Source organism: Nymphaea colorata, chromosome 9, assembly GCF_008831285.2.
Source record: "Nymphaea colorata isolate Beijing-Zhang1983 chromosome 9, ASM883128v2, whole genome shotgun sequence".
Classification (NCBI taxonomy): domain Eukaryota; kingdom Viridiplantae; phylum Streptophyta; class Magnoliopsida; order Nymphaeales; family Nymphaeaceae; genus Nymphaea; species Nymphaea colorata.
The window spans coordinates 2,793,704-2,863,885 of record NC_045146.1 but is presented as its reverse complement, the minus strand read 5'-3'; the positions used below and the strand labels follow the sequence as shown (position 1 = coordinate 2,863,885).

The following is a 70,182-nucleotide window of genomic DNA, read 5'->3' as shown; positions in this document are numbered from 1 at the left end:
TCCAAACCTCTTTCAGTTTTTTCTGTGTGCTTTTGAGTGAATGCATTCTATAGAGCTAGCATGAGCTCCATTGAATAAATTGAGTTTCATTTCTGCTAACTTTGGAGCAGAAAATTGTAGTTTGGGGGAAAGCAAGCTGCTAAGTTTGCTTGGCTCAACGCTTAGTTGATGGGTGTCTGGCTTTCCACCCAAAGTCAGCTCTTGAGGGTAGAGGAAAAGGGGAAGGGCTTCGGCTTCTTCTTTTAGTTCCACGTGCTTGCAAAAATAACCAAAGCTCAAATACATCAAGTTCGACAAATCTGGCTCTCTTTTACAAACATTAAGCTCGGGGCAGAGCTTCAAGTGGTGTATCTCATGTATAAGGGCACCTGATTTGTTGGTAAACGTGTGCCTGTGATCTAAATGGCTGATTCGATTCTGATCAACATATGTATTAGAGCCAGATCTAGTGTCATCAGATGGGGAGCGGGCAATTTGATCCAACATTTGATTACTAAATTGTAACGTACTTAATGGAGTAGGATTACTCATGTATTGACAATATTCTTGTTAAATTCTTGATGGGCTGGCTGGGAAAGCTAGCAGATTTATGAAATAGAGACTAGAAAGCATCAGACCTTTTAGTCAGGCGGATAGAGCCCTTGTTGGTTTATGATAAAAAGGAGGAACCCTGCATGTGATGATTTCTTAGAGTTGCATTCAGAACATGAACATCTTCGTATCAAATTTCCTAAAATGAGAATCCTTTTTCGTCAAAGTTCACCCAAATAGTATTAAAACAATATCCGAGTCTCCATGTTGAGATGTCCAATTATTGCCAATGGTTTCACCATGCACGGCCAGAATAGCGAGTTCTGATTGTGGTACAAAACAATACGTGCAACCACAAGCACACAGATATAGAGAGAAATTTGTATGTCACAGACGTCAGCAATAGAAGATCTCTCAAATTATCGTTAAAGTATATTTTAATATTTAAGTTGTTCTTATGAAACGTACTGATCCTCCCACTAGCAGAACTTTGTCATTTTAAGAGCGGTTCATTTTTTTTATTACTATAAAAAATTATTAACTCAGAAAATGGCTATCCAACCATATGCTTTCATCAAAACATTCTATAAGTACCAGACACCTCCGACGAGACACGTACAAACACGCACACAAACGCGTATGAGTTGGCCATCAAGCATAAACAAGTTGGAAAGAAAAAATCAATACAATGCTGAACTACTCATATTCACCTCATTCACTAGTTAAACTAAATTGAAACAAGCAAGAACCAATTCAAGACACCTGTAAGATAGTAATGAAATTACCCTGAGATTTTTTTAATTTACCATTTGCTCAAGCACAGGCTCCCTTACAAGAGTTTGATATTCAGGGACCGCTACCTGGTGGTACACTCTCCCTCTCTCTCTATATGTGTGTGTATATATAGAGAGAGTGTGTGTGTCTATAGAGAGAGGGTGTGAGTGAATAATCTAAATAAAGTTATTTCTAATAACTACAAAACCAATAACCTGAAATACAATAAACTACTTTGGCCATTCACAATTCCTTGCCAAGAAATGCAAATAGCTGGAGCGACTTTAATCACTGTGGACACATCCACCCATCAAATTAGGTCGAACCAACTTGAATTTGAAACGCTCACCTGGACCGCATGTTCCACAAACTGTAGCAAGCGTGTCAGTGTGCGGGCGTGTGCCCCTTATACATATCAAACACAAAATCCATGATCAAGAAATAAGTCTTTCCATTTCATAGATCTCCAAAAGCACATTGAGGAATAATACAACCATAGGCAAACAGACGGGCGTGCTTGTTTGCATTACTCGTCCTACATTACATGTTGCAAAAACAAAACGTACGCTAACTGGTGGAATTTCACCATGTTATGTCTGTTGCGCAAATTAGTACATGCGGTACATTACTCTTTATAACACAGCAGACAAAGCAATTCGACGTTCAGGTTCTACTCCAGCAATTAGCTGGTCTTGGCAAGATGCTTCTTCGGAATCTTGTCCATAGGCATCGTCTTCAGAAGAAAGAGCCTCTCAGCACGCTGCTCCAGGGTGCCCCCACACTTTAATCCTCTCGCTTGCAGCTCTGATTTTAACCTCTCCATCCCAATGATCTGCAGCCACAGACAGCCAAAGTCAGCCTGTGAAACTGACGATATGCTTTAAAATAAATACAATTTTGCAACAGCATTCCCAACTCTTCAAAGGGTGTGATAAATACTCTACTGGGACTCTCAGGAACCCTTCCATTTACATATGATAAAATAAAACTCGTCAAGACCTCCCATTAAACTATCTTGCTGAAGTTAGACATATTAAAAAGGTCGCTCCCTTTCCTACCAATTCTTAATGCTTCATGACTTGGATCGACTCAACATTGTGCTCTTACTAATAGACTAAGGTGACTTAAATCCTAGTCTTGTTAATGGAGTAACCCGTAGTGAGATAAAGGACTTGCATCCAAGAGAAATAAAAAAGAGGGTTCTTTAGACTTTAGAGCATGGCCAAAACCGAAATCTTTAGTTTAAATCATAAGATAATAAATGAACTTTAGACACCCATATAAGAACCAAAGAACTTATTCCTCCATATGGCTCCCAAACAGAGAGCTCAGTTGTGAAAACAGAATTCATCATACATCTACAAGCTGTTATATCCAGAATTGCAAGGAATGCTGGGAACCAACCTCCAAATCTTTTGCTGTTTGAAATTTGTCCAAGTTGAGTGTCTCATCGAACTGACTTTCCTTGACAGCAACTTCTTTGGAAAGATTATCATGGGCAGCCTCAGAAGTTAGAGGTGCATGCTGGCATTCGTTGTCTATAGGATCACAACTACATGAAGCAGGAGTAACAGGACTAGCGTCCCCATCTCCTGAAGCATCAGAAGATGCTCCATGTTCCTGTTCATTAGGTGCGACTTGGGAAGATCCATTCTCAACAAAATCATTTGTTCTATGAATCGCATGATCAGCTGAATCAGTTAATACATTTTGTGCTGAATCACAATCTGAAGACACCCCTTCAGTACAAGGACTACTTGAGCCGCTGACACCATCTGTTCCTAATCCAGAAGCTGTAGAAAGAGAAATAGGACTGCCTCGATCATCCAGATCAGCAGCTTCATTGCACTCAGCATTCCCTTCATCAAGAACAACAGACTTCTCATCAGCTTCTTCATCATCATCTTCATCTTCTTCCAGGACCCTGTCATTGTCAAAATTCCTTGGTAAGAATGCAAAATAACATTATAGGATGCAACCCCAAAGATCTAAGAGTTCGATTGAGAAATATAGAACCAGCAACAAAACAACCAAAAGAGGCAAAAAGATGCAGCAAGCGGCAATGTTATCCGTATCGTACGATACGGACGCGTATCGTACGATACGTATCGTATGGGTTGTGAAAACCTATACGCGACGCGATCGATACGTGCGATACTCCCCTGTATCGCTTGATACGGGGGAAAAATTACAAAGGGGCCCGACGGCCCCTTTTTTACGCCTTGTTTTAAAACAGACGATCCTCTCTCTCTATTTTCTTGTTTGTAAACGCTACAAGAGACGTGGAAGGGAGAGATTTTCTCCATTTGCTTCAAGTTTTGCCGGTGAAGAAGCTTTGTTTCTCGTTGTGGGGAGTCTAGGGATGGTGGGAAGCTTGGAGAAAGAGGGTTTTTAGGGAGGGAGAGGTTTTTTGGAGTCTATCGACGATCTTGATTTTTTGAACCTTGAAGTAGTAGCAAAGATTATTGAAGGAGAGACTGGAGAGCAATGGAATGTTGGAGACATTCCATTTCCAACAGAGGGGATAGAAGCACTTAATGAAGAAAATGAAGATGATCATGAAGATGATGATAGAAATGACGATTGACGAGGATTGTTGTTGAAACTTGAATGAATCATGATTGATAACTATATGTTTTCACTTTTGAACTTATGAATTGTGATGTAATCGAATTTTCTTCAGCTGCTTATTATGTTATTTTGAATGTCTGATTTCTTATTTTGGAATGTGTTATTCATAGTTCATACTTCATAGTTCATACTTCATAATCATATACATGAATGATGAATGTTCCTTTAAATACATTTTTCTTGACTTTTTCTGATTTTTACTTGTTTTTTCGGATTTTTTTTGGAATTTTTTATGATTTTTTAACATTTTTTAAAAATTAAAAAATTAATGTTACGATAAGTTACGATACGGCGTATAGGTCGGCCCGACCGATAAGCGATACGCTACGCCAGTGATAACATTGGCAAGCGGTATACACAAAGAGGAACACATAGTACCTCCAAAAGCCTAAATCAGAAAATTGTAATACATCTACATTTCACAAACACCATAACAATTCCGACCAAATGGGAGCTCAGAGACCTGCTGTCAATCTTATGATTGGTTCCCACTGAAACCAAGATTAAACTCCTTTCCCTGGTATTAGTTGGTTATGCTGTTAGTAACAACTTATATAATATACTGTTCAGTTGGCCTTGGGTTAACATGTTCATCTATGTTTCTGTAGCAAAATTAATCAGACATCTTGGAAAGATGACACTTTTCCAAGAAAATGGATCCTTTCCAAAGAGGAGGAGGTTATAACTCCCATCTGTTATATCATTGTACCTCTGCTGTTGAAAAAAAGGGAGGCATCTGCAATTTCAGGATTCCACATTTTATGTGCTATTATGATTCTTTATCAAAATCAATTTGAAAAGAATAGTAAAAATCTTTGTTCAACATCATGATTGGTATCTTGGGTACTGGTCTAAACAAGGTACTGGTCTTGTTTAATTCCAATAATTTGTTTAGATAGTTTTCGAAAATGTTCAATTACCAGCAAACCAGGATTAATAGGTTTTTCTTGTATTGACACAAATAATGCATTAATCTGCATACTAACTCGACCAGGGGCCAATCAGAGTTTATCAATATATAAATTCACCCGAGTTTGATACGCTTTACAGCCCCAGATTTCGAATGCTCCCGCTCCTTAGGTTAACCTCAGGTTGACTAGGTGACATGTTTCTTAACTGCTCAAAATCTATGAACCCAATTCAATCCAAACAAAAGAAAGCAAAATAACCTGGTAAGATTCAACCCACAAAGAGGCCAGTAAATTGAAAACAGAAGGATACCATGCGGAGGTTCAAATTTTGGAAAAGGAAAATAAATTTAACGGAGCATATCCTTTTGTAGTTTATCACTTGTGAAACTGCAAGGATGACTACTAACCGCCAACCGTCATCTCACATTGAGAACCTCTGCGTAACAGTTCGACCGGTGGCACGTTAATTGCACACAGCATATACAAAACAATAACCCGTAAGCAATGACCATCAACATATTATTAATCTAACGCTTAATACGTGAAAGTTTCGAGCTGACCTAACCCTCAACACTTTTGCCGACAAAATGCACATAGAATTCATCAAACGGAGAACCCCAAGCACCACAAACAAAACACCAAGAATAATGAAATCAATTGAAAATATTGATTAAGAAGTAATAACCAATATATGCCGATGATAGAAAGATTAATGGAAAACGAAACAAAGAAAAGAGAATTAACAAGAATTAGTTATATTAGAAGTGGTGAAACCTCTTTCAACAATTAGCACAATATGATATAGTCTGTATAAAAAATGAGAGGAAGGGAAAAAGAAATAAGATTTTCAAAACTTACCACAAGCCCTTCAAACGCTTCGACGTTTGGCCTTCGTTTTCCAAACCCTTGCGCTTCCCGTTCGCACGGAGATTGCCGATCGATTCTTGAACCGCGGCCCGCACTTCCTCGACCGACTTAGACGTCTGCGCCCTGTAACTCTCCAGATACTTCTCCGCCTTATCTCCTAGGGGTTTGCCCTTGTCCTTCTTCATCTGTTTCTTCAGGAACTCCTGCGCTATCTTCTCAAGCTTCCGTTCCTCGGCCTCCGCCTTCCACTCCTCCAATCTGCGCTCTGCATTCACGTGTCGCAGCCTGCGGCCGCTCATATCCCGACAGGCATCGAAATTGTTCGTCTTCTTTTGCCCTGCCTTCGTCGCGGCGCCTCGGAGAAGAGAACCGAACCCCCCCTTGCCGCCACGGAGACGTAATAAGAGGTTGACGGAAGGAAAAAGCCCAGAACCGTCTGGTTCCAACAGAAACTCATCCGTGATCTCTCGAGTTCCGGTGACCAGGCGTTGCACAGAAGGAGGGATTAGGGTTTTTTCGTGGATCGTTCGCCTCAAGGAGAGGCCGCTGAGATCGTGACCGTCAATCTGCAGACAGAGCGATCGACCATCGAAGCACCTGACAAACACTTGGCCGGAGATCGCCATCGCCGGAAAACCAAAGCTTCTCTCCTCCGGGTGAATTCCAATCGGAAACCCTGGAATTTGACGAACGTTCGGGATAAAGAAAGCAGGAAGGAAGGGAAGAGGACTCCGCGGACCGATTATTTATAGTATGAATTATTTTCATATGAGAGACGCAATTTTAGTCATAATCTCAGAGGCAGGCCTCCTACTTTTAGGGAAAACGCATCGGTCAAGATACATATAAGTGAGCAAGTGACCATGGCGACGGCCCCAATTTTTCTTTTCATTTATCTTTTTAAAAACCATGTTCTAACAGCCAAACAAATGCAAAATAAATTTTTTAATTAATTTTGTTTCCCAAAACCCTTTTTAGAGGCAAAATTTAGTCTTCAAAGGATCCAGTTTTTTTGGTTCATAATAGTCGATTCTAATAGAATATGTGAGAGCTGCCATGTATCATTTTTAAATATAATTAACAAAATTTAAATAATTTTAATTTTTAATATCTTTACGGATTTGCAATTGATTTGTCTAAATCACTAGGTTAGCCAATCCCCGATAAAATTGATTTTCAGTTTGACACGATAAAGATCCTTCTTATTAATTTTAATCATAATGGGTAGTGAGGCAATGATAATGAGAAAAATATAAACTTCAGTTCATGAAATGCCTTTACCCGCTCCCGCTTAGCCTTTCCACCGTGCTTGTGAATATCTTGGAGGTATTTCCAATGTTTATCTTTTCTGTCTTTTAATATTATTACTTTTACCGCTCTTGTGAATATCTTGGAGTGTATTCAATGCTTATCTTTTCTCTCTTTTTACTTTTTTTTTTACCGTTCCTGTGAATATCTTGGAGTATTTCCAATGTTTTTTCTTTCTTTCTTTTCATTTTTTTACCGCTCTTGTGAATATCTTGGAGATATCTCCAACATTTTATTTTTTCACTTTTTAAACTTTTTTTTTACTGCTTCTGTGAATATCTTGGAGGTGTCTCCAATGTTTATCTTTTCTCTTTTCTATTTTTCATTTTTACCTCTCTTGTGAATGTCTTGGAGGCATCTCCAATGTTTATCTTTTCTCTCTTTTAATTTTTTTACTGTTTATTTAGGTGTTGAACTGTCCAGTTAATTTTGAAAATACGTGCTCTTAAGCAGTTACATTATTTTGTTAAAACAGCGATACCCACGAGAGGCTTTTATTGTTAGTTATACGAGGAAGTAGATTTTTCAACATTGATAGTTAATTTACAAAGAGCAAGAACAGATCTGAAGTTTTTCTTTTGAAATAATTTGTAATTTTATCTTCCATTTATGCCTTTGCTTATTCCGTCATAGATTACATCGCACAATTGAGTTAGTGACGCAATTCTAAAAATCACGGATTATTTTAGTCTACATTGATGAATTACAGTTTTTAATTATTTTTAATAAATGTAACAAAGATAAGCACATTTAGATCCAAGAGAGAGAGAGGATGCAGGACGTTCCACACAAGTAACTTTTATAATTTTTGTTTATCATATTTGCAATAGATATCTCTTGTGACGGATGCTCAGAGCTCTTTGTTTCGAGTTGATAAAAAAGTTTGCCTTATAATTCTTTTGCGGATTAGTCACGAACACAGAATACACGCTTCTCATTTTCTAACTTTATCATTATCCTTCCCCAATCAATTCTTCAAAAAAAAAAAAAAAATCAGTTGACAGAAGCTTCTCATTTTTTCTACTTTTATCCATATCCTTACCCAACAAATCCTTCGCTCACCTCTCACTCTTTCTTTCTCTCTCTCTCTCTCTCTCTCTCCCCCCCCCTAAAAAAAAAAAAAAAAAAAAAAAAAAAAGAGAGAGAGAGAGAGAGTAAAGGAACCCAATTTTATCTCAATTTCATGCCCAAGTCCTTGATCCGTTTAAATTTGGATCTATTCTTCAATTAGGGTAAGAACATAATTCTGAAAAATTGATACCAAAATAAGTCTATAATTTCAGAATCAAAATTTTTTGTTTATTGACACAATTCTCATTTCATTAAAATAAATATTTCAATTCTAAAACTTTATTGTTTGAAGTGGATAGAATGTGGTAGCCTAGCTTGTCGGACTGAAGGGGTGGTGAAAGTTTGGCTGCCAGTTCGATTACTATGGATGCTATTCATTGTAGATATACAACACTCTAGTTCAAAAGTGTATCGACTTGAAGCAACCCTTAACCCTAAGAGGCTGTTTGATGACAATGGAACAGGCTAGAACAGACAAGTGCGTGCCATTTTTTGAAATGTGCATCAAACACTGTCTGTGGAACAGAGCGGACAGAGCCGACACTAGGACAGGGGTATATATTTCACTCGCTCGAGCTCGCCTCCCTCTCTCAATACTCATCTCTCTCTCTCTCATTTCTCTCCATGAGTCGCTTGCACACTGCTCCTCACTGATGCTATGGAGATGAAGTCCAAGGGCAGAGGGAGGGGGGGGCGCCTAGGCCATGGCCCCACCCCAGCCAATTTTTTTTTAAAAAATCTAGTGTAAAAATTGATTTTTTTTTTGTCTCAATGTATTTTTTGAATATAAGTTCAGTTTGGCCCTACCCAAATCCAATCCACAAAACCCAGTCCCCATTTGGCCTGCCCTTACGAAAAATCCTGGCTCTACCCTTGAAGTCTGTCTCTCGCATCACTCACCATGAGTCGCTGCTCATTGTTCCTCACAATGCGCCAGTGACGATCTCCAATGATCGATTGCTATTTGCACTCTTTCCCCCCCTCCCAGTGCTTGGATTTCTCGCCCATCTCTTCCTGCTTACCGTGGTTTAGCAAGTATGGTTGTTCTTCACCATCTATGTTCATGCTTCTCTCAATCTCCATCCTCTCAATGAGGGGTTTAGGGCCTTAGAAGGCTCTAATCTCCTACTCTAACCGATGACCATGATCGAGCTTCATAAGAAGGCCATCGAGCTCTCTCACTCATTCTCTTTCTCTCCCGCTTCAGCCCTAAATCCTTGTAAAAAGGGCATGACTTCGTTCAAGTCTAAGCAGATCATTGTATTCAGTTCTATAGCTTAAGCATAGAATTGAAAAACGGGTCGAGTGTACTTTCTTTGAACGAACTGTCATGGGCAAGCTTTGACATATCAACAGTCTTTTCGAATTGATGATCTCTTTCAAAAAACTATTGCTTCATCTTGGCTATTCAAACACTTATTTTGAGTATTCTTATAATTGAACAAGAGATTCCACCAAACAAACATTGGACAAGACAAACAAGGCAGACAGTATATATAAAAATAAAACAAATGCTGGACATAAGTAACATGATGTTCGTTCCTAAAACTATCAAACAATGACAAAGAACAACATTGACAGGATGAACAACAGAACAATAGTACGATAGACAGAACGTCTTGTCTGTTCTGTCCTATGGCACATCTATCAAACGACCTCTAAGGGTCAGGATAAAGGGAAGAGACTTCAACCCTCTTTAGATACAGAGCACCAAATGCTCCTTAAATGCTCCTTAAAGTGCATATATTATCCCGTCTCAACTCCATTATTCCATTTTTTCTCTTAATAGAAATACCATAAGGGTGGCAAAAAGTTATGTTAGAAAAACATGATGTGTACAATTTAGTTCCTTTAATGAAAAAGTGACCTTGAATTAGATATAGCTATCAAATCACCAGAGTATTTAACCTATTTTAAGAAGACCAACCATGAACTATAAAAAAAAATTCTCTCTTCTTTTCCTGGCCTATGAACTACCGAGCGTTTTAACGGGCTACCTTTAATTAAAAAGGATCGATACTGTCATGGTGAAGAGACATTGATAGATGATGCGCGTATCTTGCAAGCTTGTGCATTGTTGTTTAGAGACCAAATACATGAACCAAATTTTGGTGTATATATATATATATATATATATATATACCCACATTCTCCTTTTTACCCTCTCCACCTTTGTCAGCTGTTCCTGATGGTTCACCTGGCATTCCTGGGTCATCAGCTTTCGGTAAATAATATGGGAGGAGTGAAATAATCGGGTATCTTTGTCACTTTTGTGGGCTATAATGTTCAGGCTGATGTACATCTAGCTCTTTACATTGGTCGATGCTTTTGGGCATCTATTGGTCAGTTGCCTCTCTTCAATTTTTTTTTCCTCCTTTTGTTTGTTTATTTTGTTTTGTGTTCCTTTTGTTTCTTTTTTTTTTTTTTGGTAACTTCTCGTTGAAATTTTTTGCTAATGAATCTCTCTCTCTCTCTCTCTTTCTCCAATTGCATCAAGCCTGATGCTTAAATCACATGATTGCAGTTCCATCTTCTTAGTTGGTACACAAGGGGATTCTTAATACATGTGAATATGCACATCTGTCTTTAATTGCCACATAGTTTTCTAGCTCCTTCATAAATATGCTTTGGGTGGATTGTCATTCCTAACCGCATGATCTTATTTGTTTTGTCTTCGGGATAAATTTGGTCCAAAAGAGTTTACTTGACATATATTTGCTTCATTTTCTCTAGACATTGCAAAATCATGTAACATCTACCTCCATACCCAAGATTAGTTGGCTAATTTTAGCTCTATTGAATTACTCCAAAATAATATTATCTTTCTTCATCAGCCATTGAATTGAATGTGCAGTTTGTTTATGGGAAAATCTTTTGATTTACCAAGGAACATGCACTTTCAAGATTGGTAAGAAATTTCTCGAGAAAAATATAACACTACTATAGTATGATGAACTTAGCAGCTCATTGCATTCAAATTTGTTTTATTATGAGAGACAATTAGGCATTGAGAATTTATATGATTCTCTATTTCCTAGCTTTCACCATTCCTTGTCTTGCACAGGCAGATTCTGATTTCAATTACAAAACTTGTCATGGTGTTGTGAAGCTTTCCTTGCAGATGAACAGGAGTGAAGGCTGAAGCCCTCTCCCCCTCCCTCCCTTTTCCGGAGCATCATGCAAGCCATAACAAGAAAGACTTAAATATTGATTCTCTTGTAATGAATTTGATTTTGTAAAACTTAATTTAATAATGAAATTTATGTTTTAACAAAATTCATTTTATTTGAAATTAATGTATATATTCATAGGTTTAGTGGTGTAGGTTTCCTAGCTATGGTCAGGCTCGTGCCATATTGCAACGTCCTTTCCCATGCCATCTAGAGTGATGCTTTCTAAGCATACACCAGGAGGTAGACCCTATTACCAATATGCATATTTACTTTAATGCCATAATATTGCACGTGCACAACTAACATTCTCAACTCTGTTGTCATCTCATACCTCTCTCGTTATCTTATACTCATAGGTATGAGATAACAACAAGGACATGAGATAATGACATGAGCGAGACAAAAAAGACGAAGACGCTTCTTTGTCGCTCAAAGAGGTATATTAGTCATAACGACCTGCCTATACAAACTGACATAATCATTCTGTCTGCGCCTCATCAAATCCCAAAACCATTGGTCACCATGTGACAACATCACAAGGCTTGGGCATGAAATTTTTGTGCACATATAATCTGCTTCGGATTCCCAACGCCAGCAGTCATGGCCAAAAATATGTCCACAACTAAGATGCTCATTTGCCACTGTCTTAGCCACAACCAATGAGCAGGAGTGGAGCCAGAAATTTATTATTATGTGGGCTGCAGTGTATTTTTTATTTTTTGAAGGGGCAAAATGATAGCTTTCTAAAATTTATATAGAGACCGAACTATTTTTTTTAAAAAAAAAATACAACAGCTTTTTTTTTTTTCAAAATCTCATAGAGGAGGGGGGCAGCAGCCATGGTCCCTGCCAGGTCCCCTTGGTTCAGCCTCCACCAATGAGTATCTTTGCAATTGATTCTAATTTGACTTGCTTTAATTTCACATTATTTTTGGATTAAAATGAAGAAAGTGTCAAATTATGATATTATCAATGTAATCAGCTTCGATATGCTAGACAAAGATAGCAACCAAAAACTCAAAGAAAATCTGCATACTATCAGTTATTGATTCAGTTTGTTTCTACTAAATTTAGCGAGATATCTATTCATTACGACCCAACAATTTAAGCTTATTGTGAATAATTGTCAAAACTTCAACAAAACTTCACATGCAAACATTTGTGTTCAATAACAGAATGCATAAGGATCATGTTAGTAAGGACTTGTTTTGACAATTGTTTGCATGCAAACACTTGTTTTTTTGCTCCCAATGGACGAAAGAACACTTTGTCCTTACTGGTCTTCTATTTGGTGTTTGCTGAACAACATTTGTTTTCAGGAACAAAGTGTTTTTGAAACATTGTGACACTTCAACCAAACACTCTCTAATAGAATGCATAGGGATAATGTTAATAGAGGGAGAAGTCACATGTGGGTTGATAACACACACACACACACACATACATACATATATATATATATATATATAGAGAGAGAGAGGCACAAATTTGAGGAGCAAATGCGGCGAGCAAGACAAGAGGCGAGGGAGAACAGAGAAGCGCAAGGGAGGGGGAGGTTTTGATTTTTTTGGGCCAAGGTTTCGTGGGTTCTAGCAGCCCTGAGTTCTGGGATGTTTCAAGTAAGGACTTGTTTTTTTGCTCCCAATGGACAAAAGAACGCTTTGTCCTTACTTGTTTTCTGTTCACTGTTTGGTGAGCAACACTTGTTTTCAGGAACAAAGTGTTTTTGGAGCGACGAACTTGTTTATTCTCATCAAGTTTTATATATAAAGGTCTAGTAGCTATCTGTTATACATATTCAAAAGGAGATGCATAAATACATGTATCTATAAATACACATATAGATCTGTGAAGCTTCCTCATAAAATGGACAAGAGATCACACTCATAGTCCATTTCTAACATGTAACAATAAACTTCAAGTTATCCAAGATATCGACGCCTTACAGCGAATTTACTGACTTTCTGCAAGTGGGCTGTATTCAAATCCATTGACAGGAGATGGGGTGGTAGACGTAATGATGGAGAGAAGAACGAAGACCCCAAACAAGAGAACAACGATGGCGGTGAAGTTCACGAGGAAGGCTTCCGGGCCATACTTTGCGAGACCTGCAACCTCAAGGAAGGTGAGCTTCTCAAGGAAGCCAAGCACAGCGGTGGCCAAGGCCAGCACATACACTATGGAGCCAAACAACACGTGCCAAGGGAGAGACGCTGCCCGCAATCCTTCAGGTGCTCCAGGGAACCAAAATGCAACAAACCACAATTTCCACTGCGTGTCATATGGATATCAATTTCTTAGCAAAACCAATACATATTGAGAGACCATTTCTGTATGTACATCTTCATCTAGTAATGAAGCTATGTGTGCGCTGCGCTACCCACACCACACCAGCCTACTGCGATGATGGTGCTGGTAGGGACGAGTCAGGAATTTTTTACAACTATAGTCTCAAAATTTTAATGAAGGCCGAAATATAATTTTTTGATTTTTTTTTATACTATAATTTTTAAAATTTACATGTAAAATTTTGAATTTCTAAAAATATGAAGTGAGGCCATGGTCACAAGAAAAATGATTGGCTTTAAGGTGGAGCAACATGTAGGCATGTGTGGGCAATTGCCTATACAACCCAATAAAAATATCTCAATTAAGTATCGGTGAATCCCAAATTTTTGTTATTTGTTTATAAAATGTCCTTCAAATATATGGTGAATGCTTCTCAGCTAAACATGTTTGGCTCCACCACTGGATTTGCTCGTGTTCAATTTGAAATTGTAAGATTGAAAGTCAAAATTATTCAAAACTAGTGATGCAGATAGAATTTTTAATTGTGATACAACTTAAAGTCCACATAAGGTTCATGGTTTTCTTTGTTTTAAGCTCAAACTCAATTCAGTCTGCCTCAAGGGGTATCATACACTAGTTGTTCTTACTAGCAGCCTTTAAGAAAGGAAAGCAGGTCTTTAGTTCGATTTTGTCGGTGCTATACTCTTGTGTTTTAAGGTTGTAAGGCACGGAAGGATGCATCATTGTTATTGCTGATGTTAACGCGACTCAAGACCCCCAAGGCAAGGAGAATGGGGTTGGGGGTGGGCCTCATTCCAGGCAATAGAGATGAACTTCTCGCTCACCCGAAAATTTGATCTAAGAGTTGGATAGCTGTATAATTTTGTTGTAAATGTAAATCACTTAGCAAATAAGACCTTCATTAAAGAGAGAGAGAGAGAGAGAGAACTACTGGTTAACTACCTGGATGGAAAACAAGATGATGGTGCCAAGGCCGAGCCAAGAGTGAAGGCTGTACAAATTGGCGATGCCGCTTTCATTGTGGTATTTGAACGCTGCATACATGCCGACGATTCCAAGAACAAAGGCGATCAGATGGAGGGTGGAGTGCACAACCTTCCGCTGTTGCTTCGTTCCAGGCAGCACTCTATACGCAAGTATCGCTGCATTTTCGAACGTATTCCAAAAGTCACAAGATTAATGAACTTGAAACTCAAAATGAAAGTTCAATACAGGAGAATGGAGGACACTAGTGTCGCAGGAAGAAGATCTTCGTAATTGATTCGGTAACGTTGATGCTCTAGGCAAAGTGCAGCAAAAGCCACCTTCTAGTGGCAATAAAAATGCGCCAGAAAATCGATGCTTACTGCCTTTTTTTTTGGAACTTCGGTGGTTCTGCCTTTTTTTTTGGAACTTCGGTGGTTCTATAGTAAACATTTCAAATTCAAATTAAGTGTCGTGCATGCTACTATTTACAGCCAACTACTCTTTTTTTTTTTTCCCTGTTCCTAAGATTGTTTCAGAACTTCGGTGGTTTTACAGTAAACCTTTCAAATTCAAATTGAGTGTTGATCGATGATTGTATTGATAAGGTGTCCTAGAAAGAAGTTATCAATGAAGGTGGAAGGGCTTTTGCGCCTAAATCAACTGCTGCTATTCATTATAAACTTGCCTTCGCTCCCCAAGAAGATGAAGCCAATCACCATCAACACGGGATGAATCTGTCAGTCACAAAACAAATACTTGTCAGTTCGCTATCCCAATTCATGTAGTAATTAGCTGCCAGATGTTTACATGGCACACTCGGTGCCAGGTTCCTTGCTACTCATCCCTAGAACCTTAGGGCAATTTGCCAGTATCCTTTCCAAGAAAGAATTAATCTATGGTTAAATATTCACATAATGACAAAATCTTAAAATAAAAATTATATTACTAAAGCCACCGGTTGTAATTAGAAGTACCATAAACTCATAAATTCATGTAGTAATTATGGCGGAAGAAACACAGAGGTTTTCTTCTTCTTTTCATCAAATCATTATTCCTCTACAGAGGTTTTCTTCTTCTTTTCATCAAATCATTATTCCTCTGCTGCCAAGCTACAGTAACAAATTTTTCATGGTTGTTTCAAGAGATGTAGCATTTCATGGTTGTTTCAAGAGATGTAACATTGTTGGTTCGACTGAGAGTTTGATCGCCAATTCAATTACAGTAGGCATTACTTTTTTAGATTGCAAATGGCGACAGTGCAACACTTTAGTTGTCTAGCGGCCCATCTAAGTAATCTAAGTAGGAAAACAACCCTAAACCCTCCAAAGTAGAAAATGGAAGGGTTTGGCTCTTCGTTCCACAGTTTTTCCCTCACTTGAAAACAAAGCAACAGACATCGTGTCACAAAAGCATCCAACATTTTATCATTTAATAAAAATTGTTTGCATTTAAAATTTCTCAACTAGAATTTTCTTTCAGTAATTAAAATGTTGTTTGCACCTAATCTACCGAATCAGATTACATGTTATTCATATATTATAAGCACGTTTTGTTATTCAAATAAAAACAAGCAAATTTTCATAATATATCTAAAAAAAGATAACCACTTAGTTTTCAAGAAAGAGGAAAGAAGACTGCTCTCGAATTATGCCAAGGTCTAGACTCTGGAAGACGGTTTAGACTTTTATCATCGTAACTAAAGGGGGAATTAAAATTACTAAAACGCCCTTAGATTTTATGGGAAAATTTGATCTAGACAAAAAAAAAATCAAAATATTTTCTTTTCTCACATAATCAAACACAAGACCTTATGTTGGGCCGTTGAAGCTAGTAGCTATATGCATACTTTGTTGGCATGCAGGGGCCATGTAATGACTAAAATGCTTTCTTAAGTGAAAAAAGAAAGACTTTTGAAAGGATAAAATGGAAAATTGTGAAAATATTAGAAGACTAAAAAGTACATAGTTTTATAAAAATTTTCTAAAATGCCACAGCCACCCTAGAGATCTTTAGTAGGTTTGGATTGTTTAAAAGGAAAACAGATCAACAAAAAGATTACTGAGTTTCCAACAAAAAATAGATGGACACTAACAGGCAATTTCTGTCAAATTATGGCAGTAAACTCAATTAGTGGAATTTGGGAGAACTTTCCATGTTATGCAGCTAACATGAGAAGGCATGTTCCCACTTTCTAATAAAAGCCCATTTAGGTAATAAATAAATTTCTGGACTCCACATTCCCCTTTATCGGGAAAGGTCCTCCATTTAACCAATAGGGGTGTTTTGGTTATTTATATGATTCCATGTTAGGAGCCCAACAGCCCGTCTTGGTCTAGGGCCGGAGTGGCGTCCACTCTCATGCCAACCATGCGGAAATATGACACAAACTCTCAAGGTGGCTTCACAAAATTAGTTTAATATATATATGTTAATGTTTTAATATATTTGATTGTTATATATCTCAAATGGAGGGCCCCTTCCACATTTCTTTTTGTTTTTTTTTTAAGAGAAACTTCAATTGATCAACTGATCAATTGAAATTGAAGAAAAGGACTAATGTACCTTTAAGTACAATATATAGGCAGTTATTTTTCGAGAAACTAATGACATATAAAGATGTGTTTTTCAAATCAAAACTGAAAAAAAAAACACCAAATAATGGTCAATTTTAAATTTCTGACACAATTTTATATTCATTGAAAATGCCGGATTTATTCAGCTCACGTTTACTTAGTTAGTTCTATAAAAAATACTCATAATTTTTTTTATATATAAGTTACTTTTCAAAAACAATATTCTTCTTTTATATTTGATGCGTTCTGTTAGTCAAAACTCTTATATTTTTTTCATCTCTCACTGCCAAACAAAAACAATTTGGAACGTAGTATATAGATGATCATAGAACTCCTTTTATAACACTTTCAACCAATAACATAGCTTCAGATAAGCTGTGGGCAACTTAATTTTTATAATTACATATATATATATATATATAAACAACCTGGGTTAATAGAGTGTTTGACACATCCAGTACCAACAAAAAGAAAACGACTTTTTTTTTTTTTTTTTTTTGCCTTTTCTCATTCTTCAGGTTCGAACCCAAAGAGAAGGAAAGATCTGTTGCGCAAGAAAACTATGCGATCGATCGGAAGACATTTCATTTCTTCTGTCTCATGGTGTTCACCATCGTCACGACTCAAACACTCAAAACAAAACAAAAAAAATCCGTGACAGAATTAAGACTCGTCCATGTGTCAATTCATGGCGTTCTCCCCGACCAACCACCATTCTACCGACAACCTTCATCTTCCTCTTCTCAACAAATTCCAAACCAGCTAACAAAATCCATTTTCCCAAGAAACTCAATCGAATAGGGGAAGGAACTTAACAGAAAAGAAATTAAAGCACGAAATTGAAGCTGAAACAACTCCCTCTGCAGCTCGAACAGCAATCGCAGGGGGAAGAGAAATCAGAAGGAAAGAAAAGCAGTACTGCAAACTCACATACATTGAAGATGAGAGACTTGTTGGTGGCTACAAAAGCGAGGCCTCCCCTGAAGTGGATGCACCAAACCAGCACCATAACGCACGCGGCGACGCCCAACACCTGTGCCACTACCGCCAACCGCCATGACTGCACTCCCAATTCCCTCATCCTCGCTCCTCCCATTTCCACCTTCTCAATCCGGAAACCACGAAAAAGCGGAAGGAACTACTCGAGAATATATCGGGGAGCAATGAGAGAGGTGGAGGCGGATGGGTTGGCGACTTGTCGTCGGACGTGGACTGCTTTGCTAAAGCTAAAGCCAGCATGGAACCGCCAGATCCTGGCCTCTCCCTCCTCAGCATCGCCGTCGACAGGATGGACGGTTGGATCGCCCACAGTTGGAGATGGATGGCTGCGGTAAGCGCTCGGCGTCGTCTTTCCTTCTCGGTGCGGACCGCTAGGTCGGGATGAACACGGCGTCCATCTTGGATTCGTGTGCCCGCTTCCCCCCCCCCGCCAACTTTCCACTCGGTCGAATCGTCTCCATATTGGGTTTGATAAGAAAAAGAGCACCGAGTCACCTCGGTTGGGCCTGAGTTTAGGTGGACTTGATAATTTTTTTAATATTTATTTTATTAATTTATATTTATATAATATTTTATTATAATTAATTATATTTACATATTATTTTTTATTAAAAATATATTGTTTAAATTAATCAAACTGAATTCAAGCTTGAGTTTAATTGTCCTATCCAATTCGAACCTTAGTTTTAGGTGTTGGGCCAATTCGAGCCCAACTCCTAACAGGTTGGGCCGATGCACAGTACGTAGAGTTAACAAGCCTGTACTTAAATATCTACTGCCGTTGGTAATATTTTTATTTTTTTTAAATTTTTTTCTCATAATTTTTTTTATGACTAAAGGTATTTACATCATTATTCGACCCACGAAAAAAATCATATACCAATATGATTTTAAAATTTATAGTTTCAAACCTAATTTTTATTTTTATGTTTATACTTTTTATTTTCATTTCACGTAGATTCTATATTTTCATTGCTTTTAATTTTGAGGTTTTTTTTATGGATTATTACACATATAATGCGTACATTTAGATGTACACTATATCAAAACCCAATACTTTGATTTTCTAAAATCATTGTACTTGTACCGTCTCAACGTACCCACGTCCATACTAATAGCGGTGTCTATGTGCTTAATTCCAAATATGACCTCATGATATTTAAAAAATGACATACGAAAAGACGCCCTTATGAAAAAACAGATTTTCCATCTTGTCGGTGGGAAATGAGGGGATTCACTAAAATGCCCTTCCACATATTCATCTTTCATATTTCCAGCTGTTAACATGGAAAGACATGTTCCTGATTTGGGAGACATTTTAGTAATTTTGCATAGAGGAGGTCGTTTGAATGCATTGGAACATCGCGAAAAAGAGATCGTTTGAATGCATTGGAACATCGAAACAGACGAAAGTGTTTTGTTTAGGCTAAGTCGATGGCAAAAGAACGATCGAGACACGCAGAACAGTGTTTTGTTTAGGTTAATTCGATGGCAAAAGAACGATCGAGACACGCATAACAGTGTTTTGTTTAGGCTAAGTCGATGGCAAAAGAACGATCGAGACACGCAGAACAAACAACAATATGCATGCATAAAAGGCTGAGAGGTTCCAATGCTAAGAAGTATATTCCATTTAATCAAAAGGTAGAGAAATGTAAAATGCATGCATTTTTTAGCTTTGAGACAAACATTTTCGTAGGACGTTAAGAAATGAATTTTAAGAAAGACATCATATGATACCATCCTCTTCGTCCCTATATATAACAAAATTTCCCTATATATAACAAAATAAATTATGTCAATTGTAAAAAGTTATTGGAATTTGATTAAGATTTATGAGAGTTTCGGAAAAGTTACTTTTTTAAAAAGTTTTGAGATTATAAGGATAGGATAATAAGGTACAAGCTAATAAAACATGAATTTTTGAGAAATTAATTATGATTTATGAAACTTCAAGAAGGCGTTTCTATGAGACCCTCAAAAACCTAGTCTTGTAAAAATCTGGTTTTAAAAAACTAAGTTTGTAATTGAGCTTTAAAAATAGTTCTTGTATTTGGGTGTCACACCCCACGCATAGTCTTTTTATGAACAATATGACTCTGTTTTCGAAAACAAAGTTTTATGAGAATTGGGTTTTAATAAGATCCAGTTTTGGCGCACTCTTAGTTTTACCTTTAAAAATAGTTTTGACTGTCACTCAAATGTGCTAATCATATTAAATTAGTTAATACAAAATGAAATTACAGCGAAATTGAAAGCCAAAGGACAAAACTAGTCAAAACATTGTAACACCCCATAAGTTTAGTATCGTATTGAAAATTGTGAGGGTTCTTCAAGGGCTTATAAATGGAGGCCATTAATGAGACGATTATCCTGATTCTTAACTTTTTTTTGTTAGGGCCGAAACTGCTAGGGGGCGGGTTGGGATCCATCGAACCAGGAACCCAATCCCGAGAGTGGGTCGGGTTGTTACACAGGAGCCAAAGAAGTTTAATATATTTGAAAAGGTCAAATGGATTTTTCAAGGTATGAAGTGAGTATTAAAGAAAGAAGAAAGAGATAGAGAAAAACTGGGAAAAAAACATATTGATATTAAGAGAAGAAAAAGCCAGTGGCCAGAATTTATGTCATTTATTGTGAAATTTTATCTTCTAAATAGTAGTTAAGCATAAAGACAAGGCACAACTGAACCATTAATGGTGAGGGGAAAGCTTGATGATCAACCCTTCATCCATTTAAGGGTCGTTTGGACAGTGAGTTGTCAAACATCCCCTTTCAACTTGTGTCCTTTATAGCACATAGAGCTGAAGGACTTAAAACAAAGACTAATCATATACCAGTCCATGCCTAGTTGCATTAAGCAAGACCCCTAGGGTTTTACTATGCATAATGAGTGGTAAGTAGGGATGAACACGAGTCGAGTAGACTCCTAGTTTAGTCAGCTCGAGCTCGGCTTAACTAATGAAACCTTGAGATTGACTCAGTTCGACTCGGCTCGATGGAAGCAGTTTGAACTCTACTCGGCAGTCACTGTTGAGATCGAGCTCGACTCGGTCAAGGCTCGGCAAACTTGTTCAAATCGAATTGATATTCATTGCTACATGTTGAGCTCGAGCTCGACTTGATTAAGACTCGACAAACTCATTTGAATAGAATTGATGTCAATCATTACGTGTTGAAGCTATGGGTGGGTATCGGGCCGGCCCATCGGGCAGGCCAGCCCAGCCAGGCCCATTTTAATTAAAAAAATAATTTTAAATTATAAAATAATATTTTTAAATATAAAAAATATTTATTAAGAATAAAAATATATTATTAAACCAAAAAAATTAATATATATATATATATATATTTATATATTTAATTACCGGGCCTAACGGGCCGGGCCGACCCGGGCCTGGCTGTCGGGCCCGGGCCCGGCCCAAGCCCGGCCCGGCGGCGGCCCGGCCCGACGCCCAGCCCTAGTTGAAGCTAGAACTCGACTTGATTAAGGCTCGACAAACTCATAAACTCATTTAAATATATCAACTTGATTAAGGCTCACGCTCAACTCGGTAGTTACGTGTGGAGCTTGAACTCAACTCGAATATTTGAACGAGTCAACTCATGAACTTGAGTTCAACTCGTTAAGCAAATGACTCGGCTCGAAGTTATCCACGAACCGAGCTTTAACGAGTCGAGCTCGAGCTCCTTGTTCAACCCTAGTAATAGGCATGTCATATATGTGAACTGAGTATTTTTTGTTTACAAATTGTCTTAATCCGGCCATGTGAAGGAATTATGATGTTTGAAAAGTTAGAAAGGAGGAAGAATATGAACTTCAAATTACTTGTCGATGCAGTGGATTATCTATTCTATGAGAATTGTTTATATTCTAGATTGAAGAAGATTTAAGAAATAGAAATACGAACAAATTTGGAGCGAAGTAGCGTAAGAGAAAAATTAAACAATTTCTAATGAGCTTGAGATTCGAGTTGGCAAAGTTTATGATTGTCAATAAGTTTGCAACAAGAAACTTGTGGAAGACTTGGCCCTCATCTTAAGCAACTTTTTTCTGCAAATAAAATAATAGCGGCTTGAAAAGTCTAACTGTTTACTTTTCAACGCAGAAATCAATACTGAAAATATAGAAAAAGACAATACTATGTGATAGAGCATAGATATTGCATATTTAGATGTACAAATGAATGTTTACATTGAACTATAGTATATGGAAGTGATGCTTATGTAGGCTTAATTTCAAGTGTACTTGTATTGCATGGTTTAGGTGAAAAAGGTCAAATGAAGTGATTTAAGAACAAAACAGAAAGAAAATTTAAAATAGAAGAAAGAAAAGCAATTCCTTCAAACTATTTAAACCTCAAGTGCAAGAAGAAATCTAATTTCAAATGTTCAAGATATGAGAAATATGAGATTAGATTATATATATATATATATATATATATATATATATATATATATATATATATATATATATATATATATATATATATATATATATATATATATATCAATTCATTAAAGAAAGGTCCAAACTCCAATTCCTTTCCCGTCCCTGTCAATGTGCACCAAATTTCAAATGTTCAAGATATGAGAAATTTGAGATTAGATTATATATATATATATATATATCAATTCATTAGAGAAAGGTCCAAACTCCAATTCCTCTCCCGTCCTTGTCAATGTGCACCAAATTTCAAATGTTCAAGATATGAGATTAGATTATATATATATATATATATCAATTCATTAGAGAAAGGTCGAAACTCCAATTCCTCTCCCGTCCTTGTCAATGTTTCCACCAAATTTCATTGACTACAATAAAGCTCCTTGAGATAGAACTTGACTACAATAATGCTTCATTGACCACAACAAAATGGGTGACTTGACTCGCATGGGTGAGGAGGTGGAGCTGCACAACGAGTCAAGTCACCTGGAGCCCACACTTGTCAAAACTTGACCCAAAGTCAACTCATTTATAATGATCCGAGCTCAAATTCAATTGCATGCTCCAAATGTTGAGCATGTCAAGTTAGAGTTGTAAGAACTTGATTTATTTAAACTTTTGACTCGGCGTAATGAATGTTGAATTATAATGAGAAAATAGTTAAATGTTTAGCAGGTAAACGAGATAACGAGTTAAAAGAAGCAAGGCATGCTGAACATAAACAAGTTAAATGAGTTGAGTACGAGCTCAACGTTTTATCGTCCAGTCGAACTCGAGCTTGGTTTACTGAGATCAACTCCAGTTCCACATGAATTCAAGCTTGAGTTTTCTGAATCGGCTGGACCTCGAGCTGGTCCAACTTGAGCTTGACTTGGCCCGTGTACAACCTTATTTAAAGTTGGTGCCCTTAAAACTGACCTTAATATGCATTTATATTATGTTGTTGGAATAGTTGCACTATTATTAAAAACATGTGCCTCGTATTAGAAGATTCTTCCACACCTCAACAATGTATATTTAGATCTTCGTTTTGTTTTTTTTTTTTATTTATATATCTCATGCCTATCCGTCGACTATAATAAAAAAAAAGGTAATTTCTGAAACTTTTAAAAAAGGTCACAAAACTTTCAGATAAGGCTCTGAAATAAACTTCTATTCACTTAAGCACATAAAATACTAACTAAAATAGTACAAATGTAATCAATTTAGTGATAGAAGTAATACTAAACGATGATGTGCAGCTAGTTTTATTAACGTTTTTGAAGAGAAGTATGGTCCCTACTAAAAATAATAAAGAATAATTTTTTTTTGAAATCACAAGCAAAAAAATAGGCTAAAAAATAAAAATTTCTTCAACCATTTGAATATTATAGGTAAGACCTTTTCAACATGATGCTTATTTTATCTTTTTTTCTCTTTCATATTAGTTGAGAAGGAAAATCCCCGATTTAAACTCGCCCTCCTTTTTCCACTGCTCCTAGGGTTTAATGTTGTGTCAGTATCTCAGGAATGCGCCTATGCTGTATCTAGGGGCAAAGCCATAATTTTTTTATTTCAACAACCGAGCTAATACTTTCAAAATTTTAAAAGGGTCGAAATATAATTTTCTATATTTTTTATACAGGTTAAACTAAAATTTATGAAATTTACATGTAAGTTGTTGAAATTTTAAATTTCTAAGGGGAGTCGTGGCCCCTGCCGGCCATTCTGCCTCGGCCCTTAGCTCTATCTAACTTTCCTTTTGCAGTATAAGAGATAAACCTATCTATCTAGCCCCAAACCAGCAAGAAGCCCACCTACCGGCCACTGACTCCAAACCACCATTCCTAAGTGCTTGTGTGTCATATATGAAGTTTTGAGAAATTAACTATAATTTATAAAACTTCAATGAGGCGTTCAAAAACCTAGTTTTGTGAAAATTTGGTTTTCAGGTCGGCCCGATACATTGTCGGGTCAGCCGAGACCCAATCAATCCACGTACCCATCAAGTACCCGGTCCCGATGCCCAGACTTACCTACACTTTTCTGCTAGGCACAATCAAGCGCCGGCCGAAAACATGTCTGCTGATTTTTGTCCGACCTAAATCTATGGACAGAAAATCTGCCGCTCGCCTCTCGCCGGCCACCGTCATCTTCACTGCCCTTCACACCAGTCGCCGGTCACGCGCGGTAACATTTTGTGTCTCTCCACTTTTTGTCCACGCTACAGTCACACACGGTGAGGCATGTCTACGGACGTTTGTCTGTGCCAATCACACGCGGTAGACATTATTTTTTTGGTCCAATGACAAACATCCTGGCATTTTATCTATTAACAAAACGTCTGTGTTTTCATCCATCGACGTTTGTCTGTGGCATTCAAACACCCCCTTAACAGAGGAAAGAACCAATGGGTACTAATTTCTGTCATTTTGCCTGAGATCTTTCTTTCCGAATAGTGGTTAAAACTAGCAATCTTCAAAGTGTCAAGGAGAAATGGCCCATTAATGGTGAGGAGGAAGCTAGCTTGAACTTTTCCGAGCAAGGAACACACTCTCATAATAGGCATATCAATGGATCATATTTGAATCGGATATATCTTAAAGGATATCCGCTTTTTTGGACATTCACATATTCAGGTTCGAATAGAAGCAAAGAAAGGTCGTATCTGAATCCGAATCCAAAATCTGATTTCACAATCTGTGTCTGACTTTTACATTCATGTCTGAATCTGAATTTTGGACCCAATATGACTGATTTTCAAAATGTGGAACCGTTGGATATAGGATATTTATTTAAAACTAAATCCGAAATGAATCTAAATCTGAACAGATATTTAACTAAAACCGAATTCAATTGGATGTTATTTCTTAAGTCCGAGTCCAATCCAATTTTTTAGTTGAATGTTAATATTTTTTTTGTATCCAATTGTTTTTGGAACAGTTCAGTTGGATATCTGATCTAAATCGGATATATTGACATCCCAACCTCTAAAGCTTATCAATGTATAGCTTTTTTTTTTTTTTTTAAGTTTTTCATGTTTGCTAAGCTTGTGAATTTGAAGTATGATATGGAACTGAATTTTGTTTAGTTTATGAGTTGGTTTATTCCGGCCATGTGAAGAAATTAATATGTTTAAAAACTTAGAAAGGTGCACATTGAAGGGCTTGAGAAGATTATGAACTTCATCTTACTTGTGGAAGCAGTGGATTATCTGTTTTATGAGAATTGATTATATTCTAGACTGGAGAAGATTTAAGAAATAGAAATACCAACTACAGCGAAGTAATGTAAGAGCAAAGTTAGAAATTTCTAAGGAACTGGAGATTGGAGTTGGTAAAGGTCATGTTTGCCAACGAATTTACAACAAGAAACTTGTAGAAGACTGGGCCCTCATCTTAAGTAACTTTTTTTCTACAAATAATAGCTTGTTGGGAAGGTCTAATTGTTTACTCTTCAACCCAGCATTATGTGCACGTTGAACCTTATTAACGTGATGCATGTGATACAAACTTATTAAAGCCCACAACATTGATTTTAATTAGTGGAAAATTGACTAACACAAACGAAGACAAACATTAACTAAGGTCAGACACTCTAGAGGTTTCACCATATGAAACATAAATTTGAAAAGACGAATTCACGTAGCATGTCGAAGACCATCTAGAACCAAACTATTTATATTAGTTAAATAAAATATGAATCTAAAAATATCTAAATGCACCAAATGATAGATATGAATGTCTACAGATCGAATTCAAATCATAATCGTATTCGTTTTTTTTGGAGAACCACAAATTCAGACTCAAATACAAATAAATAAAAAAAGTCATATCAAATCCAGAATTCAATTTCACAATCTGAATCCAATCCGAATCCAATTTTTATATTCATATTTGAATCCAAATCTGAATTTTGAACCGAATCTTGCCAATTTTCAAAATTTATGAGCATTAAATGTAGAATATTTGTCTAAAAATAAATCCACTCTGAATCTGCTTCTAAATCCGATCAGATATTTACATATCCAAATCCAATTCAAACTGATTTTTTAAATCCAAATCCAAACCAATTTCTTAACCTGACATTAAACTAATAATAGCTGATGAAAATGTCCATCTTTTTTTCTTTGTTTTCTCTTAACCATACATCATTTAGATCTGACAGCCATGGTTAGATGTTGAGTGACTTTGAAAAGGTTAGTGTTACCATTCAATATATATATATATATATATATGCTAGCTACCATAGGTTGCCAGATGGATTTTTTTTTTTTCAAATCTATTGTTGAAAACCATCGCATATATATATATATATATATAGTAACTTGCACATAAACAAAAGAGATGCATAAATACATGTGTTCTTAAAGTACTTACATATATATATTGATCAGTGAAGCATGCTCATAAAATGGACAAGAGATCAGAGTCACAGTCCTTTTCAACATGTAACAACAAACTTCAAGTTATCGAAAAGATCGACTCCTTAACAACAAATTTACTGACTTTGTGCAAGTGGTCTATATCCAAACTCATCCACAGGAGATGGAGTGGTAGACGTAATGATTGAGAGAAGAACGAAGACCCCAAACAAGAGAACAACGATGGCGGTGAAGTTCACGAGGAAGGCTTCCGGGCCATACTTTGCGAGGCCTGCAGCCTCAAGGAAGGTGAGCTTCTCAAGGAAACCAAGCACAGCGGTGGTCAAGGCCAGCACATACACTATGGAGCCAAACAACACATGCCAAGGGAGAGACGCTGCCCGCAATCCTTCAGGTGCTCCAGGGAACCAAAATGCAACAAACCCCAATATCCACTGCATGTCATACAAAACATTCGATATCAACTTCTAAGCAAAACCAATACGTCATGAGAGACCATTTTCGTGTACATCTTCATCCAGTAGCAGAGATACGTGTGGGCAGTGGCCCACACTGGCCAAACGTGGCCAGTGCAAAATCTTTTTTGCGATGATGTTGGACCCAGCAGCACCAGCCACATGCACTACCCACACTGAACTTAGGTTAGTGCCCCGCGAACCTACAAACACGCAACCTACTAAGACAATCATGCAAGTTAGTGTTCTTTACTAAAAAAATTTTTGCTCTGCCACATTCTTTTGTTGGGTCGGGTCCAGGTGGAAAGAAAAAGAGGAGGCACCCGACGGTGCCCTAACCCCATCACTCTCACGCCTCTCTCTCTCTCTCTCTCTCTCTCTCTCTAGTTTTTTACTCTTTTGAAGAAAGAAAAGAGGGCTTTCCCCTCGTGGCTCACACCAAGAAAGGATAAGGGGAAGAGGAAGAGAAGGTAGGCAAGAAGGAAAGAGGAAGAAGAGCACGGCGGTGGGTTTGTGCAGCCGTGTGGGTGCAAGTATAGAGAGAGAAAATGAAGAAAACAAGGGAAGGAAAAAAAGAACATGCGGTGATTTCTTTCTTGTTGTTTTCTTGTGCATTTATTCTTGAGAATGATTTATGCTATTCTCTTCATGAACAACAATACGTATTGATGTGGTTGTAATGTCTCTTTGAAGTATATATATATTTATCTTGCCCGTGGTTTTTTACTCTATTATTGAAAGTTTTTCAACGTAAATTGGTCTCTTATTTTCTGCACTATTTAGCATATATTTTCATATATATTGCTGCAACATTGGTGTTGAAAACTTGATCTTATGCTCGCAGTCCTGTGGTTCCGATTTTTAGCAGTTTTGTGCATGTCCGACTATCATACTAGTTGGTTTGACATGTTTTATTATTGTTGAAGCATTCTTTTTAGAAAAAACGACTATAACAAAATGGTATTAGAGCCAGGTTAGCGTCAAGTTGGTTGTGTGCATTCTTATTGAAGGATGGAGTCGACTTCCACTAGGATGGTCTCTCTAAATGAGAATAATTGGACCATATGAAAATTCAAAATGGAAGATTTAATGTATTGTAAAGAACTGTATGCACCCATTGAGAACAAAAAACCAGTGAATATGACAGATAAAAAATGGAAGTTATTGGACAGGAAAACCATTGGCACCATCAGACAATGGTTAGATTACTGTGTTTTTCATTTGGTATCCGCAGAGACGAGCGCAAAGTTGTTATGGTAGAAGTTGCATGATCTTTACGAGAGAAAAACTGCTGGGAACAAGGCTTTCTTAATTAGGCAATTGGTAAATCTGAAACTTAGAGAGGGAAAACTAGTGTCAGAGCATTTGAATGCAGTACAGAGCATAATCAATCAGTTATCAGCCATGAAAATAATATTAGATGATGAGTTACAGACACTCTTATTGCTCAGTTCTCTTCCTGATAGTTCGGAAACTTTAGTTGTTTCTTTGAGCAACACCGCTCCAGATGGTGTGCTTACGATGAAGTATGTAACCAGCTGCATTCTAAATTAAGAGATAAGGAGAAAGTCTCTTGGTGCTACTAGCTCTCAAGTGTTAGTAATGGGAGACAGGAGCAAACAGAAGAACCGTAACAAATGGCATGATAGATCAAAATGTAAATTCAAATCAAAACCCAATATGACAGATAAATGCTTTCACTGTGGTATTCCAGGGCACAAGAAGATTGATTGCAAAAAATAAAAAGCAGAAAAAGAACAGAAAAAGAAGAGTCAAGAGAATGTGAAACCAAAATAGTACACTGCAGTTGCTTCAGATGCTGAGATAATATTATTTTTATCTAAAGAAAATGATTGTCTTACATTTCAGAATGGTTATTCTACATGGATTTTAGATACTGGGGTTTCATATCATGTCACAACATGTAGAGAGTTGTTCTTATCCTATAGAGCAGGTGATTTTGGAGTAGTTCACATGAACAACAGTGATATTTCGAAGATTGTTGAGATAGGAGATGTATGAAATGAGACGAGCACATGATGCAAATTGACTTTGAAAGATGTAAAACATGTTTCAAATCTTAGAATGAATCTGATTTCTGCAGAAAAACTAAGTGAAGATAGATATTGTATATGGGCCTATAAATGTGACATCTAAAGGTGGAGCATCCTATTTTGTCACATTTATTGATGATGGATCTAGGAATGTGTGAGCGTTTACAATGAAAAACAAAAGTGAAGTAAGTAGTATCTTCATGACTTTTCATACAGCGGTTGAGCGCGATAATGGTAAGAAGATGAAGAGACTGCGTGTAGATAATGGTGGTGAGTACATAGCATCTTTTTTACGATAGTATTGTCTAAGACATGGTATTGAACATGAAAAGACAATTCTCTATACTCCATAACATAATGGAGTTGCAGAAAGGATGAATAGAATTATAATTGAGAGAGTTATAAGTTTGCTATCTAGCTCTAAGTTGCCTAAGTATTTTTAGGCCGAGGCAATGCGTGCTGCAGTTTATTTAATAAATGGGTCTCCTTCAGTGCTTCTAGATGGAGATATTCAACAGAGAGTTTGGTCAAATGAAGAATTTAAATATAAACCTCAGAGTTTTTGGTTGTAAAGCTTTTATGCATGTACCAAAAGAACATAAAACCAAACTAGAAGATAAAGCAATTCCTCTAATATTTCTTGGTTATGCAGATGATGAATTTGGTTAAAAGTTATGGGATCCAAAGAACGACAAAATCTACAGCAATCGTGATGTTATCTTCAAAGAAGATCAGACGATTGAAGATGTTATGGGTGACAAACAGTCATGTGTAAATGCTAGTAGTATTCATGAGTCAATTTGTGCAGGACTTGAAGAATTTTCTTCTGAGCATGTGAGACTGATGAAGATGTAGAAAAAGAGGAAAGGAGACAGATAAATAGTATACAAATGGCAGCCTTATGGAGACTCAAACTGATCATGAGAATGAGTTGGAGGGGGAGCTTCCTTCTCATTCAGAACCAATTGAGGAGCAATTGGGAAGAGGTAAAAGAATACGTATACCATCTACTTGATATTGTACTGATGAATATATTGTGTTTACAGATAGTAGAGAGTCAGAATCTTATACAGAGGTGCTAAATGAATTCTCTATATAAGAATCACACTTTTGATTTGGTAGAGCAACCAAAAGGTAAGATTGAAAGATGCTAAAACAGTAAATACACCTTTAGCAACACATTTTAAATTGGGAAATGAGTAATGTTCATCCTCAGTAGATGAGAAAGAAACAATGAAAAATGTTCCATATGCCTCCGCAGTATGTAGTCTTATGGATGTTGTGGTTTGCACACGCCCAGACTTGGCTTATGTAGTTGGTGTAGTTAGCAGGTTTTTGTCAAATCTAGGCAGGGCGCATTAGGCAGTAGTGAAGTGGGTCCTAACGTATCTAAAAAAAATTTTCAATTACTGTTTATGTTTCGGTGAATCTAATTCAGAGATACAAGGATTTGTTGATGCAGACATGGCATGTGACTTGAACTCTATGAAGTCTCTTTCCGGTTATGTCTTCACTTTTGCAGGGGGAGCAATATCATTGTAATATAGATTGCAGAAGTGTGTTGCTCTTTACACTATAGAGGTAGAATATATTGTAGCAACTGAAGCCTGTAAAGAGTTGTTGTGGATGAAGAGTTTTCTTCATGATATAGGCCTTAGTCAGAAAACCTATGTATTGCATTGTGATAGCCAAAGTGCTACACATTTGGTGAAGAATTCAGCGTTCCTCTCAAGGACCAAGCACATTGATGTCAGATATCATTGGATTCGTGATGTGTTTGAGCAAAAATTTATTTAGTTAGAGAAGATACATACAGAGAAAAATCCTGCAGATATGATGACGAAGTTTTTACCTAAAGAGAAACATGACATGTGTAGAGATTTAGTTGGGGTGACTGTCTTTAAAGCAATGTATTAATTTTGTTCATTTTACAGGTATGATCCCTCTCTTGAGGCTAGAGGAGGAGTTTGTTGGGTCGGGTCCAGCCTCAATTGAAGACCCGACCCGGGTGAAAAGAAAAAGGGGAGGGCACCCAAAGGTGCCCTAACCCCATCACTCTCATGTCTCTCTCTCTCTCTTGTTTTTTACTCTTTTGATGAAAGAAAAGAGGGCTCTTCCCTCGTGGCTCACACCAAGCAAGGATAAGGGAAAGAGGAAGACAAAGAAGAGAAGGAGAGGAGGTAGGCAAGAAGGAAAGAGGAAGAAGAGCACGGCAGCGGGTTTGTGCAGCCGTGTGGGTGCAAGTGTAGAGAGAGAAAGTGAAGAAAACAATGGAAAGAAAAAAACATACGGTGATTTCTTTTCTTGTTGTTTTCTTGTGCATTCATTCTTGAGAATGATTTATGTTATTTTCTGCATGAAGAACAACACATATTGATGTGGATATATATATATATATATATATATATCTTGCCCGTGGTTTTTTACTCTATTCTTGAGAGTTTTTTCACATAAATTAGTGTCTCTTATTTTCTGTATTTTTTAGCATATATTTTGATATATATTGCTGCAACATTGGTGTTGGAAACTCGATCTTATGTTCGCAGCCCTATGGTTCCGATTTTTAGCAGTTTTGTGCATGTCTGACTATCATACTAGCTGATTTGGCCTGTTGTATTGTTGTTGAAGCATTCTTTTTGAGGAAAATGACTGTAACATCTTTTACTCTATATCTAATTATTAAGGCTTGTATACATCATCATTATCCTTCACCTTTTTCTGCTTAAATGGGGCACTTGTAGGTTAAAAAAGTTATAAAAAATTGTTTGGATAGGGCCTTACTGTATATTAAAGTTTAAAAATTTGTTGTTTATTATGAGAACAACCCTTATGACTAGCTTATGTTCTAATGAGTAGTAGAAGAATTCCACAGCCTGAGTGAGAGCTGAAGCACCCCTTTCCCCTACCCTCATGGTCCAAGGTTACATCATTGCTTGTACAACCCAATAAAAATCCCTTGTTTACATATTAGCTGATCCCATATTTTTGCTATTTGTTGATAAGTTGTCCCCCGAATATATGGTGAATGCCCCTTAGCTAAATATGTCTCTCTCTGCTACTAGATTTGCGGGCGTTCACTTTGAAATTTTAAGATTGAAGGTCAAAATGTTTTAAAACTACCCATGCAGATAGAATTTTTTATTGTCATATAGCTTAAAGTCGACATAAGATTCATGACGTTCTTCGTTTGGAGCTCAAATTAAATTCGACCTGCCTCAAGGGTCATAACGTAGTAGGTAGAGCTATGGGCCTATAGGAAAACAACCCTCTTGTTTGATTCATGTAGGTGTTAGATTCATGTGTCTTAAGGTGATAGATCACAATATCTAAGTTGAAAGGTGCATTATTACCACAATTGATGCCAAGACAGCTCAAGACGGTGAAGATATACGGAATGTAGGAAGGAGCCTTCAAGCCTCATTTCATATGGTAGGGATGAACTTTTTGCTCACTTGAAAATTAGATCTAAGAGATGGATTGTGCAGAATTTGGTTGTAAATGTAATTCATTTAGCAAATGAGACATTCATGATCGCTAATTGCTAATTGGGGGTGGAGAGAGAGAGAGAGAGAGAGAGCTATTGGTTAATTACCTGGATGGCAAACAAGGCGATGGTGCCAAGGCCGAACCAAGAGTGGAGGCTGTACAGATTGGCAATGCCACTCTCATTGTGGTACTTGAACGCCGCATAGATGCCGATGATGCCAAGAGCAAGGGCGATCAGATGGAGGGCAGAGTGCACAATCTTCAGCTGTTGCTTCGTTCCAGGCAGCACTCTATATGCAAGTATCGCTGCATTTTCGAACGTATTGCGAAAGTCAAAAGATTAAGAAACTTGAGTTTCGAAAAGAACGAAAGTTCATGACACCAGAATTATAAATTACCTTCGCTCCCCAAGAAGATGAAGCCAATCAGCATCAACACGGGATGAATCTGTCACACTCACAAAATAAATATTTGTCGGTTCGCATACTCAATGCATGTAGTAATTAGCTGTCAGACGATTGCGTGGCACACTAGGAGCCAGGTTTCTTCCATACTCTTCTGTAGAACTTTACGACAGCTTATCCATATCCTTCCGAAGAAAGAATTAATCTATAGTTAAATATTGACATAACCTTGATGGTTAAAAATTAAAAATCTATTACCAAAGTCACTTTTAGACATTATAAGAAGTACCATAGACAAACTGTTACTGTGCTATAAATTGTGACCAGCACTTTTGTAGTATTTTTAATTTTCAGTGATCCGGTAACATTCAGCATTTGTTATATATATATATATATATATATATATATATATATATATATATATATATATATATATATATATATATATATATATATATATATATATATAGAGAGAGAGAGAGAGAGAGAGAGAGAGAGAGAGGGAGAATTATGATTTTGTGAACAAAGATCAAATATTCCTCAGGAAGACGAACCGTCAGATGTTGGAAATAAGCCATGGATCCTGCCTCCTCTAAGAGCAATAATGCAGTTTATCCAAAAGGTTCACAGCAGAACGTTCCTCCGCCGCTCAATCGATTGGTTGAGATTTCTCCTTGATATTTTTGGATCGCTTCCCCGCCAAATTCATTCATGGCGAAAGAAACAAAGAGTTTTTCTTTTTCCTTTTTTTTTTTCTTTAAAAACCTGCCCATTTAAATCGCTCATATTTACCTTGTGATCATGCAATTTATCTATCAATAGGATACATCATTATCCCTCGGTTGCCAATATAGAGGTACATATTTTCTTTTAAAAGGACCATACTATAGAAAATTTTCAAGCAACAAAGCAACAAAACTAAGATTTTTTTGAGAGTATAACGTAGCCGATTGAGTTGGTAGACCAGTAAAAGCCCGTGCCCGTGCCCATGCAGTTTGATTCTTATGAGTACAATTTTTTTTATCTATAACTTGTCACAGTTCAACACTTTAGTTGACCAGTGAACCACATATCCATTAAATCCAAAAAAAACTTTAAACTCCAAAACTGGTAGGAAACTGACAAAAATTAATTTTGCTTGCAATTAAATATATTTGAATGCATATATTTACAGTGCTTTTTTCTATGAAAGTCACGCTTCCATAAAAGGGACAAGTGGTCTCGTCTTTTGAAGGGTTAGACAGCTGAAAGAGTCTAGGAAAGTAACGATGCAATCGACGTTCATGGAAAAGCAGGAATATTTTTTCTTTAAAACTCGCTTTTAAAGAAGGTGGGGGATGACACAGCAATCGTGTTACAAAAGCATCCAACATTTTATAATATAACAAAAATTGCTTACATTTAAAATTTCTCAATTAGAACTTTCTTTCTGCAATTAAAATTTTGTTTGCTCCTAATCTACCGGAGCAGCTGATATGGTATTTACATACAAGCATGTTTCTCTTATTCAAATAAAAGGTAATCATATTTTTATAATATATCTAAAAATATATATACAATGATTTGGTTCGGAAAAAATTCTTGCTACCGGGCATTAGGTATAATTTTTTTTACTTCTAAGAAGCATCAAAAGAGAAAGTTTGCTCAGAAATGTTAATATAAAAATTTAAAAAAAAAAAAAGTTTCTGGGTTTAATGTGGGCAATTGCCCACACCTACCTCACCCTTGTTACAACTTCATCATCATAAGCTTAAGCTGAAGGTTTTTAACTGGCGGTGTGATTTGGTTCATTACATTAAAATGGTTTAATATTTAATTTATTATACATGTACCTGCTCTTACAGGTATGAAAACCTGTGAATCAGTGCTACTCCAAAAAGAAAAATGCAGGCCAATAAATTTTAGATTTCTGACATAATTTCATACATGCATTGAAAATTATTGTTCCAATTTTATCGGATGTCTTCAAAAGAGACAGAGCACGTCCACTTATTTAGTTTATTCTTTTGAATAAGTTAGTTTTCAAAAACAATATTGCTCCCTTGAGTAGTAGGATTGCCCTATGCTATATTTGATGGATGCTTTCATCACTGATCTTATAAATCAATGAAGGGTAAGATTTGAAATGTGCCCAACAAGATGGGGAAATTTTTGATGGAATAATCTCTTAACAATAAATTTCAGGACTTTGGAATTCGGATTTCTCCCAGAAAGTGGGAGGCCAAACAGGCAGCATCGAACATGGAGTAGAACTTCTCACGGAAGATAAAGGATCACCAGATCGATCGGAAGACGTTTCAAGAGTTTATAGGTCATTCACGATCACTGCACCATGGACAACCAAAAGTCTCCGGAAGCAAGAACAGAGACCAAACCCAGCAATGAGCATCTCAAGAAATTAGCTTCTGAAAGATCACCATTTACTTCTATTCTTTCTGTGGCATTCACTTTCAAACCCGACTGAAACCCTAAAAAGAAACATGATTCATGTTTTTTTTTCACAGAATTAGGACTCGTTCTTGATTCGATTCATGGCGTTCTCCCCTACCAAGTACAAACCACAATTCTACCGAGAACCTTCATCTTCCTCTCCTCAACAGATTCCAAACCAGCTAAGAAAACCCATTTTTCAAGAAACTCAATCGAATAGGGAAAGGAAATTATTAACAGGAAATGAAATTGAAGCGGAAACAACTCCCTCTGAAGCTCGAATAGCAATCGCAGGGGGAAGAGAAATCAGAAGGAAAGAAAACTCACATACATTGAAGATGAGAGACTTGTTGGTGGCTACAAAAGCGAGGCCTCCCCTGAAGTGGATGCACCAAACCAGCACCATAACGCACGCGGCGACGCCCAACACCTGTGCCACTACCGCCAACCGCCATGACTGCACTCCCAATTCCCTCATCCTCGCTCCTCCCATTTCCACCTTAATCTCCCTTCTCAATCCGGAAACCACGGAGGCACGGACCAGTGGAAAGAACTACCCGATCGAGTCCCGATAATATATCGGAGAGTAATGAGGTAGATGGGTTGTCGTCGGACGTGGGCTTCTTTGGTAAAGCCTTAGCCAGCATGGAACCGCCAGATCCTGGCCGCTCCCTCCTCCGCCGCGGCAGCATCGCCGTCGACCGGATGGACCGTTGGATCGGAGATGGACGGCTGCGGTAAATCATCTTTCCTTCTCGGTGCATGTCCCGTCTGGACCGCTAGGTCGGGAATGGAGACAGCGCCGATCACGTGACCGCGTCCTGTTACCACTCACGGCCTCCGTCTCATCTTTTGTGGACCCAAGGCGTCTCTCAGCCGGCGGTTAGGTGGTCGGCTAGCTCGCGCGAGCAGGTTTGGGTATGTCTGTATTTTAAATTTTATATTTTTAAACTTATTTTTACTCTAAGTTTGATTTTTTTTTTTAATTCTAGTGGATTTTATATTTTCTTTTTTCATTTAATTCTGAAATTTTTATGCATTATTATATATAATACATGTAACATATTTTTATGTATACACAGTGGAACCCGTATCTTGATTTTCTAAAATTAGTGTACTTGTACCTGTCTCAATATACTTACTTCCCTACACCTAAGGTTGCATTTGAGATCCGGTGATCTGAGATTGGTTCTTATGAGGTACAAGCTAATAGAATATGCATTTTTGAGAAATTAATTATAACTTATATTTGAAACTTCAAGAAGGCGTTTCTATGGGACCTTCAAAAACCTAGTTTTGTGAAAATCTCGTTTTACCAAAACTATTTGAGTTTTTAAAATAATTCTACGTTGAGGCAACGACCGGCAGGTAGAAGGAACAGGGAGCATGGGTGCCGCGCCCCGGTGGTAGCCATAGCACCTACACAAAAGACGCTCACAGCGATGGTGCGAGCCTACAACGGACATCAGGCTTATCGGGCCTCCAACTTGCCAACGGCAATGCCCGGGCCTGGCCCGGGTCAGGCCATGTATCGAGCACTCCCGGTGCCCAGACCTAATATTGACATCCATATCTCGAAAGCTTATCAAAATATAATTGTCTTTTTTTTTTTTTAGGTTTTTCTTATAAATGAATGATTGACTATGCATAAAGTTTGCTAAGAATGTGATCCATGTATGTTTGAAATATGATATGAAAATGAATTTTGTTTATTTATGAGTTGTTTTATTCCGACGATGTGAAGAAAAAACTAAGAAGTTTGAAAACTTAGAAATGAGCATATTGAAGGACTCGAGAAGATTATGAACTTCAATTTACTTATCGATGCAATGGATTATCTGTTTTATGAGAATTGATTATATTATAGATTTAAGAAGATTTAAGACACAGAAACACCAATAAAATTTAGAGCGAAGTAAATGTAAGAGCAAAGTTAAAAAATTCTAGAAAACTTAGAGATTGTAGTTGGCAATGGTTATGTCCGTCAAAAAGTTAGTTTGCAACAGGAAACTTGTAGAAAACTTGGCCTCTTCCTAAAAAAAGAAATGGATGGCTATTTTGTCCTTTAGAAAAACGTGATTTTTTTCACTTTTTCATCTTTATCCGTGTAAGGGGGGTTTCACCCTGTGGCCATTTTGGACATTTTAACATCTAAGCATCGAGTGCTTGCAGTGCAGTGATGTATAACATGTTGAGCCAACTCAGGTTCCATTCAAACTCAACTCGCCCATGTAAGGTTGAACCGAGCTCAACTTATTTCAAGCTTGAGTTAAAACTCTAGTTATAAACTTGACTAGCTTGATTCGTTTAGACTCGGCTGTTTCTTAATTTTTTTTTAGGGCATTTTGGTGATCTTGATTAATTTTAACACCCTCTGCATGGTTCTCATTTTCATTTGAAGAAAAGAAAAAATAGAATCAAGCGACATGAACGTAAACAAGTCAAGCTTCAGCTTGCCTCATAAAGGACCCGAGCTCGAGACTCAAGCCAATTTTGAGCTAGCCGAGCTCAAGCTCGGCTTACTCGTTGTACATTCCTAGGCACTAAGCATTGAATCTGCCTCCTACTTTTCTTTTCTTCACTATCTTATTGTGAAAAAAGATATCAACCATACCATATTTTCCTCCCGTCGTCACTTTTTTTGATGCCTCAAACCCTCCTTGTCTACCACTTATATTCCCATCCCTTTTCATTGAATTCATTTCATCAGCTCTGGCCATAATATTCCTTTTTCATGAATTATTTAATCTCCCACTCTAGGGTAAACCTTTCCCACCCAATGAATGAAAACCAAAAGACCAAATTCTAGATTACCGATGCCATTTTTCTATGGAGTAGATTTAAAAGATGTTTCATTACAAATCAATGGAAGTCATGGACCAATTATAGTTTCCAACTTTCAATTAATGGCGATTCAAATTGGTTAAGCAGCATATGCTCATTCAAAAGAAAAATGCTTATTTTATTGAGAGAGAACAATAAAATATTAAAATTACATTGTTTAGAAAGAAAAGCAGTAATGACATGAGAATTCTAGTCGTGCCCAAGGGCGGAGCCAAGGTAGGGGAGTAAATTTAAAAAAAAATCACTTGTTTTATATAAAAATTTTGAAAAATGATATTTTGGCCCTAGTCAAAAGTTAGAAACTTTAATTCTTCCCCCTCCATAAAAAAATTCTAACTTCGCCCCCAGTTGTGCCTCAAATAGTTCTTCAAGTGGCATGATGAAAAGTCTTCAAAATGTCACTTTGCCCACCCTCCCAATTAACTTGAAAGCCAACCTACAAACACAACTCGACAAGAACATTCATGACTATTAAATAAGTTAAAAAAAAAACCCAAAATTTGAATTACCTTGACCTAAGAGCAGAGTCCATAGGCTGGCGCATGTCGTTGCCCACACCAACCCTTCAATGTTTATTTATTTTTGTATTAACATTTTTAATTTTTCGTTCGGTTATATACGTAGTACTTCTTTAGGTATAATATGAATGAATTATATACGTAGTACTTCTTTAAATATAATATGAATGAATGTTGTTGAAAAAAAATTTCTGACTCCACCACTACCTAAGAAGCTAGTTAATAACGAAGGCTAAACAGTCGACCAGACTATTTTACTCACCTTCATTGGCTATATTAACCCGAGCATTATGTCCACCGTGAACCTCACTAACATGATGCATGTGATACGACAATAAAGCTGACATCATTTAATGGGCTCACAAAATTGATTGGGATAAATTAGTTGGTGGAAAATTGACTAACGCAAACAAGGACTGGCATTAACTAAGGTCCAATACGTGACACGACATACTCTAGAGGTTTCACCGCATGACACACATAAATTTGAAGTGATGAATTCACGTGGCATGTGGAAGACCTTCTAGAACAAACTATTTATATTAGTTAAATAAAATATGAAACTAAACATATCTAAATGCAGTGCACCACGTAGATGAGAGCATATTAAATTATCCTGGGGATTTAGGGCATTTGGTAGCTTAGATTTTGAGATCCTGGATTTGAAAACCAAGGATTTAATATCAGACTCTTCTCGTTCGGATCTTTTAAATCTGACATTTTCTCAATGCAAAAAAGTAAAATAAGGATCTTAAGTCTGAACTAAGATCCTTAGTTTGATAAGCTATAGATTTTAAAATACTTTGTCACATCATCAAAAAAATATTTCGTAAACAAAATAAAAGTAAAACTAAAATTTCATATTCGCGTTATCCTAATCCATAGCCACATCTTCTAGATGATGTCATCAAGAAACACTATTTATTTTCTAAGAAACCATAGATGCATGTGCTCTACAAATTTTTACCTCGAATCGGTTTAGTTTAGTTCTGGTTAAATATCATATGGCGAGTACTTTAAAATCATCTATTCAACTTTCCGTAAAATTAAATTAACCTAAGTGAAAATTATCTAATGATCCTACAAGTGGACGAGATCTAGTGGCTGTTCTAGAGGTGTCTTCCTATGCAATATATTGTATGATACTAAAATACTATCATATATTTACCTAAATCTATTTATCACATTAAATTACTAATTATTAACTAATCAAAATAAAATTCCTAATTAACATACAAGATATCATAACTCATAACCAACAATCTATCTTATTCCCAAGATCTAAAACTACTTCTTCATCTCTAGCAAAGATAAAAATTCGATCATTCCCGAGGTGCCCTAGAGTAATTTCCTAGTTCTTAACAAGTCTAATGAGCTTTTGCCATAGCCTAAGGACCCAGGGAGACACACACACACATATATATATATACATGTCTTGCAATGAAATTATGCAGCCAAGACTAATGCACTATGTTATACACTGACAGAAGAATGCAATCCTACATGAAAACAACATGCTGCTACATGACCAGATTAAACCAAGGACATCATACAAGAAAGCAACTAAACTCCCAGTATTCTAGACATAAAAAAATGTAAATCAAACACATAAACTATGAAGCTGTTGCATGTGCTCAAGTAATCCAGCAGCATCAAGAAGCCTAAGAGCACCTTCTAAACATCAATTAATAAAGGGAAGATCAGGAGACTGGCCTATCTAACATGAATCGTGAAGAAATATTTAAACTAAAGAATTTTTATTTTCTTTTTTTTGAATGACACTCCATTGTATACCTTGAAGAGCCAAGCCTGAGAAAGCAAAACAGCATGACATTTTATATATTCTACCATGGGTTGTGCATCACACAAGTTGGAGAGCCCTTTAGGAGTTGGTTGACTCAACAACACCAAAAAGATAAAAAGAGGTAGCGATAAAAAGTAGTCTAAACCTTGGTCTATATACCCGTAGAGCTAAAGGAGAGCAAAGGAATGAAGTGAACACACCAACCCCTTGGCGATGAAAACTACATCGGCTTTCTTTAGGCTTTCTGGATGCCACTTTGGATGGATCGCATGGGATTTGGATCTTGGGTATGAAATTACGTCTTGGTCCAAGTCTGGTACTAATCCATCCAGGTTGGACCTGGACCTGGATCTGGATCTTTCAAAAGTTTCGCTTTGTGGCACTAAAACACATGTCAATCCCTCAATTTAGCTCCAAAAGCTATGAAATTTTGACCAAAGCTTCTTCTTGATGCCTACAACAACACAAACATGGGCTTTAACTTACAAAACATGCATAAATGGATACAAAAATGAAACCGATCATGCATCATCAATTACCATACTTTGGAAACCCAATTTTTAACTCGAGCAATAGGCCCTCTCTCTTGTGAGTTAATGTACTGTAGTTGCTAAATATTTTTAAGCCCTTGCAATGTGTTTTATTTTCATATTTCTTCACTTTTAGCTGCTTTTTTTGTTTTATTTTGCTTTGGTATGGTAAATTATGTTCTTGAATTGATACTCTTCTTTTAAACCTGTACTACAATGATTCGACCAAATTTACCGCTACATCTTTTAATGCAGCCCAGATCCATGGGAAAGAGCTCGTCGTCTTTTTTTTTTTTTTGTTCTTTAATGTTTATTGTTTACTTAGGGGTGACAGCCTTAGTCCAAAAACTCAAGGCCATACCCTTATGCTACTAAGGTTGTGACTTTTGTACATTCTTAACTCTCAAGTGTTATACTTGTCATTGCTTGTTACCTAGATGAGTTACACACTGGAGCACGAGATGAGCATGGGATTCGAACCTTGAACCCCTTGAATGTGGTTGACTTATTGGCTGGTTGTGCTATGCCCCTTAAGGCTCTCATCATCCTCATTTATGGTGTGTTTGTTTCACCAAGGATCTCAGATCTGCGGTCCATGGATTTGAGGTCAGACAGCTTCCACCCCTCCAATCCAACCTTAAATCCATGGTTTTTAACACGTAACATGAATTTAAGATCTGCATTACAGAGTTTAAACTAATGATCATGGGAAGCACATTTTTCAGTGCAGCCTCAAATTTAAGATCTGAGACTATTAAATGCAACCTTACTAGTTATTATTTAGCATTTTGGCTTAATGGCCGAGTCAATGAAAGGGCTCATCATCCTCCCCTATTAGAGCTATTAACTAGAGAACGAAGGGAAGGGCTCACTAGCAGTGCACATGAATAATTACTCCAACCAAACCAGATTGCCTAGTCCAAACCCATCTCTCTCTCCACTGAATTGAGTCCTTTGGTGGAAAATAGAGGAGACAAGATGATCGATGATGTCCTCCACTCTCCCAACGGAAGCTTCCTTCAACCCATTGTTGCAGAACCAATGCAGATGATAAAAAAAAGTAAGTTGTTGTGTCTTTCCTAATTACATTAATTACTAAGCCGAGCACAAATGGACATAGACAACTAGATGGCAACCTGTTAGCCTTCTTGTGTTTGATTTCTTGAATCTTCAACAGCGAATAACGACACGGTGAATGTACGTGATCCTTCTTCCTTCCAACCCTTGATTTCTTCAATCTACTGTCAAAGAAATGTGATGGACGACGAACGTATAAAAAAGCAGGATCTATGTGACTCACATTGGCTATCAGAATGAAGATAGTTGGCTCAACCTTGAAACGGGAACACCACTTCCTCTCAAACTTCTCGTTATACCAGAATTGTGGCCCTTTATGACGAGCAGCCTAGTCGTCTAAGTTAGTGGCTTAAACTATTCGTATGATACTGATAGAATTGCATAAGAACAACTGCATTACTGACATTTAGATCTTTCTCAAGAGAAAAAACCATGCTTGCTAAAGTTTCAGTTTCTGTTGAAGAGAGAAAGTTGTGTCATGTGTGTACGGTGCTTACGGTTTGACTTGGGCATCCGGCTGGCCCGATAAGTCCGGGCTCCAAAACCCAAGCCCGGGCCCGGCCCTGTTACAATAAAAAAAAACATTTTTAATAATAAAATAAACATTATTAATAAATAAAAATAACATTTAAAATTTATAGAGCTTAATTGAGCCCCCATCAAACCAGTTTTTTTGGGCCCAAGCCCAATCTAGCTGGGTACCGAGTACTCGTTGGGTACCCGGCCCAATGCCCACCTCTGCTTACGGAGGGAAGGGCATTTTGATAATTTATTAAAAAAATATCGTCTATAGTCTTTTTACTTTTTTTCATTTTCATTTTTGTCCTTACAAAAAAGATTTTTTATTGTGAACTAAGGATATTTTAGTGATTAACCATACTGTGTTCGTTTGTTGAAGAGAAAAAATCATTCTTCCCCACACACAAACAAAAGGATGTTTGTTTTCATATTGATACTTTAAGGAAATTTTTTTTCATTACATATTGGTACCTTTTAAAAATTTACAACTAGTGTCCCTCAACCAGAATTTTCTTGCTCTGCCCTGGTTGACGGTATTGAAGGATTAATTGTTTGAGCTAAAGTGCAAGCACACAGTTGGAAGATGCACAAAGTATGTTTGTCTCGACTTGTTTATAAACAAGTCGAACACGAGCCGAGTTTTTTTGAGCGAGTTTGAGTCATGCCCGAGTTGGCTTGGCTTGCTGTGCAGCCATAATTAGTGCCTTTAAAAAATTTAAAAATTTACAACTAGTGTCCCTTAACCAGATTTTTTTCGCTCTTCCCTGGTTGATGGTTTTGAAGGATTGATTGTCTAAGCTAAAGTGCAAGTACACAGTGTCCGAAGATGCACAACTATTGTAAAGTAGTGTGATTTTTTTTTAAGCTAAATAGTTTGGAAGGAAGAATGGTGCCTCTAAGATGAGTGGCTTGCTGTAGGCTCCGGGCACCTAGTGGGCTTGGAGCACATTGGAGGTCCAAACCAAAATACAGAAGATAGAGAGTCTATACATCAATGTTATATCATGCTTGCATATCCATCATTTGAGTCTCCAACAAGACTTATGGACGAATATGCAAGTAGGGGTGAACATGAGCCTAGTTGAGTCCAAGTTCAGTAAGCTCGAGTTCGACTCGGCTTGAGCTCGACTCGTTGTTCACCCTTATATGCAAGCATATGTTTCATGCTTGTTTGAGTAATAGCAATGAGGTTTCCGAATATCATGCTAAGAATAGCTAGGATTTTCAGAAGAGGATGCCATTTGTTCGACGAGAAATAAAAAGGAATATCGAAAATTTGAGTGGTTGAAGCTGAAGCAGCTACTTTTGAAGTAACAGAAAGAAAAAGCAACAACTGGAGTGGGAGCATCGGAGTTGAAAAAAGTGACCCATACAAGTCAGATTGATCTCAATGATGTTGAGCACTAGCATCAAAGTTGGTTGTATTATAAGGTTATGTATTTTATTTTTACTCTTATTCATATGATATTTACTTTCTTTTTAGTTAGATTTCATTTGTTTGAATACCCATTATGTGTTGATCTAGTTTGGGTTTAGTTTTTTTGACTTTATAGGAAATCCTTACCATGTGAAGTTGCCATAGAAGCACCATCATAGTCACTATCAACTCAACTTGTTGTGCGGCTATTACATGCTGTGTCCTTCCTTTTCCCTTTATCTCTTTACTATTATCATTATGCATCTCATGTAGCATAGATTTGCTCATGAACTATAGGTTAGAGTGGAACTCTCTTGTGCTTTTAATTTTTTTGAAAATGGCAATGTGTAGTACTCAAAAATGTTTGTGGGCAGCATCTCTAAAAACCCATAAAAACCATGCTCGTTCATCTAATGAGGCGCTTGATATACTTAGAATCATTGAATTTTATAATCAAAATGCTCAATTTTTAAGAAATTAGAATTATTAAACAAACAAGGTATTTCCTTTTCAGAATTAGGAGAATGAAACGTAGAATTTTGATTTCATCCCAGTTTGATGAGCAATAATTTTCTGAAATTTTCATTCTCCAGTCAAAACTGCAAATCATCAAACACCCCTTAAATGTAACTGCAATTCCCACAAAAGTGAGGATATCTGGATGTAATATAGTTTGATTTTAAGTTATTTGCTTTGCGTGTTCAATATTTACTTTCCTTTAAGAATAATTAGTGCTGCCCAAAGACAGATTAGCATTTAAACATGGATGATTTTGACAATGCTTGAAATAGGCTGTTATTCATAAGTTGCACGCATTTATTTGGCCTAAATGCCCATGTATATGATGTGGGGCGATGGTGCGAGGTGTTGTGCTTATCATTAATTACTTTACCGATTCAAAAGTAAAAATACAAACCCATCTATGTTGCTAGATTTGACTTCGCTAATAGTCACACATATATCCAAACTTTACTCCAGTTCTAGTTATGATGTCATATTTTGTATAACCAGCAAATGAGCATGCCAACTTGATGTAGCACGACGCATCAATAATTGTAGAAGTACAAACTATTTTTTTTTCTAAAAGTAGCATGATATGAAGCCAAGATACTTGCTATTTCTTACATCGATCGAATGAGCTCGTCTTATATGCTTTTAAGAGCTTAAATAATTAGTAAAAGCAAGAGGCGTTTTCTTCATCGACCACTCTTGCTAAATTTAAAACAGTAAATAATCCACCAATGAACAAGCACTTGAGCACAAACGGAATCAAACATAAAAAGTATTCCATTAATAGTTCTATAAAAAGTTAATAGAAAAAATAAAAGACGACATATATAGATGACCAAGAAATAATTTTGGGTGGGCAGGGGAGGCCACTGCCTGTTCGGCCGAAGCTCAAACCCAACCCCTTGTTGTCTCATATAGTACAAGGTTCGTTTTTGTTGCCTACATGTGCTACTCTCGCTGCATTTCAACTTGTGCATCTGTAGCCCTTTGTGTAAAAGAGAGTTGATGTTCGAGAATTCGAAACCAAGACTGGCTGCCTACAACACCCCACCGCATCCTGCCCCCCAACTCTATTACGCCAACCCCTTCATAGATTATAGAAAATGCCGATCAACAAGAAATATGATCAAATTCCGCCAATGAATACATTCATCTAATAACGGCGTGACAACAAGCACGGTCAGAAGAGTATACGATTCCCATGAAATTTACCAAATTCCATCTTCTTGAAACTATCTTATATTTCGCACATCTTTCTTATAATCGAATTGATTGGCGGACTCGTAAGACTGCATTGCTTTGTATGATCTGCTTTGGAACTGCGAATAAGTGCTTCAAAATTCATGTTTGAAGTTGCTTCTGACCACAAAGCAAGCCGCATGATTCGAACAGATAGAATAAGCTCGTTGCCTCAAGCCTCATAGTAGCAAAAAAAAAAAAAACCAAGAAGTGCCCTTGAGAAGAAGGGGCAATTTAAACCTGCTATTAAGAGGCGGATTTGTCTTATAATTGTACCTTAGTTAAAAAGTTACGAAGAATCAGACGGAGAGAAGCCTTCGACATGGTTTCCCATAGATTTTGTGTTCTTAATGTCATCTCTGGTTGATGATAGTCTAGGTGTTGTTTGACTTAATGTTTCGATAAAATTGAGGTAGATTCAAGAAACACTTGATAACAGTTTTGACTGAAATTTTTGAATATGTTTTTCACAAAAATTTGAAGACAAGTTTCATTTATATATGCAGTTTGATTGGAAGCAAATCAGCCATGTCTGATATATTATCTGGGTGCAGTGGCAGAGCTACATTGTAGCAAGTTTGAGCAATCCACAAAATTTACTTTGTTTAAATTATTAATTTTTTCAGTTTTTTACATATGAGTGCGCAATTTAAACTTGGAATGCCTTTCAATAAAAAATTTAGACTTTTGTATATACATCATATTCAGATCTGGATCTTATTACTGTTTCCTGTAACTTAATATACTACTAAATTTCCTATTTCTCTGGATTATTCTTTAAGATACCAACTACCACTTGACAAAGTATTGTATATTCATCATGCATGATCAATGGAATGTAACGATTCCTTTTGCAGCTTGCTGTAGACTGTCGGTGAAGTACAGGAATATTGCACGGCCAAAGTTGATGGACACGGAGTCTTCATCAAAGTTGTATGTACACGCTAATCGTCCTTCTTGAAAACTTACCTACCACGTAGAAGAAAAGATCCACTGAATAAGTTCTACAGGAGCGCTTCCGGTACAGATTCCAAGACAAGGTGTCTTCAATAAGAACCTGCCAACTACGGATGCCATCTACGTACTACATTATGAGCTATCGTTTAATATTAGGAAAGCCCGAGAATCACAGAAAAGTAGAAAGAAGATTGGTACCAGCTTGCTCAAACCTGATGTGAAAACAGAATCTGTCATTTATCTATACAAAAATGTAACATATATATATATATATATATTAATTGGTAGTCCTATACCTATAGGTCAGGAGTAAAAACCAAACTACTTAAATGCATATGATTAATGTGTGTGTGTGTGTGTTTTTTTTTTTTTTGCAATTTAACCTTAGAGATATGATCTCAAGGATGATTTGATGGGAAACCATACTAAGTAAATCATTGTTTCAATTTAATATGATTTTGATAAGATGTAAAATTGAATGGCTCATAAATCATAATTTTAATCGTGGAGAAATCCTCATTTTTCGTAAAAACATGTAAAACTAAAGCATGTTTTATATCAAACTAGTTTCTATAAACGTATTAGGATGTTTTTATTTTGTTTAAGATATCTTTTTATTTCTAATCTAGTGGTATGGGATCTGTCAATTTCTCTACACACACACACACACACACATATACATATATATATATATAATATATTCCTGGATTTCTCACTCCAACCTCACATAACACACCATTCAATGCGTTAACTTTCTTAAACAATTAACTAAACAGATGTGAACTTAAGAATGTTTTGATGATAAATTTATATTAAGTTGATCTCTTTTTAGTCAAATTATGTTCTTATAGTTATAGAAAAATCAAGAGGTCTCGTACCATCTTGTAGAAAAATCATCTTTTTATATTAAAAACTTGAGTAAAGATATGGTTTTTGTGGAATTAGTATTTATGAACATTCTATATTATCCATATTTTGTTTAAAATATTTTTTTAACATTTGTATTGATATATATATATTGTAGAACATATGTGAGCAATGTAAACGAATATCTTGAAAAGTCGCATGCCTTAGCGATGAGTCAGCTTTTAAGGCAGAGAAAATGAAACGCAAGTCATGCGTCAAATCCACGTTCAAACATTTCCACCATTTGCAATTCAAAACAGTAAGTAAATCACCAACACATGGAATCCTAATTAGTAGTTAAATTTGGTTATAGGCACACCAAATTTTGTGCGTCAGAATGGTTCTTGTAGAAATATCTTCAATTCACATAAAAAAAAAAAAAAAAATTCGAGTCGAACGCTCGAACTTATACTAAATCTTAATAATGAGATGAGAGATGGATCCAAGACCACTATTTTTAATACCAGACCACCAATTGGGATTGGACTCAGAGATACATATCAAAACAGATCCGATACTGCGTAGCGAAAAGTGAACCCACCGTTACTGAAACCCTGGACCGTTGAAGTTGCTAATCTAAACAAGAAAAATGTCAAAACGAAATATGGTCAAAACGTTCATCGGGTCCAGCCCAAATCCGTCCTTACCCACCACGCCAGCGGACATTCCCGTCAATTCCACGGAAACGTCGCAGTAAACAGCGGGGCCCGCCTCAACACCACCCACCGCCACGTCCATGATCGGCGTGTGGGGCCCACGCGGCCCGTCGCGCATCCCGCGCTACGGGCCACGTCACGCTGCCGGGTGAGCTGTCGAGGTTATCTAGCCACGTCATCCATCCACCCATCGCACGCCTCGCCCCGTCCACGTGTCAAGAACGACCCGATGACGTCACCATCCACCAGACGCCTTTCCTCGTGCCCCCACCCACATGCACCGATTTAACTAATACAAAAGCCAGCTCATCGCCTAACGCGGGGCCGCGTCTTTTTATCCAATGAAACGACGCCGCGTACCCGACGACCACGTGGGACGCCAGGAGCGCCACGTCCACCAGTACCACCACCGAAAAGTCGCTGCTGATGAGCTGTCGTGGCGTCCATTTTTTTCTCGCGGTGGGACCCACTTCAGAGTCTACCCCAATTAGAGAGAGGCACGTCTAGTTCGGGACCACCCACCGACGCCCTCCGCAAAGGATGCTGTGGGGCCCTCCCGACCTTATACGTGTCGACTCCTTCACTAGAGTGGGCCCCGCAGATCCGAGATGCGGAACTCATGTATGACGTGGCCCGCATCGCAGCCGTGCATTAAGGGAGGAGGGAGTGGGGACCCATTCGGTGGGCTGCTTTCGACCTCGTGATCTCATCAGCTTACACGTGGGTGGTGACGGGGAGGGGCCGCCCCCTTTCGCTTTTTTTCGGAATAGTGGCCAAATTTAGGATTTATTGGTTAGCTGGCACAAAGTTACTTTATTTTTCGTTTGCTTCAAATTCTCCTTCTTATGGTCCAATCGCATGTTTAGAAGTAAAATGACTGATAAAAAAAGAAACAGGTTCCCAAGTAAAGTTTAAACAGGTAACGTCTTCCTCACTAATAAATTAATCATGAAGGACTTCACCGGCCAAATTCCGAAACTTTTTGTGCTTCTACTTGCTTGAAAACATTTTCCATTAATATCTCTTGGATTGCTTTACAAGTAACGTACATATAGCATTTTCCAGTATTCAGGTTACTAATAAACGGAAACCAGAGTTGGAACTTGCTGAAGTTGGACCTTCATTAAAAATTTAAAGGTGACTTAGGTTGCTTGTCATACACTATTTGTGGAGAATAAATTAAAGTGGTCGCCGGTATAACCCGAGTTTAGATTCAGTATTTGGAAATACAGAAAAGTTTGTGCCGGTATTTTGATTAGGAACCGAGATTTGGGGTTCAGTTGATGCGCTGGGGGTTTTTGCTTTTTTTTTCAGTGAAATCGACGGCTGAGATTCGGCCACCGTCGTGGCCTGGTTGGCATCGTGAGGACAATAAAAGGGGGAAATGGTTGGCGACACATCAGACCGCGGCGGCGACTCTGAGTCCTCCAAGGGCATAATAGTCTTTTCCTTAGGTCTTCGTTTACTGAATTGCGGGAAAAGAAGGCACGACTAAATTATTTACACGGTTTTTCCACAATAAAATCTACAGTAGTTATTTACGTATACGATCAAATCAAAAGTTATATGATTTATGTAATTAACAGCTAGAGTCGGATCTGGACATGAAACTGTAAATTTATAAAACTGATTCAGATTCCGGATACGAATAAATCAATTTCAAATCTAATTCATTGGCATCCGTTTTGAAATACATGCGTTGAGCAAATGTAAAAATTATGAGAATAAAGCTGGACCCCGGCCCGGCCCACCCAGCCATGTAATGTGCCCACACCAGACCTGGGTCAGTGCCCTTCAAGCGCCGAAACCACTAATCCAATGAGAAAGGATAGTGCCCTTCAGCCAAAAATTTTTGGTTCCGCCACATCGACAACAAAAAAAAATAGCATCGTTGTCACGTGGAGATCAACATCACATGGAGCTCAGCGGTGGGGGAGCTGGACATCAAATAAGTTTTGATATGATACCTTTAAGGTCAGCCTTTTGTTCATACATGGTGCAATCTTACATGTGAATCTGCTTTTAGCAAGCCAGACTATGTATACACAGGTGTCAATTATGCGGCCACAATTAAAATGAACAAAATCCAACATAAAAATTATGTTCTTAAATTGATTTTTATTGACCATACAATTGGCTTTTAAAATCATATAGGCAGGTGGGAGCAGACCTGGGGCCATGGTCCTCCATCAAATTTTTTTTAAAAAAATGCATGTAATTTTTTTTAAAAAAATCATTTATCCCATATAAAATTTTTCAAAAAATTATATTTCAATCTTGTTAAAATTTTAAAACCATAATTTGGCCCCCTAACAAAAAATTCCTAGCTCTATTCCTGCATAAAGAATCTCCATGTTCATAACATAATTTTGAATGAACATCAAGATCGTATCCTTGTTATATATTCATAATGGCATATAAATGTGAAACTAGCAATATATATGAGGACATGTACGTATAACCAACCATCACATCAAATGAAAACTAGGAATTAACGAGGCCAAGTAGTTGGCCTAGGGTTGGACTCAGGCGTTTGATGAGGCTCGAATTATGGAATTCTAAGATTAAAATTCTCAGTTTTTATGAAACAAAAATTTCATTATCAAGCAAAGAATTTGGATTCCGTAATTATAGCCTTTGGGGGTCAAATTATGATTCCATTTTCATGTGCACATGTCATGATGATTCTTTAATTCATCAACTCTAGAATTTTGCTTCATGTTTTATCAAACATGTCATTGTCAATTCTGGAATCAGAATTCCTACTATCAAACACAAAGAGTTGTATTTGCTTTTTTAGATATTCATATATTTGGATTCGAAGGTAAATCAAATCTAAATCTGATTTCACAATCCGGATTCGATTTTTACATTCTTATTAGAATCCAAATCTGAATTTTTTACTCAAATCCGGTCTATTTTCAAAATGTAAAGCATTAGATATAAAATGTTTATTTAAAAATAAATCCGATACGAATCCAAATCTGAATCCCATGTAGAGGATCGATGGGCGATGGAATTCAGCACCTACACACACACGCATTCAAATAGTTGGATCATTTCTAGTTAGATTGTTAATGTACATAGGAGATATTGTAGAGAAGGAGAATCCTTATATTATATCTTAAATTTGCCTCTCAAGCGTTGCCTCCTACTTAAGTTTTCTTTTTTATGAATTTAGTACCATATATGGATGTTCGGTGTATATATATATATATATATATATATATATATATATATATATATATATATATGAGAGAGTATTGCTTACTCTTGATGGTCATCCAATCCATTGTAAAGGACGATTGAGAGAAAAATAAGAATAAAAATATGTGAACTAATACTAAATAACAAAAATACTTGTCAAATGTTTCTCCTTATTTTTCTCTTAACCATTCATCATAATGGATGTGATGACCCTCTTCTCTCTTGAGTAAGCTCAGCGACTCTTGACATTCAATTTTACTAATTATTTTATTCTTGCCAAATAATTCACAAGAAGCTATATGTAAAGTTATTTTCAGAAAAATATGAGTACAACTTCTATTTTGATTTTCAAAAAGGTATATTTTCACACAATATTTTCTTTGACTATCTTATAAATGAGTTCTCATAGCTTTATATTCACTCAATCTACGTACGTTTAAGTATTTAACAACTTTCTCTTCTTCCAATTTCCCCATTTAATGGGAAATAAATAGCATTGAGTGCACAGAAAAACAAAAACGGGTTTCTTAAAATTACTTGAATGGGAGTTTATATATATATATATATATATATATATATATATATATATATATATATATATATATATAGATATATGTTGGAGTTAAAAAAAAAGGGAAAGCAATCAAGCACTCAATCAGCTGATCCCTCTTTGCATTAAATTCTTTGATTTTGGGGACGTTTATTTATATTCTTTGTAGGTTTCTAGACATGCACCTGTATTATCGGTTCGATTTGAAATTCATGAATAAACTTCACATAAAAAGAAAGCCGTAAGATTCTGTTGCATGAAAGCTACATGTCTGTTTGAACATACTTAAAATAAACCATTTACTATTAATATGAAAGTGACCTTTCATTTTCCTTTTTATGCATTTGTTCTGGTTTTTCACAACTTAAAGAAATTGAACCTAAAAGTTGGTACACGACCAAATATTTATCTATCTTACTAAGGAGGCCATGGACAACCTCGAATTTGAGATCTAAGATGATTATAGATCATTGATAATATCAGATCCATGGTGAGACCATCTTTCCATTGGCCTTCAAATCTAAGATCTTGGTCATAAATTGGGGTGTGTTTGATTGCCCATGGATCTCAGATCCTAGGGAATCTCGAATCTGTAATAGCTGAAATCCACAGTTGTATCAAAGTGTCGATTTCAGCTTATACCCCTAACATGGATTTCAAATCCATACTTTAACATAAAGAAATGTGGATTTGAAATCACATGAGAGGTGAACACGATCCGAGTCGAGTCCGAGTTCAGTCATCTCGAGCTTAGCTCGACTAATGAAACCTCGAGGTCGACTAGGCTCGAGCTCTAGAATAGCTCGACGGAAGCAACTTGAACTTGACTCGGCAGTTATGTGTTGAGCTTGAGCTAGACTCGATTAAAACTCGACAAAGTCGTTTGAATATTGATATTCATCGTTACGTGTTGAGCTTAAACTCGACTCAATTAAGGTTCGACAAACTAGAATTGATATTCATCGTTACGTGTTGAGCTCAAACTCGACTTGATTAAGGCTCGACAAACTCGTAAATTTGTTTGAATATATCGACTTGATTAAGGTTCGACAAATTCGATTAAGGCTCGACCTCCACTCGGTAGCTACGTGTTGAACTCAAACTTAACTCGATCGTTAAGCAAAAGACTCAACTCGAACTTGTTCTCGAGTCAAGCTTTTAACACGTACCGCTTGGGAGGGGGACTCGGATTTGAAAACAACAAAATTTCAAATATGCAGTAATATGAGATCACCACGGATCTCATCAAATGCAATGTTAAAGAATAAAGATTTTAATTCTTTTTTCACGCAGTGGTAAAATTCAGATGTTTGTTTGCACAGTGGGTCCCACATAAAAAAAAAAATCTTATATCAGTCTCGAACCTCAGATTCGAGTGTATCAAATAAATCTTGAAGGTCACGCACAATCTACGGTGCATAAGAATACGTGAACTTCTTACCGCTGACTTTATTCTTGCGTGAAATCTAAATCTTTGTTGGCTTACTGTCATTTTCTTGAAATGACTAAAATATTACAATAAATTTATCTCCAGGTTTTACGAGAAGTATAAATTGATGACATTATAACAAAATAATTCAACATTAATACCATTCTTTTGTCATTAATACAAATTTTTTACCAAGGTTTCTTGGCCGTTTTATCTTATTAACCCAATATTTTATGCAAAACTATAATAAAAAAGTATATGAAACATCTACACGAACTTGCGTGTTGCGCTCATGCCTGTCATGGTTGCGTCAGTTTGAGAAGTCAAAGCTCAAAAACGTCCATTGTCGCCACTTTTTGCCCTTTCCAGAGTTCACGCGAAGCTTCCCTCTTTGTCCAACTTGGTTGTCATGAAATTCTCCTTGGAGGTCAAGGATGAGAAAGATGACCAAAATGTCCCTTATGCGTGTTCAACGCGTGCCACCACGATCTGGGCTCAGTTTCGGGTGCGAGAAGTCCCTGAATCCCAATATAATGAATTTAATATTGCAATTAGACTGCAAGTGGAGCTTGAAAAACAACATTGAAAAAAAAGAAAAGGGGGGGAAAATGAGAGAAAAATATATTTGAAATTAATTAGAAGAAAAACTTCTTTTTTAGGGTGATGAGGTAAGAAAGGGTGGTCGCTTTGGCTTTGATTCTTAGTCAGACCAGACGATAAAGATGAAATATTCCTCCTTCACATTCACAAAAGAAATTTACCATACGGATAAAACACGCAAACCTTCCGGAATCATAAGAGACACAATTACATTCATGGGCTCGGTTGAGAGAGGGGATACGGATTAGGATGGGCAAGTGCAAACCATGGTAGAAGGGGTGGCCCCGGCCGCCGATTCAAACCTAATCGTTGACGACCCTAAAAAAGGGAACTATTATTATTGCACAAAGGAGTCCTCTCTCTCTTTCCCTCTCTTTTGTCTTTTAACCACTTGACTTTGACAACTTTAGAACATATTCTGGGTGAGCAAGAACTTAATAAACCATCGCCCAAAAGAGAGGCCGGAAAGCTCTCAATTCTTCCTTATTTTGGGGTACTTGATGGTGTTGGTGTCAGTGATGACAATGGTACACCCTTCGACTATAAACCATGTTGAATTTCTAGATGCAAAAGTATTTTATGCTAACGATAAGCCAAAGGATGCCTAGGTCATGAAAATGAGGGTCGGCCTCACCAGACTCGGTCACTGCCCTAAGCCCAATTGAAGATTTGTTACCTATATATTTAGTGTCCCAGAAACGAAAATTTCTGGCTTTGCGCTCCCTTGAGTGCAAGTAACATAAATTTCTAGTGTTAAAATATTAAAAGAAAGTGCATGAGACTGCCAAGCTACATACTAAGAGGGCGTTGGATGGACTTGAAGTAGGTTTTCTAGAAATTTGTCCCATAAAAGTTTGTAATGATGTTTGAAAAAACACATTTGCATGTCAATCTTGGGTGCAGAAGATGCAAAATAAACTATTACAAACATATATACTAGTATGACCTGAATCAACTAGCCCTAAAATTAGGGGTGAACAACAAGTCGAGCTACTCGAGCTCGACTCGTTAAAGGCTCCGCTCGTGAACGATTTCAAGCCAAGTCATTTGTTTAAAGAGTCGAGTTCGAGTTCATGAGTCGACTCGTTCAAATAATCAAGTTGAGTTCCAGCTCAACATGTAACTGCCGAGTCGAGCTTGAACCTTAATTGAGTTTGTCGAGCCCTAATCAAGTCTTCCAATGAGATTGCAAATTTGTCAAGCCTTAATCGAGTCAAGCTCGAGCTCAACACATAATGATGAATATTAATTTTATTCAAACGAGTTTGTCGAGCCTTGATCGAGTCAAGCTCAAGCTCAACAATTCTATTCGAACGAGTTTGTCGAGCCTTAATCGAGTCGAGCTGGAGTTCAACACGTAATTGCCGAGTTGAGCTCGAGCTGCTTCCATCGATCTATTATCAAGCTCGAGGTTTTATTAGTCGAGCGGAGGTCGAACTGACTGAACTCGAGCTCGAGTTGGCTCGTGTTCACCTCTACCTAAAATGGGTGGCACTAAAGCGCAGAACCCGCACTCGGTCATCAGGGCAATTATCATGCAACCAACGTTATATAAAAACTATGCATGTACACATGCCTAAAAATGCATTTAGGCATATGTATTTCATTCATTTGGCCAAAAATTATGTCAAGCCCTTTGCCATATCCTCCAATCAAGACACTCCAATGCAACACTCCCTCTTCAAATTCATTGAGGAATTCAAATTCCATATGCAATTCAGTGTCAACTTCTCAATTTATGGAGACCCAAGGAAATGCAAATCTTTTGTGAAATTCATGTTTGTGGTTCAATCCATGCAAATCCAAAACCAAAACAAACAAAAATTCTCCCCCCACTAAAAGAAGTAGAAAATTCTTTTGAGAAGAATGAAAGAAAGTGAGCCTACGCGCAAATGATTCGTAAAGCAACAGAAGGCTGGAGCTGAGGGGCTAGCAGGGGCCATGCGGGGCCTCTTCACATTTTGAAAAATTCAAATCTACCCTCTACATTTTTCAAAAATCTGAGTTTGGCCCCATAAAACTTTTGAAAAATAGGTCCTAGCCCCAGTGAAAATTATTCAAAAATTATATTCAAAGTGCCGCAAGATAGTTCGACTCCCCTAAGGGCAAAATCCTGGCTCCACCCATGGGAAAACTCTAAGTCACTTGTAACAACAAACTAATGCAAGCTAAATTTGAATTTACATTCATGTTGGTGTATTATACATGTATAACCTGGATTCCCAAACCTCTTATGTCATTGAAGCCCAAGGAAAAGCACCATGCCACCCTTACCTAATCAAGGAACAGTCTAGAAAAGAGCTCCACATTTTGGATTTTTATGATGTGCAATGTCAAAATCTTCCCACTTCTTTGACATCTTCCACTAACTTAGCATCATCTAAAAAACCCCAACTAAGGCCTACAACCAATTATTGAGGGCCATGAGATGCTATAACTAGGTATGTTCCCCTTCCACCTCTTCAACCATTGAATTATCTTTACCATAGTGTGCCCCTTCCACATCAGTTCTCCATTTGTTATTAGTCATATCCAAGCAGCCCCACACATATGAAATGGGTGTACTTGGAAGCCATACATTGGCATATAGAACATGCTTTGTAAATTGAACATCTGTCCAAATAGTTGATCAGATTTTTATGGCCAGTCCTTTTACAGGGCCATGTAAATTACAAGAGTTGCGTAGTACTTTGTTTAGATCACTTGCATCAATGAAGTGCAAGAAGACTGAGTATAGGAAGCGTTTGATTACTCCGGATTTGAAATCAATAGAAATGATGTGGGTATGATGTGTTGTTGGTTCATAAAACCTAAAATCCTTGTTTTATTATTTTTTGTTTTGAGAAAAGATTGGATTTAAGATCGGAGGGGAGAGGGTCTAATCTTATAAGTTTGTCATGAAACACAAAAAAGGACATCCACGAGAAAATTTTCCTTGCATTTGACCTTAACAATGTTCATAGACTGCAAAAAAGGTTGTGCTTATGACCCTAAAGAAAAGAGGTCATACTCTGAATTAGGGATGTCAATACATTCGATTGAATAGATATTTGACCGAACCAATCCGAGAAAATTGGATATAAAAAAAAATTAATATTCAATTAAGAAATTGGATTAGATTTAAATTTAAGAAATACCATCCAAACACACACACCTTAAGGGCATATGACCTTATAACATGGGAGGTATTGGAATCTATATAACTAGCTACTTACTCATCCTTAGGACCCTTTTTTTTTTTTTTTTCCACAACGCCCTAGATTTCTTACACATCTGAAAGATCGTCACTGCTAATTAAATAAAGTTATAATGATCGGATAACCGATAATTTTCGCAAGGTTTTCCAGTTTCTCACTTTTTATAAAAAATGGCTACTAATTTAAAAACTATTAATCACCTTCTCCTGAATTTCTTAAAAATATTCAAAAAGACAACAATAACTTCCTCATGTTTTTTTTACGATAAAAAAAAAAAAACAGCAAGGCTAGACATCGGGCTAAAAAGTTGAACTCGGGTTGGGTCACAGTTCGTGATTACAGTTTGGGCTCATTCATATTACCCTAAAATTAGAGTTCGGGCGTAGCTTAGTTAAAATTAAAAAATATATATTTTTAATATAAAATATAACTAATTATAATATATAAAATATTAAAAATAAGTTTTAGACTGAGTGGGGTCAACTCAAACGGGTTCAACAACTTATCAAATCGGTAAATCGGTTCAGTGCTCAATTACTGGGTTTAAGTCCGGACCTTAAGTTAGGCCAAATACCATATCCGTCGGATATTCGAATGCCCAGTTTAAAACAGGAGGAGCGTTAAGGATCAAGCAGGAAAGAAAGGGAAAACTGATACGGATCACAGTGGCCATCTGTCCGACCCGTCCCCGCACTTGTCAAAGACCGAGAACCGAGGGCATTTTCGTCAAGAAGAAAACGAAAAGGACAGGTTTGTCATTTTGGGTAATGAGTAGGGGCAGGGAAGGTGGGGGGAGAGAGAGTTGACGGACGCGAGAGGGAGATGCCAATTCGGTTAAATCCGCGACCACGTCAGCCACATGACGGGATGGATTAGCTGGCGGGGGAAGGACGACGCGTAGGCAACGTCTCCGCCGGACACGTGTACAAAGCAGATGACCCGGAATAAAAATAAATGGCGTGCACGTCCTCCGATGGACAACCCCAACCACCACCCTTTTCGCCCTCCACGACACCGTATATACGCCCGCCCTCCGTATTTTTATACTCACCCTCAGCTCTACGGACACGCGTTCGATGACGTGGCGACCTCCCTGGCTCCTCCCCTCTGGCCCTCCTCCTTCCCTCCCTCTCCTCTCCTTCTTCTTCCCTCCCTCTTCCCTACCTCTCTCTCTCTCTCTCCCTGAAGAGTGAAAGCAGGAGCTTTTCGTGCCTCGTTGTCTCTCTCTGTAAGCGGTGTGAGCAAGAAAACTGTGCTTCTTCTGCATCTCTCTTTCTCTAAGCAGAAGTCTCCTTTTGCCGTCTCTCTCTATCTTTTTTCTCTGGCCGGGGAGGAAGGAGACGCGGAGGCCGGGCGGAGAAAGGAAGGAGAGGTAGAGGAGGGCGAAGAAGAGGCGGGGGTGAATCATACTTCCGCGAGACGGCCTGAGACTCGACTCGGGCGGGCTGATTGCGGATCGTTATCAGGAACCGGTTCTCTGTTCTTGTGTAGGTCTTTGCAGCGGGTTCTTTCCGGTGAGATCTCGGGGGAATGAGGGAAAGCTGAACCGGGAGGCGGAGGTGTGTGTGTCTTTTCTTTTCTTTTTGCTTTCAATTTTCTGCTCATGTTTGATATTCCTTTGTTTATGCTTTGACTTGTTCTGTCGGGATTCGGATCTGTTGGGAAATCGTTGGTTTTGAGAGCTCTGTCATGCAATTTGGATGGTGTGGCTCCTGGATTTGTGCTTCCTGTTCGTGCTTCGGACGAATTTTTGTTTCAGTTCGTGGCGCTAAGTGCTCGAAGATTGGGAAAATTTTGCATCTTTAGGGACATATTCTTTTTCTTGTAAAAGATTAGAACCTGGTTAGGCGGAAATATATATTTACTTGCATTCATGCAATGGAGGATCGAGTCACAGTTTCTTTGCTTTCTTTTACCTCATGATTGCAGTTCTCGACTACTTGATAAATTAGTTATTTTGAGTAGAAAAACGAAGTTTGTTGCAGAAATTTATTCAATTTATGAAGACAAAGGGAGGATGAAGCAGTTTGAGAGCAGAGATCTAATACTACTCATTTATTTAGTTAGATATGTAATCGCTTTCGTGACCTCTCTTAAAAGGAAATCTTTGATGACTTCTGATAGGACGAGACCAATCACGTTTACGCTCTCGTGTGCAAGGAGAGTAAGGAACGGTTGGATAGAGGATGGAGAAATAGATTCGTTATCTGCCATCTCTTTGTACGAGACAAGCTATAATGAAGTACGGAACTGTGGGTGCGGAGCGAGTAGAGGATACTTCTTTTTGTTATTCCTTAGAGCGAACACAGAGAGAGAGAGTTGGCAGTCACAAGCACTTGCATGTGCAATCGTGGCTGTAGGAAGGAAGGAGAAAAGAGGAAAAGGAGCAACGAATCAAATACAAGTGACCTCTTTAATCTGCAAGAGGAAAAGCAAATATTTAGGTTGTGAAAGCGGAGGAAAGGAAGTGACTTGCTAATAATAGAAGCACAAAGAGAAGGGAAACGCCTTGTTTGTGTTTGTGTGTGTCCAGGTTGTTTGAGCTGGGTATGTCTTCTTCATGGTCCTGTGTATTCTTAACCTGCTTCCTACCTTTGGCTGCATCTCTACAAATTTTTGTGAGCGCATAGATTTTCAACTGTCGGCTGCTCTGCCCCAACGGAAGACCTAGCAAAAAAACAAGTTCTGCGGGTAACAGCTTCAAGTCCGTTAGCCATGAATAATGGCAAGTATGATTAATTTCTTCACCTATGCAGGTTCTTCTATAAGTTTGGACGCTACCGAATTAATAAGTATAATTTAATCGATATCTTTGATCACAATTCGCTGAGCAACATTGCATGAACTGTCCAGTTACCTGTGCTGGTAGCATAAGCAGACAAGAGGGTGGCTTATTATCCTACATTCTACTAACTCTTTGAAACATTAGTGGATAAATAAATTAACGTATAACCATATTTGAGTAAAATTTATACTTGAGTAAAATTCCATCACTTCGTGTAAGGTCAAGCCTGAGTTTGACAGTTGTGAAGATCTATCTTCTTATTTTCCTCTTCTTTTGTTGACAAAGTTGTCGAGGCAACCAACTTATAAGCAAAGTTTGCTAGCAGTCGTGTTTACTTCTGCCCACGTTGTTGTCCTTGGATGTGGTGTTCATTACTTCAAAGCATATTGTGTATGTAGGCACTTGGCAATCAACATATTATCCATTTGATCTGTGTAGCACATTTTTCAGTCCCTGTGTTATCCGTCTTTTTTGTATGGAAAATTTCTCCAAGTTGGCCATGTCCATGCATCTGCCACCTCCTATTCATGTGATATAGCATGAACGGTACTTTTGTATCTTGTCGTTGTCGTTATCATCACCATTTTTGTTGTTGTTTTCCTGAGTTTCTTGTGTGTTCTTGTACATATAATTGTCTATTGAACTCTTTTAATCAATGCTATGGACAATAAGTTTGCTTTCAGTGTCTTAGGTGTGAGAGTTCAGTTAATGTTGCACACTACACTAGTTTTGTCCATGCAAATATCTTACGATGACAAGATTTTTAGTTTTGTCATTCTAATATATGTACGTGATGATCTTCATGAACTACATTGAGGACGTCTTCTGTTTTAAATTTCTGATAATACAGTTTTCTGTTTGATTTCAGGCATATCGAACTGTTTTGTGTGAGAAGACTGTCGTATTACTCTTTTGGTTAGCACACTAGACCTAACTTTGCTTAATGGGCATCACGGAAGGTGGGACCCCAACAAGGTCCGAGAAAGCATCTTCTCCTGCACAGGTTAGTTGATCTTAGTTTAGTTATCTTACTATATTTTCACAATGACGACTTATTCACTGTTGCAGGTTCTCTAGCAATAAAAAATATATTATTTCAACATTTTGTATGCTTTAATTTTATCGATATAGTTCGGTTTCAGCTCATCAGTTTAGAAAGTTATGATCAATTTTAGCTTATCTTATAATCTTAGGTGGTTCAATTCTTTGAAAATGACAAGACAGCAAAGCATTTGACTACTGACGACGTGGCCTTAAAGTCTCAATTCCTTTTCTGCATCTTTCAGTTGTTTTTGTAATATGACTGGCGATTAAATATGTGGACGGGATATAATATAACTGGCCACTGAATATATGGATAGAATATGCTGTACTCATCGCTTGAAGTAGTGAGGATATTTGCAGTGCCATTCTCTCACTGCTTCTCTTTACGTTTCTTCCTTAATTTAGATTGGCACCTTAAAATAACCTAAACTTCTAATGTGCAGGAACATTCTGCTATACCTGCTTATCCTGATTGGACAGCTTTTCAGGTTCTCTCTCTCTCTCTCTCTCTCTCTCTCTCTCTGTCTGTCTCTCCCTCTCTCTCTCTGTCACTCCTTCGACTTTCTCTTTGTAGCAGTGTCTTAATCAACACATTGTTGTGTTTGTTGGCTGTTCAGGCATATTACCCAGGAGTTGGCATGCCACCCCCTTATTTTGGATCTGCTGTTGCATCCGGTCATCCCCCTCATCCATACCTATGGGGACCGCAGGTATTTGAGCTTTTTCTTTTGAGCTACCATATACTGTGAGATATATGTAAAAGTAAGTAACAAAATGTGTGTTTGCGTACTCACTGGTAAAGGGATGTAAAGGTCCTTAGAAAAGAATAGATAACCATGGAAGACATTTAGGTTGGTCTTCTTCTTTATTTTGAGTGAACCACTGTGAGTATAGAGTCTGTACATGCCTCTTGCTGTTATTGATAGAAATCTTTAAATAGCTGGATCTATCAAGTTACATTATCTACCCAAGGCCCAAAGGCTTCAGAGGCCAAGTTCACAAAGGGAGAAGGGAGAGGGAGATGTAGATGTAGAGTCGCAGTAACGTACGGTATAAGATCAGTTATTCTTGTTCAGTCTATGAAAGAGGTCTCCTTTCTTTTGTATTTTCTTCCATGGCGTTGCTTCTGTCTTTGTCAGGCTTCCATTTACAGACAACAAGAGTTAAACAGAAATGGTGATTTTCTAAGAGGATGACATGTTGGGAACACATTACAGTATTACACTTAATACTATTCTTACAGTTATAAATGCATTATTTTCTTCTTATAAAGACGATAATGGTGACATTTAATGGATTAAGCCTTTCGTTTTTAATGTTTTTCAAGGCCATTAATGTGTGGTGAACTAATTGGCACATACATGGTGAAATTTTTTTCCCACCTAATTTGTTTGGACAATATCCTTGGTTGAATTAGCAGCTGAGCTTGCTGATGTATTTGCATTTTCCCTTGTAGCCTCTTCTCCCACCTTATGGATCACCAGCATATGCGGCACTGTATTCTCATGGAGGGATGTATGCTCATCATCCTTCAATGGCTCTGGTGAGTCCTGGTTACTTTCTAACACTAGCATTAGCACTTTCTTCTTCCCATGTATTTAGGAACATTGTTTTTACCAATTTAAAGGCAATCAAAGGAGAAAGGTACAGTGAATATTCTGATGATTGAATCTGTTCCATAGATATTAGATTAACATATTGGACTGTTAATTTTTACAGGGTGCACATCCACATGGCCATGTTGTTTCAACACCTGCAACAAATGAAGCTACGGTATTTAACCTGATTCGATAAGCCTCCTTAGATCTTTCTAAGATTTGTCGCATGGTTTACTGAATGATAAGGTTGTCTAGAACTTGGGCAATCTGGGAAATCAGGTGGAAATTAGAAGTTGTGAGGCTTTACCGTCTCGAAACTTCTGTGACTGTAATAACGGATAACCTGAACCGAGTTACACCAGGTCAGTGTTCTAAGGTGGACCTTGATTGGGTAACTTGGTGAATTATCAACCAATAACATGGCTTCAAATTAAATTTACTGCCTGGAGCTTAGATAATTGAGTATCTAAATATGCCATCTTATAAATGTTTCTATACAGGGTGCTAGCACAGAAACACCTAGTAAATCATCCAACAGTAAGGATCAAGGCTTGGTGAAAAAACTGAAAGGGTTTGGAGGACTTGCTGTTTCAATTGGCAACGGAAATGTTGATGCATCAGGTGGCCAGACACACGGACAATCACAGAGGTTTGTCTATGTCTGATGTTACAAAGAATAGCTTTCACACTTTAGTTACTTGTTACCAGGCAACTTTGTCTTTAAAAGTTTAAAGTATTTGTGTTTGGTTTCGCTACAGGTATTCATAATTGCAGATGTTTATGCTTGTTCCTTTCTATTGGCTTGCCATATTAATACTAGTTCCCTAAAAATTTTAATTGGAAAAAAAGCAGTGGGGATAGTGGCTCAGAAGGCTCCAGTGAGGGAAGCGACGGAAATACGGGTGGGAGGAAAAGGATCGCTGAGGAATTAACACTTAACGGTATGTTATAGAAGCATTTCATGTAAATTTCCGTGTTTTCAGGTTTGGTAATTGTTAGAAATATTAATTCGTAATTTTTATGTTTTACTTACTCGGAAATCCCCCATTTTAAAGAGAAGCTAGTAGGTATGTACGTTCAAGAATTTAATAAAAAATGTGCTCGAAAGAAAAGGAAGAAAAAGAGAATAAGAGGAGAGATAAAAGCCCAAGAGTCAAGACATAAATAGAAGGGATAAAGTTTGACCTCAGATGCCAGCTTCCTATGGCCATTGTTGCTGGGGCCAACTTGGGTCTGCTGTTAGGCGGCTTCAGCAGAGAAGTTCCACTGGTGCAATCAGACCCATAATTACCAACTCATGAAATGGATATAGAAAGCCATACAAGAAGAAGAAGTGGGATTATGGATCTGGGCAGGAAGCGAGATGAATATAGAACAATTAAGATATGAAAATAAGTTTTAAAGAAGTAAGATAAAACTTGATCATAGAAAACACAAGATGGACTAAAATTGAAGTTATTGCCTTATTGACAGGGAAAACCAGCAACGGTGATTCTAAGGCGAATGGAGAGTCGCACACCTCTACCAGTAGACCTTTAGCAGTTGCTGCAACCCCACCTGCAAGCAAGACAGCGGAGTGTGTGTCCGTATCTGGCATGACTCCAGGAATGGAATTCAGAAACCTCACCTCGCCAAAATCAAAGGCTGGAACTGCAGCCCCTGGTCTTCAGGCAGCAGGTGTCATGGTTCCTGCCCGTGAGGGCTTGCCCTCTGAACTCTGGCTGCAGGTATGGATTTTCTAAGTTAGTACCTTCCTCTTCGAAAGCATGTCTGAGTTTTCTGCCCATCAAAAAGAGAAGTTTTCTCTGCTATTCTAGACATGGAAGTTGGCGCCTTTTAGTTACCAGTTGAGTATCTTAGCAGGAATGAGGATCTTGATTCACGAGTAACATTCCCCACTTCCAAAGATGGATCCTGCATAGGTTTCAGTAGGCGGGTGGTGGAATTCAGCGTTAAACGATTTTGTTGTATAAACAAAAGCAGATCAATCTTGAATTCATGATGGTCCCATAAATAATTTTCCTTTTCAACCTATCATGCATATTGATTAGCATTTCTTTGGCTTCAGGTCCCATCTTAGTCACTAGTAAGTCTGAATTTCTGGTTTTACGAAGTTATATTTCCTGACAGCTGGTAGTTAGAAACTTAGAATTGGCAGAAGGGTTCTAGGAAGTAGTGGAAATTAATGTTACTTGTCATGGACAAGATGGAGGAATTTAGTTAATAGCTTATTTGAAGTTAGAGCATCATCTTTCCTGGCTAAAGTTTTTCTATTTTAAGTTTAGACTGGCAGTATAGTTTTTCATGGCGCTTTCAATTTCATTTTGCAGGATGAGCGTGAATTGAAGCGAGAAAGGAGGAAACAGTCTAACCGTGAGTCTGCAAGGCGGTCAAGGTTGAGGAAACAGGTCTCTCTCTCTCTCTCTCTCTCTCTCTCTCTCTCTCTCTCTCTCTCTCTCTCTCTCGTTCCCTCTTTTTTCTCGAATGCATGCACGCAGCTGATCGTTCATATTCTTTTCAGGCGGAGACCGAGGAGCTAGCAATGAAAGTGGAGTCACTCAATAGTGAGAACCTGGATCTTAGAGAGGAACTAAATCGTTTGAGGGAAAAATCTGAGAAATTGAAGCAAGAGAACTCGTCTCTAATGGTAGTTTCTTCATCCTTACCCTGTTTTAGTTTGAGATTAACCCACAGAGTCTACTTGTTTTCTACTGGTGGTTGACGATGCATTGTGTGGCTTCTGAGATTATGGGCTGTCTGGCTGTATTTTATCTTCGTTCAGAAGCCCATTCTGCATATGTTTAGCTTTTTTGGGTGAACTTTATGAACATGAACTCGAGGAACAGAAAATGAATCGAGTTTATGCTTTGGAACTGCAGGAGAAGGTCAAGAAGGCACAAATGGAACGTGCAGGAGGTGTTTCCCTGGATAAGGTTGAAGCTCAGCCTGCGGGCGTCGAGAATTTCCTGTCCAGGATGAGTAATGCCAGCCAGGTGAATCGCAGTGGGCAGCGGGATGATGAGGGCCATGAGAACACCGGCAAGCTCCACCAGCTGCTGGAATCAAACTCGCGTACTGATGCTGTGGCCGCCGGATGAAGCCTAACAAGGCCTTCTGGTCGCCCCATTTGATCTTCTGGTAATTTTGGCAAAATTTCTTCTCGCCTGAAATTATCAAATCTAACGGTAACTAGGAAATAGTCGAAGCACATACAGAAACGGATCAGATATTTCATCTGAGCATCTGGGCTCTCTTGTGAAGGGAGGAACAAGGTGGAGGTCTTTTCTTCCTTTTCTTTTTTTTAATAGACGAACAAAGGACTAATTTTTGACTCAGTTCTTTGATCTTTTTTTAAGGGTTGGATAATAGGTTATCGGGTCTCCTTGCTTGTTGAGACTCGGTTCCTTCTGTATATCTGAGATATTTCAAAGGGAAGCCTTATGTATTTTAGTTATTGCTTGGTCTCTGGTATGTTGCAGTTTTTTTATGCTTGGTTTGCGTCTTCTTCTCTTTCACTCGATGGGTCCACATTGTTTCACGGTGGAGTCCAAGGACGTCGCTATCCAGTCGGGCTTGCTCAACCGCCCAACGAATCACAGCTTGGCTTGCGCTTGCCGTCAACGAAGTGAGATAATCATACAACTACGATCATAATCGCGGCAGATCGGGGAAATTTTACCGAGTAAAACTTACGGACGTTTGAGATTTTTTCTGTTTTTGTATAGGGAAGCTGGCGTTGGGCGCACTCCCTACTTTTTGCGCCAACCGGTGACTAGTCTGAATATTGCCCTCGTACAGCTTGGATATCAGGTGGGATCTAACTTTGGCCTCATCAAAAACATATTGAAGTCTTGAAAGTCCACCTCTTGGGTCAAAACTTTGGAGTCTTGAAGTCCATCTTCCTTGAAAAAAGTTCTTGCAAGCCAACGCCTAGGTGAAAAATGAGTTTCAAATTCGTTCACTTGCAAAAAATGCATTTTCTGTGTGACGTATGCATTTACTATATAAATGTATCGATTTACGAAGGCTATAGGAGTTGATTGATGCGATTCCTCACGGAGCTTGCCGCGTGTTACGCTTTCGTGGCTCATACGAATCGTGGTTCACAGAGAGTCGTAGATTATGTATTATTTCTATTTGTATATACGAAACATATGTGCTAATGCTATACCATCTTTGTTGCGAGAACAAATCATTGAGGAAAGATTGTCCCAGGTAGGAGTAATCAGCACCGACCGCCTATTCTTCATGAGTGTTCTCTGACTGGGTGGCCGCTAGGTAGGAATACGATTAGATCTTCGAAGACCTGGTTGATTTAAATGCTGATAATAGCGAGCGAGAGAGAGAGTATTATAAGCCCTTTTAAGCCTCAAAGCAATCTAATAATACCTTAAAGGCATAAAGGTATATATATATATATATATGGCTTTTGGGGCTTTACCCCGAAACAGTTTCTTTAAATAAACATTAAAGAAAAAATTGCTACCAGAAGGTGTCCAACATGTTTTCAAACGCATGAGTTTTCAACGGGTAGAACTCAAAGAACTGGTGATAATTGTGACGAGCATCCTTATCGTCGTCGTCGATTTCAGACAAATAAACCCAAAGTAAGAAAGACGAAAGATGTCAAAATCATCAGTTTCAGAATGCGGCCGCATTCATAAGACTTAATTTTATATTTTTTTTTTTTTGGTTAGGTCTAACAAAAAAGACAATGGTTGAAGAAGCCTTTTCTCTGAAGAGCCTATCAGAGCCAGGTTTCGATCCTGGGACCTGTGGGTTATGGGCCCACCACGCTTCCGCTGCGCCACTCTGATTAGTTATTAAAAGGGTTCCAAATAATAATTTATCCAAACATTTAAGTTAACGTTTAACAAAAATGCCTCAGCACTAATATATTTGTTCTCACTATTAAAGATATCTCACAGTTGAGTAGACTGATTTTGGAGTAGGTCTGGACATGGAGTAAAACCAAGCCGAGGGGATCGTTTGGATCCGGATCTGACCACTGTTTTCTTTCCCTGTAGTGGATCGGGTATCTATAGACGAATGAGGGTATCAGTCCGTCCACTTTCGGGCTAGCACAGGTCGAGTAGTTGCTTAATAGACTCTAGTACGCAAGCTGCTAAAGAAAAAACAAAAAACAGAATAAAAAACAAAAAATAGTTGATAGAAATATTTTTCATGGTCAATATCTTGAATTTGAACTTTCTCTGCCGTTACCCGAGCAGGGTATCGGTCGGTTCAACTCTTTTCACTGAAGATATTACACAAAGTCGATATCAGACTTCAAAACTGGTCAGATCAAGTTCAACCGTATTGAATCCAATGTGGTTGCTGGTTAGACACATAGTTCTATTGTTCTTGTTAAGAGCCAACATATTTCTCCAGTGACAAGTCAATGGCGTCACGTTTCAAAGCTGGTGGTCGTGTCTGGTCTAACTGTTTTCCGATCCGATGACATGGGCAGAGCCTTTCTATTTTTTTATGGGTTAGGTCATTGGGTTCGAATTAGATATTACTCTTTACCATATCCAGTGTTCAGATGTTCATATATTTAGATTTGAATATGAAGGAATTTTTTTTTTTATATCATATCCAAATCCAAATCTGAATTCACAATCTAAATCGATCTTAACCTGATTTTGAGATTAACAGCCAAATCCACCACAACCAACTTTTAAACCAAATCCAAATTGCTTTATGAACATTAGCTACAGGATGTCTATTTAAAACTATATTTGATCTGAATTCAAATTTGAATCCGTCCGGATGTCGTTTCTGAAATCTGAATCCAATACAATCTTTTAATCGGATATCGATTTTTTTTTTCCATATCTGAAGTGGCTCTGTTCGATATTGGATATGAGTTGGACTTATTAGCAATCCTAATTAAGGACCAACATGTATCGACAGTTATAAGCCAACGGTATGAGGCATCAAAGCTTAGGTTCGGTTTAACTATTTCCAAGTTCATCCTTAAGGCTTTGTTTGGATGGAGGGAAATGGAAGGAAAGGGAGGGATGAAAAGGAAAGGAAAGGAAAAGAAAAACAATGAGAAAGGAAAGAAAAGGAAATGAAAGAGGTGATTACAAAGCTTGTTTGGATAGAAAGGAAAGTAAATGATAGAATTTCTAATACTTTACGATAATACTCCTAACACTCTAAAATTTATCATTCAAATAAAAATATATTTAATTTGATTTCCTGATCCAATAAAAGAGGAACCACACTTACAAATTGCCAAGAGTACCAACAAGAATGAAAGGGAGAAGTCCTTAGAATGCACAAAAATGTTTTTAAAATGACATTGGCCAAATTTCCCAAATTACATGACTATATAACTTGAGAATTATGGTTAAATATATTAACAAAAAAGATCGGGTTAGGGATGAACTTGTAAAAGGCCGTTTATTTTAAACAAGTCAATAGCTTGTCTCAGTAACCTGCAATTCAAAATTTGCTAAAAAATGGTCCTTTAAGCTGCTGCTTCACTAAAAAACATAATCATTAACGATAAAATGAACCCTCTTTATCATATCATTAGCGAAAGTTGGATTTAACCAATATTTCCAACATTCCCCTACCTGGCCTGGTAATATGTATTTTGCTAACCATATATTCCCATGCAAAATACTTTATGAATTGACTGATCTTCAATCTATTCAATCAGTTCATCATTATGCCGTTGTTTCACTAAAAATCTTAATCATTAAGGATAAAGTGAACCTCTTTTATCATATCATGAGTGGCCACTTAAGATTGAATTAAACCAGTAATTCTAACATTCTCCTACCTGGCCTAATAATATGTATTTTGCCAACTATGCATACCCATGCAAAATACTTTATGAATAGATAATGGCCTTAAATCTATTCGATCAGTCCTTTGAGCTGTTGCCTCGCTAGATTAAACTTAGCCTTAGGTTCAACCACTGTGTTACATTCTATTGGTAATGCCATTTCAGACATGGGTTGCATAACCAAAGCACGAGCCTAATGAACAGATCAAAATAGTTCGAGACTAGGACGTGGCAGCATGT

General features: G+C 37.6%; 3 protein-coding genes and 1 non-coding gene across 7 annotated transcripts; 1 reads left to right on the top strand and 3 right to left on the bottom strand.

Moving 5' to 3' along the window:
• Positions 1–1,736: 1,736 nt before the first annotated feature.
• Positions 1,737–6,438, bottom strand: LOC116261439 (uncharacterized). Its single transcript, XM_031640188.2, has 3 exons — positions 5,706–6,438; positions 2,710–3,229; positions 1,737–2,137 (listed from the first exon to the last, which is right to left on the bottom strand). The coding sequence occupies exons 1-3, from the start codon at positions 6,338–6,340 to the stop codon at positions 1,988–1,990; spliced, it is 1,305 nt and encodes a 434-aa protein (XP_031496048.1). The 5' UTR covers positions 6,341–6,438; the 3' UTR covers positions 1,737–1,987.
• A 6,586-nt stretch (positions 6,439–13,024) lies between these two features.
• On the bottom strand, positions 13,025–36,381 carry LOC116260402 (probable ascorbate-specific transmembrane electron transporter 1). 3 transcript variants are annotated; one of them, XM_031638727.2, is made up of 4 exons: positions 18,050–18,299; positions 15,228–15,276; positions 14,519–14,718; positions 13,025–13,537 (listed from the first exon to the last, which is right to left on the bottom strand). In XM_031638727.2, the coding sequence occupies exons 1-4, from the start codon at positions 18,209–18,211 to the stop codon at positions 13,220–13,222; spliced, it is 729 nt and encodes a 242-aa protein (XP_031494587.1). In that variant the 5' UTR covers positions 18,212–18,299; the 3' UTR covers positions 13,025–13,219. The 3 variants fall into 3 exon arrangements, with proteins under 3 accessions (XP_031494587.1, XP_049935554.1, XP_031494586.1); XM_050079597.1 differs by lacking the exon at positions 18,050–18,299 and adding an exon at positions 36,085–36,381 and having other exon boundaries at positions 13,033–13,537; XM_031638726.2 differs by lacking the exons at positions 13,025–13,537; positions 14,519–14,718; positions 15,228–15,276; positions 18,050–18,299 and adding exons at positions 26,875–27,358; positions 33,026–33,225; positions 33,318–33,366; positions 36,085–36,351.
• A 22,445-nt stretch (positions 36,382–58,826) lies between these two features.
• LOC116260509 (G-box-binding factor 3) lies at positions 58,827–66,594 on the top strand. 2 transcript variants are annotated; one of them, XM_031638920.2, is made up of 12 exons: positions 58,827–59,272; positions 61,367–61,501; positions 61,986–62,030; positions 62,160–62,252; positions 62,999–63,085; positions 63,262–63,315; positions 63,641–63,789; positions 63,990–64,081; positions 64,614–64,867; positions 65,471–65,548; positions 65,662–65,787; positions 66,020–66,594. In XM_031638920.2, the coding sequence occupies exons 2-12, from the start codon at positions 61,442–61,444 to the stop codon at positions 66,236–66,238; spliced, it is 1,257 nt and encodes a 418-aa protein (XP_031494780.1). In that variant the 5' UTR covers positions 58,827–59,272; positions 61,367–61,441; the 3' UTR covers positions 66,239–66,594. The 2 variants fall into 2 exon arrangements, with proteins under 2 accessions (XP_031494780.1, XP_031494781.1); XM_031638921.2 differs by having other exon boundaries at positions 58,833–59,272; positions 63,993–64,081.
• A 1,291-nt stretch (positions 66,595–67,885) lies between these two features.
• Positions 67,886–67,957, bottom strand: TRNAM-CAU (transfer RNA methionine (anticodon CAU)). The gene has a single exon. It is a non-coding gene; the product is annotated as a tRNA-Met (tRNA).
• Between the last annotated feature and the right edge of the window lie 2,225 nt (positions 67,958–70,182).

Excerpts from the sequence above, each read along its gene's own strand:
- LOC116261439 (XM_031640188.2), bottom strand. The coding sequence starts at position 6,340 with ATGGCGATCTCCGGCCAAGTGTTTGTCAGGTGCTTCGATGGTCGATCG. Across the intron at positions 3,230-5,705 it reads AAGCGTTTGAAGGGCTTGTG|GGTCCTGGAAGAAGATGAAG; the intron begins GTAAGTTTTGAA and ends TGACAATGACAG. Across the intron at positions 2,138-2,709 it reads AAACAGCAAAAGATTTGGAG|ATCATTGGGATGGAGAGGTT; the intron begins GTTGGTTCCCAG and ends CTGTGGCTGCAG.
- LOC116260402 (XM_050079597.1), bottom strand. The coding sequence starts at position 36,246 with ATGGGAGGAGCGAGGATGAGGGAATTGGGAGTGCAGTCATGGCGGTTG. Across the intron at positions 15,277-36,084 it reads ACAAGTCTCTCATCTTCAAT|ATTCATCCCGTGTTGATGGT; the intron begins GTATGTGAGTTT and ends TGTGACTGACAG. Across the intron at positions 14,719-15,227 it reads CATCTTCTTGGGGAGCGAAG|CGATACTTGCGTATAGAGTG; the intron begins GCAAGTTTATAA and ends TCGAAAATGCAG.
- LOC116260509 (XM_031638920.2), top strand. The coding sequence starts at position 61,442 with ATGGGCATCACGGAAGGTGGGACCCCAACAAGGTCCGAGAAAGCATCT. Across the intron at positions 62,253-62,998 it reads CATACCTATGGGGACCGCAG|CCTCTTCTCCCACCTTATGG; the intron begins GTATTTGAGCTT and ends TTTCCCTTGTAG. Across the intron at positions 64,082-64,613 it reads TGAGGAATTAACACTTAACG|GGAAAACCAGCAACGGTGAT; the intron begins GTATGTTATAGA and ends CCTTATTGACAG.